This window comes from Pleurodeles waltl, chromosome 9, assembly GCF_031143425.1.
Source record: "Pleurodeles waltl isolate 20211129_DDA chromosome 9, aPleWal1.hap1.20221129, whole genome shotgun sequence".
NCBI lineage: Eukaryota > Metazoa > Chordata > Amphibia > Caudata > Salamandridae > Pleurodeles > Pleurodeles waltl.
The window spans coordinates 707,979,273-708,051,361 of record NC_090448.1 but is presented as its reverse complement, the minus strand read 5'-3'; positions in this window follow the sequence as shown (position 1 = coordinate 708,051,361).

Here is a 72,089-nt window from a genome sequence, read left to right as displayed (position 1 = left end):
GGACCAGGTTCTGTTACCCAGAATCCTTTGCAAACCTCAAAATTTGGCTAAAAAAACACATGTTACTCACATTTCTGTGGCAGAAAGTTCTGGAATCTGAAAGGAGCCACAAATTTCCTTCCACCCAGCGTTCCCCCAAGTCTCCCGATAAAAATGATACCTCACTTGTGTGGGTAGGCCTAGCGCCCGTGACAGGAAACGCCCCAAAGCGCAACGTGGACACATCCAATTTTTTGAAAGAAAACAGAGGTGATTTTTGTGAAGTGTCTACCTGTAGATTTTGGCCTCTAGCTCAGCCGGCACCTAGGGAAACCTACCAAACCTGTGCATTTCTTAAAACTAGAGACCCAGGGGAATCTAAGGAGGGGTGACTTGTGGGGCTCGGACCAGGTTCTGTTACCCAGTATCCTTTGCAAACCTCAAAATTTGGCTAAAAAAACACATGTTCCTCACATTTCTGTGGCAGAAAGTTCTGGAATCTGAGAGGAGCCACAAATTGCCTTCCACCCAGCGTTCCCCCAAGTCTCCCGATAAAAATGATACCTCACTTGTGTGGGTAGGCCTAGCGCCCGCGACATGAAACGCCCCAAAGCGCAACGTGGACACATCCAAATTTTTTAAAGAAAACAGAGGTGTTTTTTGCGAAGTGTCTACCTGTAGATTTTGGCCTCTAGCTCAGCCGGCACCTAGGGAAACCTACCAAGCCTGTGCATTTCTGAAAACTAGAGACCTAGGGGAATCTAAGGAGGGGTGACTTGCGGGGCTCGGACCAGGTTCTGTTACCCAGAATCCTTTGCAAACCTCAAAATTTGGCTAAAAAAAACACATGTTCCTCACATTTCTGTGGCAGAAAGTTCTGGAATCTTAGAGGAGCCACAAATTTCCTTCCACCCAGCGTTCCCCGAAGTCTCCCGATAAAAATGACACCTCACTTGTGTGGGTAGGCCTAGTGCCCGCGACAGGAAACGCCCCAAAGCGCAACGTGGACCCATCCAAATTTTTGAAAGAAAACAGAGGTGTTTTTTGCAAAGTGCCTACCTGTAGATTTTGGCCTCTAGCTCAGCCGGCACCTAGGGCAACCTACCAAACCTGTGCATTTCTGAAAACTAGAGACCTAGGGGAATCTAAGGAGGGGTGACTTGCGGGGCTCGGACCAGGTTCTGTTACCCAGAATCCTTTGCAAACCTCAAAATATGGTTAAGAAAACACATGTTCCTCATATTTCTGTGGCAGAAAGTTCTGGAATCTGAGAGGAGCCACAAATTTCCTTCCATCCAGCGTTCCCCCAAGTCTCCCGATAAAAATGATACCTCACTTGTGTGGGTAGGCCTAGCGCCCGCGACAGGAAACAGCCCAAAGCGCAACGTGGACACATCCAAATTTTTGGAAGAAAATAGAGGTGATTTTTGCGAAGTGCCTACCTGTAGATTTTGGCCTCTAGCACAGCCGGCACCTAGGGAAACCTACCAAACCTGTGCATTTCTGAAACCTAGAGACCGAGAGGAATCCAAGATGGGGTGACTTGCGGGTCTCGGACCAGGTTCTGTTACCCAGAATCCTTTGCAAACCTCAAAATTTGGCTAAAAAAACACATGTTACTCACATTTCTGTGGCAGAAAGTTCTGGAATCTGAGAGGAGCCACAAATTTCCTTCCACCCAGCGTTCCCCCAAGTCTCCCGATAAAAATGATACCTCACTTGTGTGGGTAGGCCTAGCGCCCGCGACAGGAAACGCCCCAAAGCGCAACGTGGACACATCCAATTTTTTGAAAGAAAACAGAGGTGATTTTTGCGAAGTGCCTAACTGTAGATTTTGGCCTCTAGCTCAGCCGGCACCTAGGGAAACCTACCAAACCTGTGCATTTCTGAAAACTAGAGACCTAGGGGAATCTAAGGAGGGGTGACTTGTGGGGCTCGGACCAGGTTCTGTTACCCAGAATCCTTTGCAAACCTCAAAATTTGGCTAAAAAAACACATGTTCCTCACATTTCTGTGGCAGAAAGTTCTGGAATCTGAGAGGAGCCACAAATTTCCTTCCACCCAGCGTTCCCCCAAGTCTCCCGATAAAAATGATACCTCACTTGTGTGGGTAGGCCTAGCGCCCGCGACAGGAAACGCCCCAAAGCACAATGTGGACACATCCAAATTTTTGGAAGAAAACAGAGGTGTTTTTTGCGAAGTGCCTACCTGTAGATTTTGGCCTCTAGCTCAGCCGGCACCTAGGGAAACCTACCAAACCTGTGCATTTCTGAAACCTAGAGACCTAGAGGAATCCAAGATGGGGTGACTTGCGGGGCTCGGACCAGGTTCTGTTACCCAGAATCCTTTGCAAACCTCAAAATTTGGCTAAAAAAACACATGTTACTCACATTTCTGTGGCAGAAAGTTCTGGAATCTGAGAGGAGCCACAAATTTCCTTCCACCCAGCGTTCCCCCAAGTCTCCCGATAAAAATGATACCTCACTTGTGTGGGTAGGCCTAGCGCCCGCGACAGGAAACGCCCCAAAGCGCAACGTGGACACATCCAATTTTTTGAAAGAAAACAGAGGTGATTTTTGCGAAGTGTCTACCTGTAGATTTTGGCCTCTAGCTCAGCCGGCACCTAGGGAAACCTACCAAACCTGTGCATTTCTTAAAACTAGAGACCCAGGGGAATCTAAGGAGGGGTGACTTGTGGGGCTCGGACCAGGTTCTGTTACCCAGTATCCTTTGCAAACCTCAAAATTTGGCTAAAAAAACACATGTTCCTCACATTTCTGTGGCAGAAAGTTCTGGAATCTGAGAGGAGCCACAAATTGCCTTCCACCCAGCGTTCCCCCAAGTCTCCCGATAAAAATGATACCCCACTTGTGTGGGTAGGCCTAGCGCCCGCGACAGGAAACGCCCCAAAGCGCAACGTGGACACATCCACATTTTTGGAAGAAAACAGAGGTGTTTTTTGCGAAGTGCCTACCTGTAGATTTTGGCCTCTAGCTCAGCCGGCACCTAGGGAAACCTACCAAACCTGTGCATTTCTGAAACCTAGAGACCTGGAGGAATCCAAGATGGGGTGACTTGCGGGGCTCGGACCAGGTTCTGTTACCCAGAATCCTTTGCAAACCTCAAAATTTGGCTAAAAAAACACATGTTCCTCACATTTCTGTGGCAGAAAGTTCTGGAATCTGAGAGGAGCCACAAATTTCCTTCCACCCAGCGTTCCCCCAAGTCTTCTGATAAAAATGATACCTCACTTGTGTGGGTAGGCCTAGCGCCAGCGACAGGAAACTCCCCAAATCGCAACGTGGACACATCCAATTTTTTGAAAGAAAACAGACGTGATTTTTGCGAAGTGCCTACCTGTAGATTTTGGCCTCTAGCTCAGCCGGCACCTAGGGAAACCTACCAAACCTGTGCATTTCTGAAACCTAGAGACCTAGAGGAATCCAAGATGTGGTGACTTGCGGGGCTCGGACCAGGTTCTGTTACCCAGAATCCTTTGCAAACCTCAAAATTTGGCTAAAAAAACACATGTTTCTCACATTTCTGTGGCAGAAAGTTCTGGAATCTGAGAGGAGCCACAAATTTATTTCCACCCAGTGTTCCCCCAAGTCTCCCGATAAAAATGATACCTCACTTGTGTGGGTAGGCCTAGCGCCCGCGACAGGAAACGCCCCAAAGCACAACGTGGACAAATCCAAATTTTTGGAAGAAAACATACGTGTTTTTTGCGAAGTGCCTACCTGTAGATTTTGGCCTCTAGCTCAGCCGGCACCTAGGGAAACTTACCAAACCTGTGCATTTCTGAAACCTAGAGACCTAGAGAATCCAAGATGGGGTGACTTGCGGGGCTCGGACCAGGTTCTGTTACCCAGAATCCTTTGCAAACCTCAAAATTTGGCTAAAAAAACACATGTTACTCACATTTCTGTGGCAGAAAGTTCTGGAATCTGAGAGGAGCCACAAATTTCCTTCCACCCAGCGTTCCCCCAAGTCTCCCGATAAAAATGATACCTCACTTGTGTGGGTAGGCCTAGCGCCCGCGACAGGAAACGCCCCAAAGCGCAACGTGGACACATCCAAATTTTTGGAAGAAAACAGAGGTGTTTTTTGCGAAGTGCCTACCTGTAGATTTTGGTCTATAGCTCAGCCGGCACCTAGGGAAACCTACCAAACCTGTGCATTTCTGAAAACTAGAGACCTAGGGGAATCCAAGATGGGGTGACTTGCGGGGCTCGGACCAGGTTCTGTTACCCAGAATCCTATGCAAACCTCAAATTTTGGCTAAAAAAACACATGTTCCTCACATTTCTGTGGCAGAAAGTTCTGGAATCTGAGAGGAGCCACAAATTTCCTTCCGCCCAGCGTTCCCCCAAGTCTACCGATAAAAATGATACCTCACTTGTGTGGGTAGGCCTAGCGCCCGCGACAGGAAACGCCCCAAAGCGCAACGTGGACACATCCAAATTTTGGGAAGAAAACAGAGGTGTTTTTTGCGAAGTGCCTACCTGTAGATTTTGGCCTATAGCTCAGCCGGCACCTAAGGAAACCTGCCAAACCTGTGCATTTCTGAAAACTAGAGACCTAGGGGAATCTAAGGAGGGGTGACTTGCGGGGCTCGGACCAGGTTCTGTTACCCAGAATCCTTTGCAAACCTCAAAATATGGCTAAGAAAACACATGTTCCTCATATTTCTGTGGCAGAAAGTTCTGGAATCTGAGAGGAGCCACAAATGTCCTTCCACCCAGCGTTCCCCCAAGTCTCCCGATAAAAATGATACCTCACTTGTGTGGGTAGGCCTAGCGTCCGCGATAGGAAACGCCCCAAAGCGCAACGTGGACACATCCAAATTTGTGGAAGAAAACAGAGGTGTTTTTTGCGAAGTGCCTACCTGTAGATTTTGGCCTCTAGCTCAGCCGGCACCTAGGGAAACCTACCAAACCTGTGCATTTCTGAAACCTAGAGACCTGGAGGAATCCAAGATGGGGTGACTTGCGGGGCTCGGACCAGGTTCTGTTACCCAGAATCCTTTGCAAACCTCAAAATTTGGCTAAAAAAACACATGTTCCTCACATTTCTGTGGCAGAAAGTTCTGGAATCTGAGAGGAGCCACAAATTTCCTTCCACCCAGCGTTCCCCCAAGTCTTCTGATAAAAATGATACCTCACTTGTGTGGGTAGGCCTAGCGCCAGCGACAGGAAACTCCCCAAATCGCAACGTGGACACATCCAATTTTTTGAAAGAAAACAGAGGTGATTTTTGCGAAGTGCCTACCTGTAGATTTTGGCCTCTAGCTCAGCCGGCACCTAGGGAAACCTACCAAACCTGTGCATTTCTGAAACCTAGAGACCTAGAGGAATCCAAGATGTGGTGACTTGCGGGGCTCGGACCAGGTTCTGTTACCCAGAATCCTTTGCAAACCTCAAAATTTGGCTAAAAAAACACATGTTCCTCACATTTCTGTGGCAGAAAGTTCTGGAATCTGAGAGGAGCCACAAATTTATTTCCACCCAGTGTTCCCCCAAGTCTCCCGATAAAAATGATACCTCACTTGTGTGGGTAGGCCTAGCGCCCGCGACAGGAAACGCCCCAAAGCACAACGTGGACAAATCCAAATTTTTGGAAGAAAACATACGTGTTTTTTGCGAAGTGCCTACCTGTAGATTTTGGCCTCTAGCTCAGCCGGCACCTAGGGAAACTTACCAAACCTGTGCATTTCTGAAACCTAGAGACCTAGAGAATCCAAGATGGGGTGACTTGCTGGGCTCGGACCAGGTTCTGTTACCCAGAATCCTTTGCAAACCTCAAAATTTGGCTAAAAAAACACATGTTACTCTCATTTCTGTGGCAGAAAGTTCTGGAATCTGAGAGGAGCCACAAATTTCCTTCCACCCAGCGTTCCCCCAAGTCTCCCGATAAAAATGATACCTCACTTGTGTGGGTAGGCCTAGCGCCCGCGACAGGAAACGCCCCAAAGCGCAACGTGGACACATCCAAATTTTTGGAAGAAAACAGAGGTGTTTTTTGCGAAGTGCCTACCTGTAGATTTTGGTCTATAGCTCAGCCGGCACCTAGGGAAACCTACCAAACCTGTGCATTTCTGAAAACTAGAGACCTAGGGGAATCCAAGATGGGGTGACTTGCGGGGCTCGGACCAGGTTCTGTTACCCAGAATCCTTTGCAAACCTCAAATTTTGGCTAAAAAAACACATGTTCCTCACATTTCTGTGGCAGAAAGTTCTGGAATCTGAGAGGAGCCACAAATTTCCTTCCGCCCAGCGTTCCCCCAAGTCTACCGATAAAAATGATACCTCACTTGTGTGGGTAGGCCTAGCGCCCGCGACAGGAAACACCCCAAAGCGCAACGTGGACACATCCAAATTTTGGGAAGAAAACAGAGGTGTTTTTTGCGAAGTGCCTACCTGTAGATTTTGGCCTATAGCTCAGCCGGCACCTAAGGAAACCTGCCAAACCTGTGCATTTCTGAAAACTAGAGACCTAGGGGAATCTAAGGAGGGGTGACTTGCGGGGCTCGGACCAGGTTCTGTTACCCAGAATCCTTTGCAAACCTCAAAATATGGCTAAGAAAACACATGTTCCTCATATTTCTGTGGCAGAAAGTTCTGGAATCTGAGAGGAGCCACAAATGTCCTTCCACCCAGCGTTCCCCCAAGTCTCCCGATAAAAATGATACCTCACTTGTGTGGGTAGGCCTAGCGTCCGCGATAGGAAACGCCCCAAAGCGCAACGTGGACACATCCAAATTTGTGGAAGAAAACAGAGGTGTTTTTTGCGAAGTGCCTACCTGTAGATTTTGGCCTCTAGCTCAGCCGGCACCTAGGGAAACCTACCAAACCTGTGCATTTCTGAAACCTAGAGACCTGGAGGAATCCAAGATGGGGTGACTTGCGGGGCTCGGACCAGGTTCTGTTACCCAGAATCCTTTGCAAACCTCAAAATTTGGCTAAAAAAACACATGTTCCTCACATTTCTGTGGCAGAAAGTTCTGGAATCTGAGAGGAGCCACAAATTTCCTTCCACCCAGCGTTCCCCCAAGTCTTCTGATAAAAATGATACCTCACTTGTGTGGGTAGGCCTAGCGCCAGCGACAGGAAACTCCCCAAATCGCAACGTGGACACATCCAATTTTTTGAAAGAAAACAGAGGTGATTTTTGCGAAGTGCCTACCTGTAGATTTTGGCCTCTAGCTCAGCCGGCACCTAGGGAAACCTACCAAACCTGTGCATTTCTGAAACCTAGAGACCTAGAGGAATCCAAGATGTGGTGACTTGCGGGGCTCGGACCAGGTTCTGTTACCCAGAATCCTTTGCAAACCTCAAAATTTGGCTAAAAAAACACATGTTCCTCACATTTCTGTGGCAGAAAGTTCTGGAATCTGAGAGGAGCCACAAATTTATTTCCACCCAGTGTTCCCCCAAGTCTCCCGATAAAAATGATACCTCACTTGTGTGGGTAGGCCTAGCGCCCGCGACAGGAAACGCCCCAAAGCACAACGTGGACAAATCCAAATTTTTGGAAGAAAACATACGTGTTTTTTGCGAAGTGCCTACCTGTAGATTTTGGCCTCTAGCTCAGCCGGCACCTAGGGAAACTTACCAAACCTGTGCATTTCTGAAACCTAGAGACCTAGAGAATCCAAGATGGGGTGACTTGCTGGGCTCGGACCAGGTTCTGTTACCCAGAATCCTTTGCAAACCTCAAAATTTGGCTAAAAAAACACATGTTACTCACATTTCTGTGGCAGAAAGTTCTGGAATCTGAGAGGAGCCACAAATTTCCTTCCACCCAGCGTTCCCCCAAGTCTCCCGATAAAAATGATACCTCACTTGTGTGGGTAGGCCTAGCGCCTGCGACAGGAAACGCCCCAAAGCGCAACGTGGACACATCCAAATTTTTGGAAGAAAACAGAGGTGTTTTTTGCGAAGTGCCTACCTGTAGATTTTGGTCTATAGCTCAGCCGGCACCTAGGGAAACCTACCAAACCTGTGCATTTCTGAAAACTAGAGACCTAGGGGAATCCAAGATGGGGTGACTTGCGGGGCTCGGACCAGGTTCTGTTACCCAGAATCCTTTGCAAACCTCAAATTTTGGCTAAAAAAACACATGTTCCTCACATTTCTGTGGCAGAAAGTTCTGGAATCTGAGAGGAGCCACAAATTTCCTTCCGCCCAGCGTTCCCCCAAGTCTACCGATAAAAATGATACCTCACTTGTGTGGGTAGGCCTAGCGCCCGCGACAGGAAACGCCCCAAAGCGCAACGTGGACACATCCAAATTTTGGGAAGAAAACAGAGGTGTTTTTTGCGAAGTGCCTACCTGTAGATTTTGGCCTATAGCTCAGCCGGCACCTAAGGAAACCTACCAAACCTGTGCATTTCTGAAAACTAGAGACCTAGGGGAATCTAAGGAGGGGTGACTTGCGGGGCTCGGACCAGGTTCTGTTACCCAGAATCCTTTGCAAACCTCAAAATATGGCTAAGAAAACACATGTTCCTCATATTTCTGTGGCAGAAAGTTCTGGAATCTGAGAGGAGCCACAAATTTCCTTCCACCCAGCGTTCCCCCAAGTCTCCCGATAAAAAAGATACCTCACTTGTGTGGGTAGGCCTAGCGTCCGCGATAGGAAACGCCCCAAAGCGCAACGTGGACACATCCAAATTTTTGGAAGAAAACAGAGGTGTTTTTTGCGAAGTTCCTACCTGTAGATTTTGGCCTCTAGCTCAGCCGGCACCTAGGGAAACCTACCAAACCTGTGCATTTCTGAAACCTAGAGACCTGGAGGAATCCAAGATGGGGTGACTTGCGGGGCTCGGACCAGGTTCTGTTACCCAGAATCCTTTGCAAACCTCAAAATTTGGCTAAAAAAACACATGTTACTCACATTTCTGTGGCAGAAAGTTCTGGAATCTGAGAGGAGCCACAAATTTCCTTCCACCCTGCATTCCCCCAAGTCTACCGATAAAAATGATACCTCACTTGCGTGGGTAGGCCTAGCGCCCGCGACAGGAAACGCCCCAAAGCGCAACGTGGACACATCCAAATTTTTGGAAGAAAACAGAGGTGTTTTTTGCGAAGTGCCTACCTGTAGATTTTGGCCTCTAGCTCAGCCGGCACCTAAGGAAACCTACCAAACCTGTGCATTTCTGAAAACTAGAGACCTAGGGGAATCTAAGGAGGGGTGACTTGCGGGGCTTAGACCAGGTTCTGTTACCCAGAATCCTTTGCAAACCTCAAAATATGGCTAAGAAAACACATGTTCCTCATATTTCTGTGGCAGAAAGTTCTGGAATCTGAGAGGAGCCACAAATTTCCTTCCACCCAGCGTTCCCCCAAGTCTCCCGATAAAAATGATACCTCACTTGTGTGGGTAGGCCTAGCGCCCGCGACAGGAAATGCCCCAAAGCGCAACGTGGACACATCCAAATTTTAGAAAGAAAACAGAGGTGTTTTTTGCGAAGTGCCTACCTGTAGATTTTGGCCTCTAGCTCAGCCGGCACCTAGGGAAACCTACTAAACCTGTGCATTTCTGAAAACTAGAGACCTAGGGGAATCTAAGGAGGGGTGACTTGCAGTGCTCGGACCAGGTTCTGTTACCCAGAATCCTTTGCATACCTCAAAATTTGGCTAAAAAAACACATGTTCCTCACATTTCTGTGGCAGAAAGTTCTGGAATCTGAGAGGAGCCACAAATTGCCTTCCACCCAGCGTTCCTCCAAGTCTCCCGATAAAAATGATACCTCACTTGTGTGGGTAGGCCTAGCGCCCGCGACAGGAAACTCCCCAAAGCGCAACGTGGACACATCCAAATTTTTGGAAGAAAACAGAGGTGTTTTTTGCGAAGTGCATACCTGTAGATTTTGGCCTCTAGCTCAGCCGGCACCTAGGGAAACCTACCAAACCTGTGCATTTCTGAAACCTAGAGACCTAGAGGAATCCAAGATGGGGTGACTTGCGGGGCTCGGACCAGGTTCTGTTACCCAGAATCCTTTGCAAACCTCAAAATTTGGCTAAAAAAACACATGTTACTCACATTTCTGTGGCAGAAAGTTCTGGAATCTGAGAGGAGTCACAAATTTCCTTCCACCCAGCGTTCCCCCAAGTCTTCCGATAAAAATGATACCTCACTTGTGTGGGTAGGCCTAGCACCAGCGACAGGAAATGCCCCAAATCGCAACGTGGACACATCCAATTTTTTGAAAGAAAACAGAGGTGATTTTTGCGAAGTGCCTACGTGTAGATTTTGGCCTCTAGCTCAGCCGGCACCTAAGGAAACCTGCCAAACCTGTGCATTTCTGAAAACTAGAGACCTAGGGGAATCTAAGGAGGGGTGACTTGCGGGGCTTGGACCAGGTTCTGTTATCCAGAATCCTTTGCAAACCTCAAAATATGGCTAAGAAAACACATGTTACTCATATTTCTGTGGCAGAAAGTTCTGGAATCTGAGAGGAGCCACAAATTTCCTTCCACCCAGCGTTCCCCCAAGCCTCCCTATAAAAATGATACCTCACTTGTGTGGGTAGGCCTAGCGCCCGCGACAGGAAACGCCCCAAAGCGCAACGTGGACACATCCAAATTTTTTAAAGAAAACAGAGGTGTTTTTTGCGAAGTGCCTACCTGTAGATTTTGGCCTCTAGCTCAGCCGGCACCTAGGGAAACCTACCAAACCTGTGCATTTCTGAAAACTAGAGACCTAGGGGAATCTAAGGAGGGGTGACTTGCGGGGCTCGGACCAGGTTCTGTTACTCAGAATCCTTTGCAAACCTCAAAATTTGGCTAAAAAAACACATGTTCCTCACATTTCTGTGGCAGAAAGTTCTGGAATCTGAGAGGAGCCACAAATTGCCTTCCACCCAGCGTTCCCCCAAGTCTCCCGATAAAAATGATACCTCACTTGTGTGTGTAGGCCTAGCGCCCGCGACAGGAAACGCCCCAAAGCGCAACGTGGACACATCCAAATTTTTGGAAGAAAACAGAGGTGTTTTTTGCGAAGTGCCTACCTGTAGATTTTGGCCTCTAGCTCAGCCGGCACCTAGGGAAACCTACTAAACCTGTGCATTTCTGAAAACTAGAGACCTAGGGGAATCTAAGGAGGGGTGACTTGCAGGGCTCGGACCAGGTTCTGTTACCCAGAATCCTTTGCAAACCTCAAAATTTGGCTAAAAAAACACATGTTCCTCACATTTCTGTGGCAGAAAGTTCTGGAATCTGAGAGGAGCCACAAATTGCCTTCCACCCAGCGTTCCTCCAAGTCTCCCGATAAAAATGATACCTCACTTGTGTGGGTAGGCCTAGCGCCCGCGACAGGAAACTCCCCAAAGCGCAACGTGGACACATCCAAATTTTTGGAAGAAAACAGAGGTGTTTTTTGCGAAGTGCCTACCTGTAGATTTTGGCCTCTAGCTCAGCCGGCACCTAGGGAAACCTACCAAACCTGTGCATTTCTGAAACCTAGAGACCTAGAGGAATCCAAGATGGGGTGACTTGCGGGGCTCGGACCAGGTTCTGTTACCCAGAATCCTTTGCAAACCTCAAAATTTGGCTAAAAAAACACATGTTACTCACATTTCTGTGGCAGAAAGTTCTGGAATCTGAGAGGAGCCACAAATTTCCTTCCACCCAGCGTTCCCCCAAGTCTTCCGATAAAAATTATACCTCACTTGTGTGGGTAGGCCTAGCGCCAGCGACAGGAAACGCCCCAAATCACAACGTGGACACATCCAATTTTTTTAAAGAAAACAGAGGTGATTTTTGCGAAGTGCCTACCTGTAGATTTTGGCCTCTAGCTCAGCCGGCACCTAGGGAAACCTACCAAACCTGTGCATTTCTGAAACCTAGAGACTTAGAGGAATCCAAGATGGGGTGACTTGCGGGGCTCGGACCAGGTTCTGTTACCCAGAATCCTTTGCAAACCTCAAAATTTGACTAAAAAAACACATGTTCCTCACATTTCTGTGGCAGAAAGTTCTGGAATCTGAGAGGAGCCACAAATTTCCTTCCACCCAGCGTTCCCCCAAGTCTCCCGATAAAAATGATACCTCACTTGTGTGGGTAGGCCTAGCGCCCGCGACATGAAACGCCCCAAAGCGCAACGTGGACACATCCAAATTTTTTAAAGAAAACAGAGGTGTTTTTTGCGAAGTGTCTACCTGTAGATTTTGGCCTCTAGCTCAGCCGGCACCTAGGGAAACCTACCAAACCTGTGCATTTCTGAAAACTAGAGACCTAGGGGAATCTAAGGAGGGGTGACTTGCGGGGCTCGGACCAGGTTCTGTTACCCAGAATCCTTTGCAAACCTCAAAATTTGGCTAAAAAAACACATGTTCCTCACATTTCTGTGGCAGAAAGTTCTGGAATCTGAGAGGAGCCACAAATTTCCTTCCACCCAGCGTTCCCCGAAGTCTCCCGATAAAAATGACACCTCACTTGTGTGGGTAGGGCTAGCGCCCGCGACAGGAAACGCCCCAAAGCGCAACGTGGACACATCCAAATTTTTGAAAGAAAACAGAGGTGTTTTTTGCAAAGTGCCTACCTGTAGATTTTGGCCTCTAGCTCAGCCGGCACCTAGGGCAACCTACCAAACCTGTGCATTTCTGAAAACTAGAGACCTAGGGGAATCTAAGGAGGGGTGACTTGCGGGGCTCGGACCAGGTTCTGTTACCCAGAATCCTTTGCAAACCTCAAAATATGGCTAAGAAAACACATGTTCCTCATATTTCTGTGGCAGAAAGTTCTGGAATCTGAGAGGAGCCACAAATTTCCTTCCATCCAGCGTTCCCCCAAGTCTCCCGATAAAAATGATACCTCACTTGTGTGGGTAGGCCTAGCGCCCGCGACAGGAAACAGCCCAAAGCGCAACGTGGACACATCCAAATTTTGGGAAGAAAACAGAGGTGTTTTTTGCGAAGTGCCTACCTGTAGATTTTGGCCTCTAGCACAGCCGGCACCTAGGGAAACCTACCAAACCTGTGCATTTCTGAAACCTAGAGACCTAGAGGAATCCAAGATGGGGTGACTTGCGGGGCTCGGACCAGGTTCTGTTACCCAGAATCCTTTGCAAACCTCAAAATTTGGCTAAAAAAACACATGTTACTCACATTTCTGTGGCAGAAAGTTCTGGAATCTGAGAGGAGCCACAAATTTCCTTCCACCCAGCGTTCCCCCAAGTCTCCCGATAAAAATGATACCTCACTTGTGTGGGTAGGCCTAGCGCCCGCGACAGGAAACGCCCCAAAGCGCAACGTGGACACATCCAATTTTTTGAAAGAAAACAGAGGTGATTTTTGCGAAGTGCCTAACTGTAGATTTTGGCCTCTAGCTCAGCCGGCACCTAGGGAAACCTACCAAACCTGTGCATTTCTGAAAACTAGAGACCTAGGGGAATCTAAGGAGGGGTGACTTGTGAAGCTCGGACCAGGTTCTGTTACCCAGAATCCTTTGCAAACCTCAAAATTTGGCTAAAAAACACATGTTCCTCACATTTCTGTGGCAGAAAGTTCTGGAATCTGAGAGGAGCCACAAATTTCCTTCCACCCAGCGTTCCCCGAAGTCTCCCGATAAAAATGATACCTCACTTGTGTGGGTAGGCCTAGCGCCCGCGACATGAAACGCCCCAAAGCGCAACGTGGACACATCCAAATTTTTTAAAGAAAACAGAGGTGTTTTTTGCAAAGTGCCTACCTGTAGATTTTGGCCTCTAGCTCAGCCGGCACCTAGGGCAACCTACCAAACCTGTGCATTTCTGAAAACTAGAGACCTAGGGGAATCTAAGGAGTGGTGACTTGCGGGGCTCGGACCAGGTTCTGTTACCCAGAATCCTTTGCAAACCTCAAAATATGGCTAAGAAAACACATGTTCCTCATATTTCTGTGGCAGAAAGTTCTGGAATCTGAGAGGAGCCACAAATTTCCTTCCATCCAGCGTTCCCCCAAGTCTCCCGATAAAAATGATACCTCACTTGTGTGGGTAGGCCTAGCGCCCGCGACAGGAAACAGCCCAAAGCGCAACATGGACACATCCAAATTTTTGGAAGAAAACAGAGGTGATTTTTGCGAAGTGCCTACCTGTAGATTTTGGCCTCTAGCACAGCCGGCACCTAGGGAAACCTACCAAACCTGTGCATTTCTGAAACCTAGAGACCTAGAGGAATCCAAGATGGGGTGACTTGCAGGGCTCGGACCAGGTTCTGTTACCCAGAATCCTTTGCAAACCTCAAAATTTGGCTAAAAAAACACATGTTACTCACATTTCTGTGGCAGAAAGTTCTGGAATCTGAGAGGAGCCACAAATTTCCTTCCACCCAGCGTTCCCCCAAGTCTCCCGATAAAAATGATACCTCACTTGTGTGGGTAGGCCTAGCGCCCGTGACAGGAAACGCCCCAAAGCGCAACGTGGACACATCCAATTTTTTTAAAGAAAACAGAGGTGATTTTTGTGAAGTGTCTACCTGTAGATTTTGGCCTCTAGCTCAGCCGGCACCTAGGGAAACCTACCAAACCTGTGCATTTCTTAAAACTAGAGACCCAGGGGAATCTAAGGAGGGGTGACTTGTGGGGCTCGGACCAGGTTCTGTTACCCAGTATCCTTTGCAAACCTCAAAATTTGGCTAAAAAAACACATGTTCCTCACATTTCTGTGGCAGAAAGTTCTGGAATCTGAGAGGAGCCACAAATTGCCTTCCACCCAGCGTTCCCCCAAGTCTCCCGATAAAAATGATACCTCACTTGTGTGGGTAGGCCTAGCGCCCGCGACATGAAACGCCCCAAAGCGCAACGTGGACACATCCAAATTTTTTAAAGAAAACAGAGGTGTTTTTTGCGAAGTGTCTACCTGTAGATTTTGGCCTCTAGCTCAGCCGGCACCTAGGGAAACCTAACAAGCCTGTGCATTTCTGAAAACTAGAGACCTAGGGGAATCTAAGGAGGGGTGACTTGCGGGGCTCGGACCAGGTTCTGTTACCCAGAATCCTTTGCAAACCTCAAAATTTGGCTAAAAAAAACACATGTTCCTCACATTTCTGTGGCAGAAAGTTCTGGAATCTGAGAGGAGCCACAAATTTCCTTCCACCCAGCGTTCCCCGAAGTCTCCCGATAAAAATGACACCTCACTTGTGTGGGTAGGCCTAGTGCCCGCGACAGGAAACGCCCCAAAGCGCAACGTGGACCCATCCAAATTTTTTAAAGAAAACAGAGGTGTTTTTTGCAAAGTGCCTACCTGTAGATTTTGGCCTCTAGCTCAGCCGGCACCTAGGGCAACCTACCAAACCTGTGCATTTCTGAAAACTAGAGACCTAGGGGAATCTAAGGAGGGGTGACTTGCGGGGCTCGGACCAGGTTCTGTTACCCAGAATCCTTTGCAAACCTCAAAATATGGTTAAGAAAACACATGTTCCTCATATTTCTGTGGCAGAAAGTTCTGGAATCTGAGAGGAGCCACAAATTTCCTTCCATCCAGCGTTCCCCCAAGTCTCCCGATAAAAATGATACCTCACTTGTGTGGGTAGGCCTAGCGCCCGCGACAGGAAACAGCCCAAAGCGCAACGTGGACACATCCAAATTTTTGGAAGAAAATAGAGGTGATTTTTGCGAAGTGCCTACCTGTAGATTTTGGCCTCTAGCACAGCCGGCACCTAGGGAAACCTACCAAACCTGTGCATTTCTGAAACCTAGAGACCTAGAGGAATCCAAGATGGGGTGACTTGCGGGTCTCGGACCAGGTTCTGTTACCCAGAATCCTTTGCAAACCTCAAAATTTGGCTAAAAAAACACATGTTACTCACATTTCTGTGGCAGAAAGTTCTGGAATCTGAGAGGAGCCACAAATTTCCTTCCACCCAGCGTTCCCCCAAGTCTCCCGATAAAAATGATACCTCACTTGTGTGGGTAGGCCTAGCGCCCGCGACAGGAAACGCCCCAAAGCGCAACGTGGACACATCCAATTTTTTGAAAGAAAACAGAGGTGATTTTTGCGAAGTGCCTAACTGTAGATTTTGGCCTCTAGCTCAGCCGGCACCTAGGGAAACCTACCAAACCTGTGCATTTCTGAAAACTAGAGACCTAGGGGAATCTAAGGAGGGGTGACTTGTGGGGCTCGGACCAGGTTCTGTTACCCAGAATCCTTTGCAAACCTCAAAATTTGGCTAAAAAAACACATGTTCCTCACATTTCTGTGGCAGAAAGTTCTGGAATCTGAGAGGAGCCACAAATTTCCTTCCACCCAGCGTTCCCCCAAGTCTCCCGATAAAAATGATACCTCACTTGTGTGGGTAGGCCTAGCGCCCGCGACAGGAAACGCCCCAAAGCACAATGTGGACACATCCAAATTTTTGGAAGAAAACAGAGGTGTTTTTTGCGAAGTGCCTACCTGTAGATTTTGGCCTCTAGCTCAGCCGGCACCTAGGGAAACCTACCAAACCTGTGCATTTCTGAAACCTAGAGACCTAGAGGAATCCAAGATGGGGTGACTTGCGGGGCTCGGACCAGGTTCTGTTACCCAGAATCCTTTGCAAACCTCAAAATTTGGCTAAAAAAACACATGTTACTCACATTTCTGTGGCAGAAAGTTCTGGAATCTGAGAGGAGCCACAAATTTCCTTCCATCCAGCGTTCCCCCAAGTCTCCCGATAAAAATGATACCTCACTTGTGTGGGTAGGCCTAGCGCCCGCGACAGGAAACGCCCCAAAGCGCAACGTGGACACATCCAATTTTTTGAAAGAAAACAGAGGTGATTTTTGCGAAGTGTCTACCTGTAGATTTTGGCCTCTAGCTCAGCCGGCACCTAGGGAAACCTACCAAACCTGTGCATTTCTTAAAACTAGAGACCCAGGGGAATCTAAGGAGGGGTGACTTGTGGGGCTCGGACCAGGTTCTGTTACCCAGTATCCTTTGCAAACCTCAAAATTTGGCTAAAAAAACACATGTTCCTCACATTTCTGTGGCAGAAAGTTCTGGAATCTGAGAGGAGCCACAAATTGCCTTCCACCCAGCGTTCCCCCAAGTCTCCCGATAAAAATGATACCCCACTTGTGTGGGTAGGCCTAGCGCCCGCGACAGGAAACGCCCCAAAGCGCAACGTGGACACATCCACATTTTTGGAAGAAAACAGAGGTGTTTTTTGCGAAGTGCCTACCTGTAGATTTTGGCCTCTAGCTCAGCCGGCACCTAGGGAAACCTACCAAACCTGTGCATTTCTGAAACCTAGAGACCTGGAGGAATCCAAGATGGGGTGACTTGCGGGGCTCGGACCAGGTTCTGTTACCCAGAATCCTTTGCAAACCTCAAAATTTGGCTAAAAAAACACATGTTCCTCACATTTCTGTGGCAGAAAGTTCTGGAATCTGAGAGGAGCCACAAATTTCCTTCCACCCAGCGTTCCCCCAAGTCTTCTGATAAAAATGATACCTCACTTGTGTGGGTAGGCCTAGCGCCAGCGACAGGAAACTCCCCAAATCGCAACGTGGACACATCCAATTTTTTGAAAGAAAACAGAGGTGATTTTTGCGAAGTGCCTACCTGTAGATTTTGGCCTCTAGCTCAGCCGGCACCTAGGGAAACCTACCAAACCTGTGCATTTCTGAAACCTAGAGACCTAGAGGAATCCAAGATGTGGTGACTTGCGGGGCTCGGACCAGGTTCTGTTACCCAGAATCCTTTGCAAACCTCAAAATTTGGCTAAAAAAACACATGTTCCTCACATTTCTGTGGCAGAAAGTTCTGGAATCTGAGAGGAGCCACAAATTTATTTCCACCCAGTGTTCCCCCAAGTCTCCCGATAAAAATGATACCTCACTTGTGTGGGTAGGCCTAGCGCCCGCGACAGGAAACGCCCCAAAGCACAACGTGGACAAATCCAAATTTTTGGAAGAAAACATACGTGTTTTTTGCGAAGTGCCTACCTGTAGATTTTGGCCTCTAGCTCAGCCGGCACCTAGGGAAACTTACCAAACCTGTGCATTTCTGAAACCTAGAGACCTAGAGAATCCAAGATGGGGTGACTTGCTGGGCTCGGACCAGGTTCTGTTACCCAGAATCCTTTGCAAACCTCAAAATTTGGCTAAAAAAACACATGTTACTCACATTTCTGTGGCAGAAAGTTCTGGAATCTGAGAGGAGCCACAAATTTCCTTCCTCCCAGCGTTCCCCCAAGTCTCCCGATAAAAATGATACCTCACTTGTGTGGGTAGGCCTAGCGCCCGCGACAGGAAACGCCCCAAAGCGCAACGTGGACACATCCAAATTTTTGGAAGAAAACAGAGGTGTTTTTTGCGAAGTGCCTACCTGTAGATTTTGGTCTATAGCTCAGCCGGCACCTAGGGAAACCTACCAAACCTGTGCATTTCTGAAAACTAGAGACCTAGGGGAATCCAAGATGGGGTGACTTGCGGGGCTCGGACCAGGTTCTGTTACCCAGAATCCTTTGCAAACCTCAAATTTTGGCTAAAAAAACACATGTTCCTCACATTTCTGTGGCAGAAAGTTCTGGAATCTGAGAGGAGCCACAAATTTCCTTCCGCCCAGCGTTCCCCCAAGTCTACCGATAAAAATGATACCTCACTTGTGTGGGTAGGCCTAGCGCCCGCGACAGGAAACGCCCCAAAGCGCAACGTGGACACATCCAAATTTTGGGAAGAAAACAGAGGTGTTTTTTGCGAAGTGCCTACCTGTAGATTTTGGCCTATAGCTCAGCCGGCACCTAAGGAAACCTACCAAACCTGTGCATTTCTGAAAACTAGAGACCTAGGGGAATCTAAGGAGGGGTGACTTGCGGGGCTCGGACCAGGTTCTGTTACCCAGAATCCTTTGCAAACCTCAAAATATGGCTAAGAAAACACATGTTCCTCATATTTCTGTGGCAGAAAGTTCTGGAATCTGAGAGGAGCCACAAATTTCCTTCCACCCAGCGTTCCCCCAAGTCTCCCGATAAAAATGATACCTCACTTGTGTGGGTAGGCCTAGCGTCCGCGATAGGAAACGCCCCAAAGCGCAACGTGGACACATCCAAATTTTTGGAAGAAAACAGAGGTGTTTTTTGCGAAGTTCCTACCTGTAGATTTTGGCCTCTAGCTCAGCCGGCACCTAGGGAAACCTACCAAACCTGTGCATTTCTGAAACCTAGAGACCTGGAGGAATCCAAGATGGGGTGACTTGCGGGGCTCGGACCAGGTTCTGTTACCCAGAATCCTTTGCAAACCTCAAAATTTGGCTAAAAAAACACATGTTACTCACATTTCTGTGGCAGAAAGTTCTGGAATCTGAGAGGAGCCACAAATTTCCTTCCACCCAGCATTCCCCCAAGTCTACCGATAAAAATGATACCTCACTTGCGTGGGTAGGCCTAGCGCCCGCGACAGGAAACGCCCCAAAGCGCAACGTGGACACATCCAAATTTTTGGAAGAAAACAGAGGTGTTTTTTGCGAAGTGCCTACCTGTAGATTTTGGCCTCTAGCTCAGCCGGCACCTAAGGAAACCTACCAAACCTGTGCATTTCCGAAAACTAGAGACCTAGGGGAATCTAAGGAGGGGTGACTTGCGGGGCTTAGACCAGGTTCTGTTACCCAGAATCCTTTGCAAACCTCAAAATATGGCTAAGAAAACACATGTTCCTCATATTTCTGTGGCAGAAAGTTCTGGAATCTGAGAGGAGCCACAAATTTCCTTCCACCCAGCGTTCCCCCAAGTCTCCCGATAAAAATGATACCTCACTTGTGTGGGTAGGCCTAGCGCCCGCGACAGGAAATGCCCCAAAGCGCAACGTGGACACATCCAAATTTTAGAAAGAAAACAGAGGTGTTTTTTGCGAAGTGCCTACCTGTAGATTTTGGCCTCTAGCTCAGCCGGCACCTAGGGAAACCTACTAAACCTGTGCATTTCTGAAAACTAGAGACCTAGGGGAATCTAAGGAGGGGTGACTTGCAGGGCTCGGACCAGGTTCTGTTACCCAGAATCCTTTGCATACCTCAAAATTTGGCTAAAAAAACACATGTTCCTCACATTTCTGTGGCAGAAAGTTCTGGAATCTGAGAGGAGCCACAAATTGCCTTCCACCCAGCGTTCCTCCAAGTCTCCCGATAAAAATGATACCTCACTTGTGTGGGTAGGCCTAGCGCCCGCGACAGGAAACTCCCCAAAGCGCAACGTGGACACATCCAAATTTTTGGAAGAAAACAGAGGTGTTTTTTGCGAAGTGCCTACCTGTAGATTTTGGCCTCTAGCTCAGCCGGCACCTAGGGAAACCTACCAAACCTGTGCATTTCTGAAACCTAGAGACCTAGAGGAATCCAAGATGGGGTGACTTGCGGGGCTCGGACCAGGTTCTGTTACCCAGAATCCTTTGCAAACCTCAAAATTTGGCTAAAAAAACACATGTTACTCACATTTCTGTGGCAGAAAGTTCTGGAATCTGAGAGGAGTCACAAATTTCCTTCCACCCAGCGTTCCCCCAAGTCTTCCGATAAAAATGATACCTCACTTGTGTGGGTAGGCCTAGCACCAGCGACAGGAAATGCCCCAAATCGCAACGTGGACACATCCAATTTTTTGAAAGAAAACAGAGGTGATTTTTGCGAAGTGCCTACGTGTAGATTTTGGCCTCTAGCTCAGCCGGCACCTAAGGAAACCTGCCAAACCTGTGCATTTCTGAAAACTAGAGACCTAGGGGAATCTAAGGAGGGGTGACTTGCGGGGCTTGGACCAGGTTCTGTTATCCAGAATCCTTTGCAAACCTCAAAATATGGCTAAGGAAACACATGTTACTCATATTTCTGTGGCAGAAAGTTCTGGAATCTGAGAGGAGCCACAAATTTCCTTCCACCCAGCGTTCCCCCAAGCCTCCCTATAAAAATGATACTTCACTTGTGTGGGTAGGCCTAGCGCCCGCGACAGGAAACGCCCCAAAGCGCAACGTGGACACATCCAAATTTTTTAAAGAAAACAGAGGTGTTTTTTGCGAAGTGCCTACCTGTAGATTTTGGCCTCTAGCTCAGCCGGCACCTAGGGAAACCTACCAAACCTGTGCATTTCTGAAAACTAGAGACGTAGGGGAATCTAAGGAGGGGTGACTTGCGGGGCTCGGACCAGGTTCTGTTACTCAGAATCCTTTGCAAACCTCAAAATTTGGCTAAAAAAACACATGTTCCTCACATTTCTGTGGCAGAAAGTTCTGGAATCTGAGAGGAGCCACAAATTGCCTTCCACCCAGCGTTCCCCCAAGTCTCCCGATAAAAATGATACCTCACTTGTGTGTGTAGGCCTAGCGCCCGCGACAGGAAACGCCCCAAAGCGCAACGTGGACACATCCAAATTTTTGGAAGAAAACAGAGGTGTTTTTTGCGAAGTGCCTACCTGTAGATTTTGGCCTCTAGCTCAGCCGGCACCTAGGGAAACCTACTAAACCTGTGCATTTCTGAAAACTAGAGACCTAGGGGAATCTAAGGAGGGGTGACTTGCAGGGCTCGGACCAGGTTCTGTTACCCAGAATCCTTTGCAAACCTCAAAATTTGGCTAAAAAAACACATGTTCCTCACATTTCTGTGGCAGAAAGTTCTGGAATCTGAGAGGAGCCACAAATTGCCTTCCACCCAGCGTTCCTCCAAGTCTCCCGATAAAAATGATACCTCACTTGTGTGGGTAGGCCTAGCGCCCGCGACAGGAAACTCCCCAAAGCGCAACGTGGACACATCCAAATTTTTGGAAGAAAACAGAGGTGTTTTTTGCGAAGTGCCTACCTGTAGATTTTGGCCTCTAGCTCAGCCGGCACCTAGGGAAACCTACCAAACCTGTGCATTTCTGAAACCTAGAGACCTAGAGGAATCCAAGATGGGGTGACTTGCGGGGCTCGGACCAGGTTCTGTTACCCAGAATCCTTTGCAAACCTCAAAATTTGGCTAAAAAAACACATGTTACTCACATTTCTGTGGCAGAAAGTTCTGGAATCTGAGAGGAGCCACAAATTTCCTTCCACCCAGCGTTCCCCCAAGTCTTCCGATAAAAATTATACCTCACTTGTGTGGGTAGGCCTAGCGCCAGCGACAGGAAACGCCCCAAATCACAACGTGGACACATCCAATTTTTTTAAAGAAAACAGAGGTGATTTTTGCGAAGTGCCTACCTGTAGATTTTGGCCTCTAGCTCAGCCGGCACCTAGGGAAACCTACCAAACCTGTGCATTTCTGAAACCTAGAGACTTAGAGGAATCCAAGATGGGGTGACTTGCGGGGCTCGGACCAGGTTCTGTTACCCAGAATCCTTTGCAAACCTCAAAATTTGGCTAAAAAAACACATGTTACTCACATTTCTGTGGCAGAAAGTTCTGGAATCAGAGAGGAGCCACAAATTTCCTTCCACCCAGCGTTCCCCCAAGTCTACCGATAAAAATGATACCTCACTTGTGTGGGTAGGCCTAGCACCAGCGACAGGAAACGCCCCAAATCGCAACGTGGACACATCCAATTTTTTGAAAGAAAACAGAGGTGATTTTTGCGAAGTGCCTACCTGTAGATTTTGGCCTCTAGCTCAGCCGGCACCTAGGGAAACCTACCAAACCTGTGCATTTCTGAAACCTAGAGACCTAGAGGAATCCATGATGGGGTGACTTGCGGGGCTCGGACCAGGTTCTGTTACCCAGAATCCTTTGCAAACCTCAAAATTTGGCTAAAAAATCACATATTCCTCACATTTCTGTGGCAGAAAGTTCTGGAATCTGAGAGGAGCCCAAATTTCCTTCCACCCAGCGTTCCCCCAAGTCTCCCGATAAAAATGATACCTCACTTGTGTGGGTAGGCCTAGCACCAGCGACAGGAAACGCCCCAAATCGCAACGTGGACACATCCAATTTTTTGAAAGAAAACAGAGGTGATTTTTGCGAAGTGCCTACGTGTAGATTTTGGCCTCTAGCTCAGCCGGCACCTAAGGAAACCTGCCAAACCTGTGCATTTCTGAAAACTAGAGACCTAGGGGAATCTAAGGAGGGGTGACTTGCGGGGCTTGGACCAGGTTCTGTTATCCAGAATCCTTTGCAAACCTCAAAATATGGCTAAGAAAACACATGTTACTCATATTTCTGTGGCAGAAAGTTCTGGAATCTGAGAGGAGCCACAAATTTCCTTCCACCCAGCGTTCCCCCAAGCCTCCCTATAAAAATGATACCTCACTTGTGTGGGTAGGCCTAGCGCCCGCGACAGGAAACGCCCCAAAGCGCAACGTGGACACATCCAAATTTTTTAAAGAAAACAGAGGTGTTTTTTGCGAAGTGCCTACCTGTAGATTTTGGCCTCTAGCTCAGCCGGCACCTAGGGAAACCTACCAAACCTGTGCATTTCTGAAAACTAGAGACCTAGGGGAATCTAAGGAGGGGTGACTTGCGGGGCTCGGACCAGGTTCTGTTACTCAGAATCCTTTGCAAACCTCAAAATTTGGCTAAAAAAACACATGTTCCTCACATTTCTGTGGCAGAAAGTTCTGGAATCTGAGAGGAGCCACAAATTGCCTTCCACCCAGCGTTCCCCCAAGTCTCCCGATAAAAATGATACCTCACTTGTGTGTGTAGGCCTAGCGCCCGCGACAGGAAACGCCCCAAAGCGCAACGTGGACACATCCAAATTTTTGGAAGAAAACAGAGGTGTTTTTTGTGAAGTGCCTACCTGTAGATTTTGGCCTCTAGCTCAGCCGGCACCTAGGGCAACCTACCAAACCTGTGCATTTCTGAAACCTAGAGACCTAGAGGAATCCAAGATGGGGTGACTTGCGGGGCTCGGACCAGGTTCTGTTACCCAGAATCCTTTGCAAACCTCAAAATTTGGCTAAAAAAACACATGTTCCTCACATTTCTGTGGCAGAAAGTTCTGGAATCTGAGAGGAGCCACAAATTTCCTTCCACCCAGTGTTCCCCCAAGTCTCCCGATAAAAATGTTACCTCACTTGTGTGGGTAGGCCTAGCACCAGCGACAGGAAACGCCCCAAATCGCAACGTGGACACATCCAATTTTTTGAAAGAAAACAGAGGTGATTTCTGCGAAGTGCCTACCTGTAGATTTTGGCCTCTAGCTCAGCCGGCACCTAGGAAAACCTACCAAACCTGTGCATTTCTGAAACCTAGAGACCTAGAGGAATCCAAGATGGGGTGACTTGCGGGGCTCGGACCAGGTTCTGTTACCCAGAATCCTTTGCAAACCTCAAAATTTGGCTAAAAAAACACATGTTCCTCACATTTCTGTGGCAGAAAGTTCTGGAATCAGAGAGGAGCCACAAATTTCCTTCCACCCAGCGTTCCCCCAAGTCTACCGATAAAAATGATACCTCACTTGTGTGGGTAGGCCTAGCGCCCGCGACAGGAAACGCCCCAAAGCGCAACGTGGACACATCCACATTTTTTAAAGAAAACAGAGGTGTTTTTTGCGAAGTGCCTACCTGCAGATTTTGGCCTCTAGCTCAGCCGGCACCTAGGGAAACCCACCAAACCTGTGCATTTCTGAAAACTAGAGACCTAGGGGAATCTAAGGAGGGGTGACTTGCGGGGCTCGGACCAGGTTCTGTTACCCAGAATCCTTTGCAAACCTCAAAATTTGGCTAAAAAAACACATGTTCCTCACATTTCTGTGGCAGAAAGTTCTGGAATCTGAGAGGAGCCACAAATTGCCTTCCACCCAGCGTTCCCCCAAGTCTCCCGATAAAAATGATACCTCACTTGTGTGGGTAGGCCTAGCGCCCGCGACAGGAAACGCCCCAAAGCGCAACGTGGACACATCCAAATTTTTGGAAGAAAACAGAGGTGTTTTTTGCGAAGTGCCTACCTGTAGATTTTGGCCTCTAGCTCAGCCGGCACCTAGGGCAACCTACCAAACCTGTGCATTTCTGAAACCTAGAGACCTAGAGGAATCCAAGATGGGGTGACTTGCGGGGCTCGGACCAGGTTCTGTTACCCAGAATCCTTTGCAAACCTCAAAATTTGGCTAAAAAAACACATGGTACTCACATTTCTGTGGCAGAAAGTTCTGGAATCTGAGAGGAGCCACAAATTTCCTTCCACCCAGCGTTCCCCCAAGTCTCCCGATAAAAATGTTACCTCACTTGTGTGGGTAGGCCTAGCACCAGCGACAGGAAACGCCCCAAATCGCAACGTGGACACATCCAATTTTTTGAAAGAAAACAGAGGTGATTTCTGCGAAGTGCCTACCTGTAGATTTTGGCCTCTAGCTCAGCCGGCACCTAGGGAAACCTACCAAACCTGTGCATTTCTGAAACCTAGAGACCTAGAGGAATCCAAGATGGGGTGACTTGCGGGGCTCGGACCAGGTTCTGTTACCCAGAATCCTTTGCAAACCTCAAAATTTGGCTAAAGAAACACATGTTCCTCACATTTCTGTGGCAGAAAGTTCTGGAATCTGAGAGGAGCCACAAATTTCCTTCCACCCAGCGTTCCCCCAAGTCTACCGATAAAAATGATACCTCACTTGTGTGGGTAGGCCTAGCGCCCGCGACAGGAAACGCCCCAAAGCGCAACGTGGACACATCCAAATTTTTTAAAGAAAACAGAGGTGTTTTTTGCGAAGTGCCTACCTGCAGATTTTGGCCTCTAGCTCAGCCGGCACCTAGGGAAACCCACCAAACCTGTGCATTTCTGAAAACTAGAGACCTAGGGGAATCTAAGGAGGGGTGACTTGCGGGGCTCGGACCAGGTTCTGTTACCCAGAATCCTTTGCAAACCTCAAAATTTGGCTAAAAAAACACATGTTCCTCACATTTCTGTGGCAGAAAGTTCTGGAATCTGAGAGGAGCCACAAATTGCCTTCCACCCAGCGTTCCCCCAAGTCTCCCGATAAAAATGATACCTCACTTGTGTGGGTAGGCCTAGCGCCCGCGACAGGAAACGCCCCAAAGCGCAACGTGGACACATCCAAATTTTTGGAAGAAAACAGAGGTGTTTTTTGCGAAGTGCCTACCTGTAGATTTTGGCCTCTAGCTCAGCCGGCACCTAGGGCAACCTACCAAACCTGTGCATTTCTGAAACCTAGAGACCTAGAGGAATCCAAGATGGGGTGACTTGCGGGGCTCGGACCAGGTTCTGTTACCCAGAATCCTTTGCAAACCTCAAAATTTGGCTAAAAAAACACATGGTACTCACATTTCTGTGGCAGAAAGTTCTGGAATCTGAGAGGAGCCACAAATTTCCTTCCACCCAGCGTTCCCCCAAGTCTCCCGATAAAAATGTTACCTCACTTGTGTGGGTAGGCCTAGCACCAGCGACAGGAAACGCCCCAAATCGCAACGTGGACACATCCAATTTTTTGAAAGAAAACAGAGGTGATTTCTGCGAAGTGCCTACCTGTAGATTTTGGCCTCTAGCTCAGCCGGCACCTAGGGAAACCTACCAAACCTGTGCATTTCTGAAACCTAGAGACCTAGAGGAATCCAAGATGGGGTGACTTGCGGGGCTCGGACCAGGTTCTGTTACCCAGAATCCTTTGCAAACCTCAAAATTTGGCTAAAGAAACACATGTTACTCACATTTCTGTGGCAGAAAGTTCTGGAATCTGAGAGGAGCCACAAATTTCCTTCCACCCATCGTTCCCCCAAGTCTTCCGATAAAAATGATACCTCACTTGTGTGGGTAGGCCTAGCGCCAGCGACAGGAAACGCCCCAAATCGCAACGTGGACACATCCAATTTTTTGAAAGAAAACAGAGGTGATTTTTGCGAAGTGCCTACCTGTAGATTTTGGCCTCTAGCTCAGCCGGCACCTAGGGAAACCTACCAAACCTGTGCATTTCTGAAACCTAGAGACCTAGAGGAATCTAAGGAGGGGTGACTTGCGGGGCTCGGACCAGGTTCTGTTACCCAGAATCCTTTGCAAACCTCAAAATTTGACTAAAAAAACACATGTTCCTCACATTTCTGTGGCAGAAAGTTCTGGAATCTGAGAGGAGCCACAAATTGCCTTCCACCCAACGTTCCCCCAAGTCTCCCGATAAAAATGATACCTCACTTGTGTGGGTAGGCCTAGCGCCCGCGACAGGAAACGCCCCAAAGCGCAACGTGGACACATCCAAATTTTTTAAAGAAAACAGAGGTGTTTTTTGCGAAGTGCCTACCTGTAGATTTTGGCCTCTAGCTCAGCCGGCACCTAGGGCACCCTACCAAACCTGTGCATTTCTGAAAACTAGAGACCTAGGGGAATCTAAGGAGGGGTGACTTGCGGGGCTCGGACCAGGTTCTGTTACCAAGAATCCTTTGTAAACCTCAAAATATGGCTAAGAAAACACATGTTCCTCATATTTCTGTGGCAGAAAGTTCTGGAATCTGAGAGGAGCCACAAATTTCCTTCCACCCAGCGTTCCCCCAAGTCTCCCGATAAAAATGATACCTCAATTGTGTGGGTAGGCCTAGCGCCCGCGACAGGAAACGCCCCAAAGCGCAACGTGGACACATCCAAATTTTTGAAAGAAAACAGAGGTGTTTTTTGCGAGTGCATACCTGTAGATTTTGGCCTCTAGCTCAGCCGGCACCTAGGGAAACCTACCAAACCTGTGCATTTCTGAAAACTAGAGACCTAGGGGAATCTAAGGAGGGGTGACTTGCGGGGCTCGGACCAGGTTCTGTTACCCAGAATCCTTTGCAAACCTCAAAATTTGGCTAAAAAAACACATGTTCCTCACATTTCTGTGGCAGAAAGTTCTGGAATCTGAGAGGAGCCACAAATTGCCTTCCACCCAGCGTTCCCCCAAGTCTCCCGATAAAAATGATACCTCACTTGTGTGGGTAGGCCTAGCGCCCGCGACAGGAAACGCCCCAAAGCGCAACGTGGACACATCCAAATTTTTGAAAGAAAACAGAGGTGTTTTTTGCGAAGTGCCTACCTGTAGATTTTGGCCTCTAGCTCAGCCGGCACCTAGGGCAACCTACCAAACCTGTGCATTTCTGAAAACTAGAGACCTAGGGGAATCTAAGGAGGGGTGACTTGCGGGGCTCGGACCAGGTTCTGTTACCCAGAATCCTTTGCAAACCTCAAAATATGGCTAAGAAAACACATGTTCCTCATATTTCTGTAGCAGAAAGTTCTGGAATCTGAGAGGAGCCACAAATTTCCTTCCACCCAGCGTTCCCCCAAGTCTACCGATAAAAATGATACCTCACTTGTGTGGGTAGGCCTAGCGCCCGCGACAGGAAATGCCCCAAAGCGCAACGTGGACACATCCAAATTTTTTAAAGAAAACAGAGGTGTTTTTTGCAAAGTGCATACCTGTAGATTTTGGCCTCTAGCTCAGCCGGCACCTAGGGAAACCTACCAAACCTGTGCATTTCTGAAAACTAGAGACCTAGGGGAATCTAAGGAGGGGTGACTTGCGGGGCTCGGACCAGGTTCTGTTACCCAGAATCCTTTGCAAACCTCAAAATATGGCTAAGAAAACACATGTTCCTCATATTTCTGTAGCAGAAAGTTCTGGAATCTGAGAGGAGCCACAAATTTCCTTCCACCCAGCGTTCCCCCAAGTCTACCGATAAAAATGATACCTCACTTGTGTGGGTAGGCCTAGCGCCCGCGACAGGAAACGCCCCAAAGCGCAACGTGGACACATCCAAATTTTTGGAAGAAAACAGAGGTGTTTTTTGCGAAGTGCCTACCTGTAGATTTTGGCCTCTAGCTCAGCCGGCACCTAAGGAAACCTACCAAACCTGTGCATTTCTGAAAACTAGAGACCTAGGGGAATCTAAGGAGGGGTGACTTGCGGGGCTTGGACCAGGTTCTTTTACCCAGAATCCTTTGCAAACCTCAAAATATGGCTAAGAAAACACATGTTCCTCATATTTCTGTAGCAGAAAGTTCTGGAATCTGAGAGGAGCCACAAATTTCCTTCCACCCAGCGTTCCCCCAAGTCTACCGATAAAAATGATACCTCACTTGTGTGGGTAGGCCTAGCGCCCGCGACAGGAAATGCCCCAAAGCGCAACGTGGACACATCCAAATTTTTTAAAGAAAACAGAGGTGTTTTTTGCGAAGTGCCTACCTGTAGATTTTGGCCTCTAGCTCAGCCGGCACCTAGGGCACCCTACCAAACCTGTGCATTTCTGAAAACTAGAGACCTAGGGGAATCTAAGGAGGGGTGACTTGCGGGGCTCGGACCAGGTTCTGTTACCAAGAATCCTTTGTAAACCTCAAAATATGGCTAAGAAAACACATGTTCCTCATATTTCTGTGGCAGAAAGTTCTGGAATCTGAGAGGAGCCACAAATTTCCTTCCACCCAGCGTTCCCCCAAGTCTCCCGATAAAAATGATACCTCAATTGTGTGGGTAGGCCTAGCGCCCGCGACAGGAAACGCCCCAAAGCGCAACGTGGACACATCCAAATTTTTGAAAGAAAACAGAGGTGTTTTTTGCGAGTGCATACCTGTAGATTTTGGCCTCTAGCTCAGCCGGCACCTAGGGAAACCTACCAAACCTGTGCATTTCTGAAAACTAGAGACCTAGGGGAATCTAAGGAGGGGTGACTTGCGGGGCTCGGACCAGGTTCTGTTACCCAGAATCCTTTGCAAACCTCAAAATTTGGCTAAAAAAACACATGTTCCTCACATTTCTGTGGCAGAAAGTTCTGGAATCTGAGAGGAGCCACAAATTGCCTTCCACCCAGCGTTCCCCCAAGTCTCCCGATAAAAATGATACCTCACTTGTGTGGGTAGGCCTAGCGCCCGCGACAGGAAACGCCCCAAAGCGCAACGTGGACACATCCAAATTTTTGAAAGAAAACAGAGGTGTTTTTTGCGAAGTGCCTACCTGTAGATTTTGGCCTCTAGCTCAGCCGGCACCTAGGGCAACCTACCAAACCTGTGCATTTCTGAAAACTAGAGACCTAGGGGAATCTAAGGAGGGGTGACTTGCGGGGCTCGGACCAGGTTCTGTTACCCAGAATCCTTTGCAAACCTCAAAATATGGCTAAGAAAACACATGTTCCTCATATTTCTGTAGCAGAAAGTTCTGGAATCTGAGAGGAGCCACAAATTTCCTTCCACCCAGCGTTCCCCCAAGTCTACCGATAAAAATGATACCTCACTTGTGTGGGTAGGCCTAGCGCCCGCGACAGGAAATGCCCCAAAGCGCAACGTGGACACATCCAAATTTTTTAAAGAAAACAGAGGTGTTTTTTGCAAAGTGCATACCTGTAGATTTTGGCCTCTAGCTCAGCCGGCACCTAGGGAAACCTACCAAACCTGTGCATTTCTGAAAACTAGAGACCTAGGGGAATCTAAGGAGGGGTGACTTGCGGGGCTCGGACCAGGTTCTGTTACCCAGAATCCTTTGCAAACCTCAAAATATGGCTAAGAAAACACATGTTCCTCATATTTCTGTAGCAGAAAGTTCTGGAATCTGAGAGGAGCCACAAATTTCCTTCCACCCAGCGTTCCCCCAAGTCTACCGATAAAAATGATACCTCACTTGTGTGGGTAGGCCTAGCGCCCGCGACAGGAAACGCCCCAAAGCGCAACGTGGACACATCCAAATTTTTGGAAGAAAACAGAGGTGTTTTTTGCGAAGTGCCTACCTGTAGATTTTGGCCTCTAGCTCAGCCGGCACCTAAGGAAACCTACCAAACCTGTGCATTTCTGAAAACTAGAGACCTAGGGGAATCTAAGGAGGGGTGACTTGCGGGGCTTGGACCAGGTTCTTTTACCCAGAATCCTTTGCAAACCTCAAAATATGGCTAAGAAAACACATGTTCCTCATATTTCTGTGGCAGAAAGTTCTGGAATCTGAGAGGAGCCACAAATTTCCTTCCACCCAGCGTTCCCCCAAGTCTACCGATAAAAATGATACCTCACTTGTGTGGGTAGGCCTAGCGCCCGCGACAGGAAACGCCCCAAAGCGCAACGTGGACACATCCAAATTTTTGGAAGAAAACAGAGGTGTTTTTTGCGAAGTGCCTACCTGTAGATTTTGGCCTCTAGCTCAGCCGGCACCTAAGGAAACCTACCAAACCTGTGCATTTCTGAAAACTAGAGACCTAGGGGAATCTAAGGAGGGGTGACTTGCGGGGCTTGGACCAGGTTCTTTTACCCAGAATCCTTTGCAAACCTCAAAATATGGCTAAGAAAACACATGTTCCTCATATTTCTGTGGCAGAAAGTTCTGGAATCTGAGAGGAGCCACATATTTCCTTCCACCCAGCGTTCCCCCAAGTCTCCCGATAAAAATGATACCTCACTTGTGTGGGTAGGCCTAGCGCCCGCGACAGGAAACGCCCCAAAGCGCAACTTGGACACATCCAAATTTTTTAAAGAAAACAGAGGTGTTTTTTGCGAAGTGCATACCTGTAGATTTTGGCCTCTAGCTCAGCCGGCACCTAGGGAAACCTACCAAACCTGTGCATTTCTGAAAACTAGAGACCTAGGGGAATCTAAGGAGGGGTGACTTGCGGGGCTCGGACCAGGTTCTGTTACCCAGAATCCTTTGCAAACCTCAAAATTTGGCTAAAAAAACACATGTTCCTCACATTTCTGTGGCAGAAAGTTCTGGAATCTGAGAGGAGCCACAAATTGCCTTCCACCCAACGTTCCCCCAAGTCTCCCGATAAAAATGATACCTCACTTGTGTGGGTAGGCCTAGCGCCCGCGACAGGAAACGCCCCAAAGCGCAACGTGGACACATCCACATTTTTTAAAGAAAACAGAGGTGTTTTTTGCGAAGTGCCTACCTGTAGATTTTGGCCTCTAGCTCAGCCGGCACCTAAGGAAACCTACCAAACCTGTGCATTTCTGAAAACTAGAGACCTAGGGGAATCTAAGGAGGGGTGACTTGCGGGGCTCGGACCAGGTTCTGTTACCCAGAATCCTTTGCAAACCTCAAAATATGGCTAAGAAAACACATGTTCCTCATATTTCTGTAGCAGAAAGTTCTGGAATCTGAGAGGAGCCACAAATTTCCTTCCACCCAGCGTTCCCCCAAGTCTACCGATAAAAATGATACCTCACTTGTGTGGGTAGGCCTAGCGCCCGCGACAGGAAACGCCCCAAAGCGCAACGTGGACACATCCAAATTTTTGGAAGAAAACAGAGGTGTTTTTTGCGAAGTGCCTACCTGTAGATTTTGGCCTCTAGCTCAGCCGGCACCTAAGGAAACCTACCAAACCTGTGCATTTCTGAAAACTAGAGACCTAGGGGAATCTAAGGAGGGGTGACTTGCGGGGCTTGGACCAGGTTCTTTTACCCAGAATCCTTTGCAAACCTCAAAATATGGCTAAGAAAACACATGTTCCTCATATTTCTGTGGCAGAAAGTTCTGGAATCTGAGAGGAGCCACAAATTTCCTTCCACCCAGCGTTCCCCCAAGTCTACCGATAAAAATGATACCTCACTTGTGTGGGTAGGCCTAGCGCCCGCGACAGGAAACGCCCCAAAGCGCAACGTGGACACATCCAAATTTTTGGAAGAAAACAGAGGTGTTTTTTGCGAAGTGCCTACCTGTAGATTTTGGCCTCTAGCTCAGCCGGCACCTAAGGAAACCTACCAAACCTGTGCATTTCTGAAAACTAGAGACCTAGGGGAATCTAAGGAGGGGTGACTTGCGGGGCTTGGACCAGGTTCTTTTACCCAGAATCCTTTGCAAACCTCAAAATATGGCTAAGAAAACACATGTTCCTCATATTTCTGTGGCAGAAAGTTCTGGAATCTGAGAGGAGCCACATATTTCCTTCCACCCAGCGTTCCCCCAAGTCTCCCGATAAAAATGATACCTCACTTGTGTGGGTAGGCCTAGCGCCCGCGACAGGAAACGCCCCAAAGCGCAACTTGGACACATCCAAATTTTTTAAAGAAAACAGAGGTGTTTTTTGCGAAGTGCATACCTGTAGATTTTGGCCTCTAGCTCAGCCGGCACCTAGGGAAACCTACCAAACCTGTGCATTTCTGAAAACTAGAGACCTAGGGGAATCTAAGGAGGGGTGACTTGCGGGGCTCGGACCAGGTTCTGTTACCCAGAATCCTTTGCAAACCTCAAAATTTGGCTAAAAAAACACATGTTCCTCACATTTCTGTGGCAGAAAGTTCTGGAATCTGAGAGGAGCCACAAATTGCCTTCCACCCAACGTTCCCCCAAGTCTCCCGATAAAAATGATACCTCACTTGTGTGGGTAGGCCTAGCGCCCGCGACAGGAAACGCCCCAAAGCGCAACGTGGACACATCCACATTTTTTAAAGAAAACAGAGGTGTTTTTTGCGAAGTGCCTACCTGTAGATTTTGGCCTCTAGCTCAGCCGGCACCTAGGGAAACCTACCAAACCTGTGCATTTCTGAAACCTAGAGACCTAGAGGAATCCAAGATGGGGTGACTTGCGGGGCTCGGACCAGGTTCTGTTACCCAGAATCCTTTGCAAACCTCAAAATTTGGCTAAAGAAACACATGTTCCTCACATTTCTGTGGCAGAAAGTTCTGGAATCTGAGAGGAGCCACAAATTTCCTTCCACCCAGCGTTCCCCCAAGTCTTCCGATAAAAATGATACCTCACTTGTGTGGGTAGGCCTAGCGCCAGCGACAGGAAACGCCCCAAATCGCAACGTGGACACATCCAATTTTTTGAAAGAAAACAGAGGTGATTTTTGCGAAGTGCCTACCTGTAGATTTTGGCCTCTAGCTCAGCCGGCACCTAGGGAAACCTACCAAACCTGTGCATTTCTGAAACCTAGAGACCTAGAGGAATCCAAGATGGGGTGACTTGCGGGGCTCGGACCAGGTTCTGTTACCCAGAATCCTTTGCAAACCTCAAAATTTGGCTAAAAAAACACATGTTCCTCACATTTCTGTGGCACAAAGTTCTGGAATCTGAGAGGAGCCACAAATTTCCTTCCACCCAGCGTTCCCCCAAGTCTACCGATAAAAATGATACCTCACTTGTGTGGGTAGGCCTAGCGCCCGCGACAGGAAACGCCCCAAAGCGCAACGTGGACACATCCACATTTTTGGAAGAAAACAGAGGTGTTTTTTGCGAAGTGCCTACCTCTAGATTTTGGCCTCTAGCTCAGCCGGCACCTAAGGAAACCTACCAAACCTGTGCATTTCTGAAAACTAGAGACCTAGGGGAATCTAAGGAGGGGAGACTTGCGGGGCTCGGACCAGGTTCTGTTACCCAGAATCCTTTGCAAACCTCAAAATTTGGCTAAAAAAACACATGTTCCTCACATTTCTGTGGCAGAAAGTTCTGGAATCTGAGAGGAGCCACAAATTGCCTTCCACCCAACGTTCCCCCAAGTCTCCCGATAAAAATGATACCTCACTTGTGTGGGTAGGCCTAGCGCCCACGACAGGAAACGCCCCAAAGCGCAACGTGGACACATCCAAATTTTTTAAAGAAAACAGAGGTGTTTTTTGCGAAGTGCCTACCTGTAGATTTTGGCCTCTAGCTCAGCCGGCACCTAGGGAAACCTACCAAACCTGTGCATTTCTGAAACCTAGAGACCTAGAGGAATCCAAGATGGGGTGACTTGCGGGGCTCGGACCAGGTTCTGTTACCCAGAATCCTTTGCAAACCTCAAAATTTGGCTAAAGAAACACATGTTACTCACATTTCTGTGGCAGAAAGTTCTGGAATCTGAGAGGAGCCACAAATTTCCTTCCACCCAGCGTTCCCCCAAGTCTTCCGATAAAAATGATACCTCACTTGTGTGGGTAGGCCTAGCGCCAGCGACAGGAAACGCCCCAAATCGCAACGTGGACACATCCAATTTTTTGAAAGAAAACAGAGGTGATTTTTGCGAAGTGCCTACCTGTAGATTTTGGCCTCTAGCTCAGCCGGCACCTAGGGAAACCTACCAAACCTGTGCATTTCTGAAACCTAGAGACCTAGAGGAATCTAAGGAGGGGTGACTTGCGGGGCTCGGACCAGGTTCTGTTACCCAGAATCCTTTGCAAACCTCAAAATTTGACTAAAAAAACACATGTTCCTCACATTTCTGTGGCAGAAAGTTCTGGAATCTGAGAGGAGCCACAAATTGCCTTCCACCCAACGTTCCCCCAAGTCTCCCGATAAAAATGATACCTCACTTGTGTGGGTAGGCCTAGCGCCCGCGACAGGAAACGCCCCAAAGCGCAACGTGGACACATCCAAATTTTTTAAAGAAAACAGAGGTGTTTTTTGCGAAGTGCCTACCTGTAGATTTTGGCCTCTAGCTCAGCCGGCACCTAGGGCACCCTACCAAACCTGTGCATTTGTGAAAACTAGAGACCTAGGGGAATCTAAGGAGGGGTGACTTGCGGGGCTCGGACCAGGTTCTGTTACCCAGAATCCTTTGCAAACCTCAAAATATGGCTAAGAAAACACATGTTCCTCATATTTCTGTGGCAGAAAGTTCTGGAATCTGAGAGGAGCCACAAATTTCCTTCCACCCAGCGTTCCCCCAAGTCTCCCGATAAAAATGATACCTCACTTGTGTGGGTAGGCCTAGCGCCCGCGACAGGAAACGCCCCAAAGCGCAACGTGGACACATCCAAATTTTTGAAAGAAAACAGAGGTGTTTTTTGCGAAGTGCATACCTGTAGATTTTGGCCTCTAGCTCAGCCGGCACCTAGGGAAACCTACCAAACCTGTGCATTTCTGAAAACTAGAGACCTAGGGGAATCTAAGGAGGGGTGACTTGCGGGGCTCGGACCAGGTTCTGTTACCCAGAATCCTTTGCAAACCTCAAAATTTGGCTAAAAAAACACATGTTCCTCACATTTCTGTTGCAGATAGTTCTGGAATCTGAGAGGAGCCACAAATTGCCTTCCACCCAGCGTTCCCCCAAGTCTCCCGATAAAAATGATACCTCACTTGTGTGGGTAGGCCTAGCGCCTGCGACAGGAAACGCCCCAAAGCGCAACGTGGACACATCCAAATTTTTGAAAGAAAACAGAGGTGTTTTTTGCGAAGTGCCTACCTGTAGATTTTGGCCTCTAGATCAGCCGGCACCTAGGGCAACCTACCAAACCTGTGCATTTCTGAAAACTAGAGACCTAGGGGAATCTAAGGAGGGGTGACTTGCGGGGCTCGGACCAGGTTCTGTTACCCAGAATCCTTTGCAAACCTCAAAATATGGCTAAGAAAACACATGTTACTCATATTTCTGTGGCAGAAAGTTCTGGAATCTGAGAGGAGCCACAAATTTCCTTCCACCCAGCGTTCCCCCAAGTCTTCCGATAAAAATGATACCTCACTTGTGTGGGTAGGCCTAGCGCCAGCGACAGGAAACGCCCCAAATCGCAACGTGGACACATCCAATTTTTTGAAAGAAAACGGAGGTGATTTTTGCGAAGTGCCTACCTGTAGATTTTGGCCTCTAGCTCAGCCGGCACCTAGGGAAACCTACCAAACCTGTGCATTTCTGAAACCTAGAGACCTAGAGGAATCTAAGGAGGGGTGACTTGCGGGGCTCGGACCAGGTTCTGTTACCCAGAATCCTTTGCAAACCTCAAAATTTGGCTAAAAAAACACATGTTCCTCACATTTCTGTGGCAGAAAGTTCTGGAATCTGAGAGGAGCCACAAATTGCCTTCCACCCAACGCTCCCCCAAGTCTCCCGATAAAAATGATACCTCACTTGTGTGGGTAGGCCTAGCGCCCGCGACAGGAAACGCCCCAAAGCGCAACGTGGACACATCCAAATTTTTTAAAGAAAACAGAGGTGTTTTTTGCGAAGTGCCTACCTGTAGATTTTGGCCTCTAGCTCAGCCGGCACCTAGGGCACCCTACCAAACCTGTGCATTTCTGAAAACTAGAGACCTAGGGGAATCTAAGGAGGGGTGACTTGCGGGGCTCGGACCAGGTTCTGTTACCCAGAATCCTTTGCAAACCTCAAAATATGGCTAAGAAAACACATGTTCCTCATATTTCTGTGGCAGAAAGTTCTGGAATCTGAGAGGAGCCACAAATTTCCTTCCACCCAGCGTTCCCCCAAGTCTCCCGATAAAAATGATACCTCACTTGTGTGGGTAGGCCTAGCGCCCGCGACAGGAAACGCCCCAAAGCGCAACGTGGACACATCCAAATTTTTGAAAGAAAACAGAGGTGTTTTTTGCGAAGTGCTTAGCTGTAGAATTTGGCCTCTAGCTCAGCCAGCACCTAGGGAAACCTACCAAACCTGTGCATTTCTGAAAACTAGAGACCTAGGGGAATCTAAGGAGGGGTGACTTGCAGGGCTCGGACCAGGTTCTGTTACCCAGAATCCTTTGCAAACCTCAAAATATGGCTAAGAAAACACATGTTCCTCATATTTCTGTGGCAGAAAGTTCTGGAATCTGAGAGGAGCCACAAATTTCCTTCCACCCAGCGTTCCCCCAAGTCTACCGATAAAAATGATACCTCACTTGTGTGGGTAGGCCTAGCGCCTGCGACAGGAAACGCCCCAAAGCGCAACGGGGACACATCCAAATTTTTGGAAGAAAACAGAGGTGTTTTTTGCGAAGTGCCTACCTGTAGATTTTGGCCTCTAGCTCAGCCGGCACCTAAGAAAACCTACCAAACCTGTGCATTTCTGAAAACTAGAGACCTAGGGGAATCTAAGGAGGGGTGACTTGCGGGGCTTGGACCAGGTTCTGTTACCCAGAATCCTTTGCAAACCTCAAAATATGGCTAAGAAAACACATGTTCCTCATATTTCTGTGGCAGAAAGTTCTAGAATCTGAGAGGAGCCACAAATTTCCTTCCACCCAGCGTTCCCCCAAGTCTTCCGATAAAAATGATACCTCACTTGTGTGGGTAGGCCTAGCGCCAGCGACAGGAAACGCCCCAAATCGCAACGTGGACACATCCAATTTTTTGAAAGAAAACAGAGGTGATTTTTGCGAAGTGCCTACCTGTAGATTTTGGCCTCTACCTCAGCCGGCACCTAGGGAAACCTACCAAACCTGTGCATTTCTGAAACCTAGAGACCTAGAGGAATCTAAGGAGGGGTGACTTGCGGGGCTCGGACCAGGTTCTGTTACCCAGAATCCTTTGCAAACCTCAAAATTTGGCTAAAAAAACACATGTTCCTCACATTTCTGTGGCAGAAAGTTCTGGAATCTGAGAGGAGCCACAAATTGCCTTCCACCCAACGTTCCCCCAAGTCTCCCGATAAAAATGATACCTCACTTGTGTGGGTAGGCCTAGCGCCCGCGACAGGAAACGCCCCAAAGCGCAACGTGGACACATCCAAATTTTTTAAAGAAAACAGAGGTGTTTTTTGCGAAGTGCCTACCTGTAGATTTTGGCCTCTAGCTCAGCCGGCACCTAGGGCACCCTACCAAACCTGTGCATTTCTGAAAACTAGAGACCTAGGGGAATCTAAGGAGGGGTGACTTGCGGGGCTCGGACCAGGTTCTGTTACCCAGAATCCTTTGCAAACCTCAAAATATGGCTAAGAAAACACATGTTCCTAATATTTCTGTGGCAGAAAGTTCTGGAATCTGAGAGGAGCCACAAATTTCCTTCCACCCAGCGTTCCCCCAAGTCTCCCGATAAAAATGATACCTCACTTGTGTGGGTAGGCCTAGCGCCCGCGACAGGAAACGCCCCAAAGCGCAACGTGGACACATCCAAATTTTTGAAAGAAAACAGAGGTGTTTTTTGCGAAGTGCTTAGCTGTAGATTTTGGCCTCTAGCTCAGCCGGCACCTAGGGAAACCTACCAAACCTGTGCATTTCTGAAAACTAGAGACCTAGGGGAATCTAAGGAGGGGTGACTTGCGGGGCTCGGACCAGGTTCTGTTACCCAGAATCCTTTGCAAACCTCAAAATATGGCTAAGAAAACACATGTTCCTCATATTTCTGTGGCAGAAAGTTCTGGAATCTGAGAGGAGCCACAAATTTCCTTCCACCCAGCGTTCCCCCAAGTCTACCGATAAAAATGATACCTCACTTGTGTGGGTAGGCCTAGCGCCCGCGACAGGAAACGCCCCAAAGCGCAACGTGGACACATCCAAATTTTTGGAAGAAAACAGAGGTGTTTTTTGCGAAGTGCCTACCTGTAGATTTTGGCCTCTAGCTCAGCCGGCACCTAAGAAAACCTACCAAACCTGTGCATTTCTGAAAACTAGAGACCTAGGGGAATCTAAGGAGGGGTGACTTGCGGGGCTTGGACCAGGTTCTGTTACCCAGAATCCTTTGCAAACCTCAAAATATGGCTAAGAAAACACATGTTCCTCATATTTCTGTGGCAGAAAGTTCTAGAATCTGAGAGGAGCCACAAATTTCCTTCCACCCAGCGTTCCCCCAAGTCTCCCGATAAAAATGATACCTCACTTGTGTGGGTAGGCCTAGCGCCCGCGACAGGAAACGCCCCAAAGCGCAACGTGGACACATCCAAATTTTTGGAAGAAAACAGAGGTGTTTTTTGCGAAGTGCCTACCTGTAGATTTTGGTCTATAGCTCAGCCGGCACCTAGGGAAACCTACCAAACCTGTGCATTTCTGAAAACTAGAGACCTAGGGGAATCCAAGATGGGGTGACTTGCGGGGCTCGGACCAGGTTCTGTTACCCAGAATCCTTTGCAAACCTCAAATTTTGGCTAAAAAAACACATGTTCCTCACATTTCTGTGGCAGAAAGTTCTGGAATCTGAGAGGAGCCACAAATTTCCTTCCGCCCAGCGTTCCCCCAAGTCTACCGATAAAAATGATACCTCACTTGTGTGGGTAGTCCTAGCGCCCGCGACAGGAAACGCCCCAAAGCGCAACGTGGACACATCCAAATTTTGGGAAGAAAACAGAGGTGTTTTTTGCGAAGTGCCTACCTGTAGATTTTGGCCTATAGCTCAGCCGGCACCTAAGGAAACCTGCCAAACCTGTGCATTTCTGAAAACTAGAGACCTAGGGGAATCTAAGGAGGGGTGACTTGCGGGGCTCGGACCAGGTTCTGTTACCCAGAATCCTTTTCAAACCTCAAAATATGGCTAAGAAAACACATGTTCCTCATATTTCTGTGGCAGAAAGTTCTGGAATCTGAGAGGAGCCACAAATTTCCTTCCACCCAGCGTTCCCCCAAGTCTCCCGATAAAAATGATACCTCACTTGTGTGGGTAGGCCTAGCGTCCGCGATAGGAAACGCCCCAAAGCGCAACGTGGATACATCCAAATTTTTGGAAGAAAACAGAGGTGTTTTTTGCGAAGTGCCTACCTGTAGATTTTGGTCTCTAGCTCAGCCGGCACCTAGGGCAACCTACCAAACCTGTGCATTTCTGAAACCTAGAGACCTGGAGGAATCCAAGATGGGGTGACTTGCGGGGCTCGGACCAGGTTCTGTTACCCAGAATCCTTTGCAAACCTCAAAATTTGGCTAAAAAAACACATGTTACTCACATTTCTGTGGCAGAAAGTTCTGGAATCTGAGAGGAGCCACAAATTTCCTTCCACCCAGCGTTCCCCCAAGTCTTCTGATAAAAATGATACCTCACTTGTGTGGGTAGGCCTAGCGCCAGCGACAGGAAACTCCCCAAATCGCAACGTGGACACATCCAATTTTTTGAAAGAAAACAGAGGTGATTTTTGCGAAGTGCCTGCCTGTAGATTTTGGCCTCTAGCTCAGCCGGCACCTAGGGAAACCTACCAAACCTGTGCATTTCTGAAACCTAGAGACTTAGAGGAATCCAAGATGGGGTGACTTGCGGGGCTCGGACCAGGTTCTGTTACCCAGAATCCTTTGCAAACCTCAAAATTTGGCTAAAAAAACACATGTTCCTCACATTTCTGTGGCAGAAAGTTCTGGAATCTGAGAGGAGCCACAAATTTCCTTCCACCCAGCGTTCCCCCAAGTCTACCGATAAAAATGATACCTCACTTGTGTAGGTAGGCCTAGCGCCCGCGACAGGAAACACCCCAAAGCGCAACGTGGACACATCCAAATTTTTGGAAGAAAACAGAGGTGTTTTTTGCGAAGTGCCTACCTGTAGATTTTGGCCTCTAGCTCAGCCGGCACCTAAGGAAACCTACCAAACCTGTGCATTTCTGAAAACTAGAGACCTAGGGGAATCTAAGGAGGGGTGACTTGCGGGGCTTAGACCAGGTTCTGTTACCCAGAATCCTTTGCAAACCTCAAAATATGGCTAAGAAAACACATGTTCCTCATATTTCTGTGGCAGAAAGTTCTGGAATCTGAGAGGAGCCACAAATTTCCTTCCACCCAGCGTTCCCCCAAGTCTCCCGATAAAAATGATACCTCACTTGTGTGGGTAGGCCTAGCGCCCGCGACAGGAAACGCCCCAAAGCGCAACGTGGACACATCCAAATTTTTGAAAGAAAACAGAGGTGTTTTTTGCGAAGTGCCTACCTGTAGATTTTGGCCTCTAGCTCAGCCGGCACCTAGGGAAACCTACTAAACCTGTGCATTTCTGAAAACTAGAGACCTAGGGGAATCTAAGGAGGGGTGACTTGCAGGGCTCGGACCAGGTTCTGTTACCCAGAATCCTTTGCAAACCTCAAAATTTGGCTAAAAAAACACATGTTCCTCACATTTCTGTGGCAGAAAGTTCTGGAATCTGAGAGGAGCCACAAATTGCCTTCCACCCAGCGTTCCTCCAAGTCTCCCGATAAAAATGATACCTCACTTGTGTGGGTAGGCCTAGCGCCCGCGACAGGAAACTCCCCAAAGCGCAACGTGGACACATCCAAATTTTTGGAAGAAAACAGAGGTGTTTTTTGCGAAGTGCCTACCTGTAGATTTTGGCCTCTAGCTCAGCCGGCACCTAGGGCAACCTACCAAACCTGTGCATTTCTGAAACCTAGAGACCTAGAGGAATCCAAGATGGGGTGACTTGCGGGGCTCGGACCAGGTTCCGTTACCCAGAATCCTTTGCAAACCTCACAATTTGGCTAAAAAAACACATGTTACTCACATTTCTGTGGCAGAAAGTTCTGGAATCTGAGAGAAGCCACAAATTTGCTTCCACCCAGCGTTCCCCCAAGTCTTCCGATAAAAATGATACCTCACTTGTGTGGGTAGGCCTAGCGCCAGCGACAGGAAACGCCCCAAATCACAACGTGGACACATCCAATTTTTTGAAAGAAAACAGAGGTGATTTTTGCGAAGTGCCTACCTGTAGATTTTGGCCTCTAGCTCAGCCGGCACCTAGGGCAACCTACCAAACCTGTGCATTTCTGAAACCTAGAGACTTAGAGGAATCCAAGATGGGGTGACTTGCGGGGCTCGGACCAGGTTCTGTTACCCAGAATCCTTTGCAAACCTCAAAATTTGGCTAAAAAAACACATGTTACTCACATTTCTGTGGCAGAAAGTTCTGGAATCAGAGAGGAGCCACAAATTTCCTTCCACCCAGCGTTCCCCCAAGTCTCCCGATAAAAATGATACCTCACTTGTGTGGGTAGGCCTACCACCAGCGACAGGAAACGCCCCAAATCGCAACGTGGACACATCCAATTTTTTGAAAGAAAACAGAGGTGATTTTTGCGAAGTGCCTACCTGTAGATTTTGGCCTCTAGCTCAGCCGGCACCTAGGGAAACCTACCAAACCTGTGCATTTCTGAAACCTAGAGACCTAGAGGAATCCATGATGGGGTGACTTGCGGGGCTCGGACCAGGTTCTGTTACCCAGAATCCCTTGCAAACCTCAAAATTTGGCTAAAAAAACACATATTCCTCACATTTCTGGGGCAGAAAGTTCTGGAATCTGAGAGGAGCCACAAATTTCCTTCCACCCAGCGTTCCCCCAAGTCTCCCGATAAAAATGATACCTCACTTGTGTGGGTAGGCCTAGCACCAGCGACAGGAAACGCCCCAAATCGCAACGTGGACACATCCAATTTTTTGAAAGAAAACAGAGGTGATTTTTGCGAAGTGCCTACGTGTAGATTTTGGCCTCTAGCTCAGCCGGCACCTAAGGAAACCTACCAAACCTGTGCATTTCTGAAAACTAGAGACCTAGGGGAATCTAAGGAGGGGTGACTTGCGGGGCTTGGACCAGGTTCTGTTACCCAGAATCCTTTGCAAACCTCAAAATATGGCTAAGAAAACACATGTTACTCATATTTCTGTGGCAGAAAGTTCTGGAATCTGAGAGGAGCCACAAATTTCCTTCCACCCAGCGTTCCCCCAAGTCTCCCGATAAAAATGATACCTCACTTGTGTGGGTAGGCCTAGCGCCCGCGACAGGAAACGCCCCAAAGCGCAACGTGGACACATCCAAATTTTTTAAAGAAAACAGAGGTGTTTTTTGCGAAGTGCCTACCTGTAGATTTTGGCCTCTAGCTCAGCCGGCACCTAGGGAAACCTACCAAACCTGTGCATTTCTGAAAACTAGAGACCTAGGGGAATCTAAGGAGGGGTGACTTGCGGGCCTCGGACCAGGTTCTGTTACCCAGAATCCTTTGCAAACCTCAAAATTTGGCTAAAAAAACACATGTTCCTCACATTTCTGTGGCAGAAAGTTCTGGAATCTGAGAGGAGCCACAAATTGCCTTCCACCCAGCGTTCCCCCAAGTCTCCCGATAAAAATGATACCTCACTTGTGTGGGTAGGCCTAGCGCCCGCGACAGGAAACGCCCCAAAGCGCAACGTGGACACATCCAAATTTTTGGAAGAAAACAGAGGTGTTTTTTGCGAAGTGCCTACCTGTAGATTTTGGCCTCTAGCTCAGCCGGCACCTAGGGCAACCTACCAAACCTGTGCATTTCTGAAACCTAGAGACCTAGAGGAATCCAAGATGGGGTGACTTGCGGGGCTCGGACCAGGTTCTGTTACCCAGAATCCTTTGCAAACCTCAAAATTTGGCTAAAAAAACACATGTTCCTCACATTTCTGTGGCAGAAAGTTCTGGAATCTGAGAGGAGCCACAAATTTCCTTCCACCCAGCGTTCCCCCAAGTCTCCCGATAAAAATGTTACCTCACTTGTGTGGGTAGGCCTAGCACCAGCGACAGGAAACGCCCCAAATCGCAACGTGGACACATCCAATTTTTTGAAAGAAAACAGAGGTGATTTCTGCGAAGTGCCTACCTGTAGATTTTGGCCTCTAGCTCAGCCGGCACCTAGGGAAACCTACCAAACCTGTGCATTTCTGAAACCTAGAGACCTAGAGGAATCCAAGATGGGGTGACTTGCGGGGCTCGGACCAGGTTCTGTTACCCAGAATCCTTTGCAAACCTCAAAATTTGGCTAAAAAAACACATGTTCCTCACATTTCTGTGGCAGAAAGTTCTGGAATCTGAGAGGAGCCACAAATTTCCTTCCACCCAGCGTTCCCCCAAGTCTACCGATAAAAATGATACCTCACTTGTGTGGGTAGGCCTAGCGCCCGCGACAGGAAACGCCCCAAAGCGCAACGTGGACACATCCAAATTTTTGGAAGAAAACAGAGGTGTTTTTTGCGAAGGGCCTACCTGTAGATTTTGGCCTCTAGCTCAGCCGGCACCTAAGGAAACCTACCAAACCTGTGCATTTCTGAAAACTAGAGACCTAGGGGAATCTAAGGAGGGGTGACTTGCGGGGCTCGGACCAGGTTCTGTTACCCAGAATCCTTTGCAAACCTCAAAATTTGGCTAAAAAAACACATGTTCCTCACATTTCTGTGGCAGAAAGTTCTGGAATCTGAGAGGAGCCACAAATTGCCTTCCACCCAGCGTTCCCCCAAGTCTCCCGATAAAAATGATACCTCACTTGTGTGGGTAGGCCTAGCACCAGCGACAGGAAACGCCCCAAATCGCAACGTGGACACATCCAATTTTTTTAAAGAAAACAGAGGTGATTTTTGCGAAGTGCCTACCTGTAGATTTTGCCTCTAGCTCAGCCGGCACCTAGGGAAACCTACCAAACCTGTGCATTTCTGAAACCTAGAGACCTAGAGGAATCCATGATGGGGTGACTTGCGGGGCTCGGACCAGGTTCTGTTACCCAGAATCCTTTGCAAACCTCAAAATTTGGCTAAAAAAACACATATTCCTCACATTTCTGTGGCAGAAAGTTCTGGAATCTGAGAGGAGCCACAAATTTCCTTCCACCCAGCGTTCCCCCAAGTCTCCCGATAAAAATGATACCTCACTTGTGTGGGTAGGCCTAGCACCAGCGACAGGAAACGCCCCAAATCGCAACATGGACACATCCAATTTTTTGAAAGAAAACAGAGGTGATTTTTGCGAAGTGCCTACGTGTAGATTTTGGCCTCTAGCTCAGCCGGCACCTAAGGAAACCTACCAAACCTGTGCATTTCTGAAAACTAGAGACCTAGGGGAATCTAAGGAGGGGTGACTTGCGGGGCTTGGACCAGGTTCTGTTACCCAGAATCCTTTGCAAACCTCAAAATATGGCTAAGAAAACACATGTTACTAATATTTCTGTGGCAGAAAGTTCTGGAATCTGAGAGGAGCTACAAATTTCCTTCCATCCAGCGTTCCCCCAAGTCTCCCGATAAAAATGATACCTCACTTGTGTGGGTAGGCCTAGCGCCCGCGACAGGAAACGCCCCAAAGCGCAACGTGGACACATCCAAATTTTTTAAAGAAAACAGAGGTGTTTTTTGCGAAGTGCCTACCTGTAGATTTTGGCCTCTAGCTCAGCCGGCACCTAGGGAAACCTACCAAACCTGTGCATTTCTGAAAACTAGAGACCTAGGGGAATCTAAGGAGGGGTGACTTGCGGGGCTCGGACCAGGTTCTGTTACCCAGAATCCTTTGCAAACCTCAAAATTTGGCTAAAAAAACACATGGTACTCACATTTCTGTGGCAGAAAGTTCTGGAATCTGAGAGGAGCCACAAATTTCCTTCCACCCAGCGTTCCCCCAAGTCTCCCGATAAAAATGTTACCTCACTTGTGTGGGTAGGCCTAGCACCAGCGACAGGAAACGCCCCAAATCGCAACGTGGACACATCCAATTTTTTGAAAGAAAACAGAGGTGATTTCTGCGAAGTGCCTACCTGTAGATTTTGGCCTCTAGCTCAGCCGGCACCTAGGGAAACCTACCAAACCTGTGCATTTCTGAAAACTAGAGACCTAGGGGAATCTAAGGAGGGGTGACTTGCGGGGCTCGGACCAGGTTCTGTTACCCAGAATCCTTTGCAAACCTCAAAATTTGGCTAAAAAAACACATGTTCCTCACATTTCTGTGGCAGAAAGTTCTTGAATCTGAGAGGAGCCACAAATTGCCTTCCACCCAGCGTTCCCCCAAGTCTCCCGATAAAAATGATACCTCACTTGTGTGGGTAGGCCTAGCGCCCGCGACAGGAAACGCCCCAAAGCGCAACGTGGACACATCCAAATTTTTGGAAGAAAACAGAGGTGTTTTTTGCGAAGTGCCTACCTGTAGATTTTGGCCTCTAGCTCAGCCGGCACCTAGGGCAACCTACCAAACCTGTGCATTTCTGAAACCTAGAGACCTAGAGGAATCCAAGATGGGGTGACTTGCGGGGCTCGGACCAGGTTCTGTTACCCAGAATCCTTTGCAAACCTCAAAATTTGGCTAAAAAAACACATGGTACTCACATTTCTGTGGCAGAAAGTTCTGGAATCTGAGAGGAGCCACAAATTTCCTTCCACCCAGCGTTCCCCCAAGTCTCCCGATAAAAATGTTACCTCACTTGTGTGGGTAGGCCTAGCACCAGCGACAGGAAACGCCCCAAATCGCAACGTGGACACATCCAATTTTTTGAAAGAAAACAGAGGTGATTTCTGCGAAGTGCCTACCTGTAGATTTTGGCCTCTAGCTCAGCCGGCACCTAGGGAAACCTACCAAACCTGTGCATTTCTGAAACCTAGAGACCTAGAGGAATCCAAGATGGGGTGACTTGCGGGGCTCGGACCAGGTTCTGTTACCCAGAATCCTTTGCAAACCTCAAAATTTGGCTAAAGAAACACATGTTACTCACATTTCTGTGGCAGAAAGTTCTGGAATCTGAGAGGAGCCACAAATTTCCTTCCACCCAGCGTTCCCCCAAGTCTTCCGATAAAAATGATACCTCACTTGTGTGGGTAGGCCTAGCGCCAGCGACAGGAAACGCCCCAAATCGCAACGTGGACACATACAATTTTTTGAAAGAAAACAGAGGTGATTTTTGCGAAGTGCCTACCTGTAGATTTTGGCCTCTAGCTCAGCCGGCACCTAGGGAAACCTACCAAACCTGTGCATTTCTGAAACCTAGAGACCTAGGGGAATCTAAGGAGGGGTGACTTGCGGGCCTCGGACCAGGTTCTGTTACCCAGAATCCTTTGCAAACCTCAAAATTTGGCTAAAAAAACACATGTTCCTCACATTTCTGTGGCAGAAAGTTCTGGAATCTGAGAGGAGCCACAAATTGCCTTCCACCCAGCGTTCCCCCAAGTCTCCCGATAAAAATGATACCTCACTTGTGTGGGTAGGCCTAGCGCCCGCGACAGGAAACGCCCCAAAGCGCAACGTGGACACATCCAAATTTTTGGAAGAAAACAGAGGTGTTTTTTGCGAAGTGCCTACCTGTAGATTTTGGCCTCTAGCTCAGCCGGCACCTAGGGCAACCTACCAAACCTGTGCATTTCTGAAACCTAGAGACCTAGAGGAATCCAAGATGGGGTGACTTGCGGGGCTCGGACCAGGTTCTGTTACCCAGAATCCTTTGCAAACCTCAAAATTTGGCTAAAAAAACACATGTTCCTCACATTTCTGTGGCAGAAAGTTCTGGAATCTGAGAGGAGCCACAAATTTCCTTCCACCCAGCGTTCCCCCAAGTCTCCCGATAAAAATGTTACCTCACTTGTGTGGGTAGGCCTAGCACCAGCGACAGGAAACGCCCCAAATCGCAACGTGGACACATCCAATTTTTTGAAAGAAAACAGAGGTGATTTCTGCGAAGTGCCTACCTGTAGATTTTGGCCTCTAGCTCAGCCGGCACCTAGGGAAACCTACCAAACCTGTGCATTTCTGAAACCTAGAGACCTAGAGGAATCCAAGATGGGGTGACTTGCGGGGCTCGGACCAGGTTCTGTTACCCAGAATCCTTTGCAAACCTCAAAATTTGGCTAAAAAAACACATGTTCCTCACATTTCTGTGGCAGAAAGTTCTGGAATCTGAGAGGAGCCACAAATTTCCTTCCACCCAGCGTTCCCCCAAGTCTACCGATAAAAATGATACCTCACTTGTGTGGGTAGGCCTAGCGCCCGCGACAGGAAACGCCCCAAAGCGCAACGTGGACACATCCAAATTTTTGGAAGAAAACAGAGGTGTTTTTTGCGAAGGGCCTACCTGTAGATTTTGGCCTCTAGCTCAGCCGGCACCTAAGGAAACCTACCAAACCTGTGCATTTCTGAAAACTAGAGACCTAGGGGAATCTAAGGAGGGGTGACTTGCGGGGCTCGGACCAGGTTCTGTTACCCAGAATCCTTTGCAAACCTCAAAATTTGGCTAAAAAAACACATGTTCCTCACATTTCTGTGGCAGAAAGTTCTGGAATCTGAGAGGAGCCACAAATTGCCTTCCACCCAGCGTTCCCCCAAGTCTCCCGATAAAAATGATACCTCACTTGTGTGGGTAGGCCTAGCACCAGCGACAGGAAACGCCCCAAATCGCAACGTGGACACATCCAATTTTTTGAAAGAAAACAGAGGTGATTTTTGCGAAGTGCCTACCTGTAGATTTTGCCTCTAGCTCAGCCGGCACCTAGGGAAACCTACCAAACCTGTGCATTTCTGAAACCTAGAGACCTAGAGGAATCCATGATGGGGTGACTTGCGGGGCTCGGACCAGGTTCTGTTACCCAGAATCCTTTGCAAACCTCAAAATTTGGCTAAAAAAACACATATTCCTCACATTTCTGTGGCAGAAAGTTCTGGAATCTGAGAGGAGCCACAAATTTCCTTCCACCCAGCGTTCCCCCAAGTCTCCCGATAAAAATGATACCTCACTTGTGTGGGTAGGCCTAGCACCAGCGACAGGAAACGCCCCAAATCGCAACGTGGACACATCCAATTTTTTGAAAGAAAACAGAGGTGATTTTTGCGAAGTGTCTACGTGTAGATTTTGGCCTCTAGCTCAGCCGGCACCTAAGAAAACCTACCAAACCTGTGCATTTCTGAAAACTAGAGACCTAGGGGAATCTAAGGAGGGGTGACTTGCGGGGCTTGGACCAGGTTCTGTTACCCAGAATCCTTTGCAAACCTCAAAATATGGCTAAGAAAACACATGTTCCTCATATTTCTGTGGCAGAAAGTTCTAGAATCTGAGAGGAGCCACAAATTTCCTTCCACCCAGCGTTCCCCCAAGTCTCCCGATAAAAATGATACCTCACTTGTGTGGGTAGGCCTAGCGCCCGCGACAGGAAACGCCCCAAAGCGCAACTTGGACACATCCAAATTTTTTAAAGAAAACAGAGGTGTTTTTTGCGAAGTGCATACCTGTAGATTTTGGCCTCTAGCTCAGTCGGCACCTAGGGAAACTTACCAAACCTGTGCATTTCTGAAACCTAGAGACCTAGAGAATCCAAGATGGGGTGACTTGCGGGGCTCGGACCAGGTTCTGTTACCCAGAATCCTTTGCAAACCTCAAAATTTGGCTAAAAAAACACATGTTACTCACATTTCTGTGGCAGAAAGTTCTGGAATCTGAGAGGAGCCACCAATTTCCTTCCACCCAGCGTTCCCCCAAGTCTCCCGATAAAAATGATACCTCACTTGTGTGGGTAGGCCTAGCGCCCGCGACAGGAAACGCCCCAAAGCGCAACGTGGACACATCCACATTTTTGGAAGAAAACAGAGGTGTTTTTTGCGAAGTGCCTACCTGTAGATTTTGGTCTATAGCTCAGCCGGCACCTAGGGAAACCTACCAAACCTGTGCATTTCTGAAAACTAGAGACCTAGGGGAATCCAAGATGGGGTGACTTGCGGGGCTCGGACCAGGTTCTGTTACCCAGAATCCTTTGCAAACCTCAAATTTTGGCTAAAAAAACACATGTTCCTCACATTTCTGTGGCAGAAAGTTCTGGAATCTGAGAGGAGCCACAAATTTCCTTCCGCCCAGCGTTCCCCCAAGTCTACCGATAAAAATGATACCTCACTTGTGTGGGTAGTCCTAGCGCCCGCGACAGGAAACGCCCCAAAGCGCAACGTGGACACATCCAAATTTTGGGAAGAAAACAGAGGTGTTTTTTGCGAAGTGCCTACCTGTAGATTTTGGCCTATAGCTCAGCCGGCACCTAAGGAAACCTGCCAAACCTGTGCATTTCTGAAAACTAGAGACCTAGGGGAATCTAAGGAGGGGTGACTTGCGGGGCTCGGACCAGGTTCTGTTACCCAGAATCCTTTTCAAACCTCAAAATATGGCTAAGAAAACACATGTTCCTCATATTTCTGTGGCAGAAAGTTCTGGAATCTGAGAGGAGCCACAAATTTCCTTCCACCCAGCGTTCCCCCAAGTCTCCCGATAAAAATGATACCTCACTTGTGTGGGTAGGCCTAGCGTCCGCGATAGGAAACGCCCCAAATCGCAACGTGGACACATCCAATTTTTTTAAAGAAAACAGAGGTGATTTTTGCGAAGTGCCTACCTGTAGATTTTGCCTCTAGCTCAGCCGGCACCTAGGGAAACCTACCAAACCTGTGCATTTCTGAAACCTAGAGACCTAGAGGAATCCATGATGGGGTGACTTGCGGGGCTCGGACCAGGTTCTGTTACCCAGAATCCTTTGCAAACCTCAAAATTTGGCTAAAAAAACACATATTCCTCACATTTCTGTGGCAGAAAGTTCTGGAATCTGAGAGGAGCCACAAATTTCCTTCCACCCAGCGTTCCCCCAAGTCTCCCGATAAAAATGATACCTCACTTGTGTGGGTAGGCCTAGCACCAGCGACAGGAAACGCCCCAAATCGCAACATGGACACATCCAATTTTTTGAAAGAAAACAGAGGTGATTTTTGCGAAGTGCCTACGTGTAGATTTTGGCCTCTAGCTCAGCCGGCACCTAAGGAAACCTACCAAACCTGTGCATTTCTGAAAACTAGAGACCTAGGGGAATCTAAGGAGGGGTGACTTGCGGGGCTTGGACCAGGTTCTGTTACCCAGAATCCTTTGCAAACCTCAAAATATGGCTAAGAAAACACATGTTACTCATATTTCTGTGGCAGAAAGTTCTGGAATCTGAGAGGAGCCACAAATTTCCTTCCATCCAGCGTTCCCCCAAGTCTCCCGATAAAAATGATACCTCACTTGTGTGGGTAGGCCTAGCGCCCGCGACAGGAAACGCCCCAAAGCGCAACGTGGACACATCCAAATTTTTTAAAGAAAACAGAGGTGTTTTTTGCGAAGTGCCTACCTGTAGATTTTGGCCTCTAGCTCAGCCGGCACCTAGGGAAACCTACCAAACCTGTGCATTTCTGAAAACTAGAGACCTAGGGGAATCTAAGGAGGGGTGACTTGCGGGGCTCGGACCAGGTTCTGTTACCCAGAATCCTTTGCAAACCTCAAAATTTGGCTAAAAAAACACATGGTACTCACATTTCTGTGGCAGAAAGTTCTGGAATCTGAGAGGAGCCACAAATTTCCTTCCACCCAGCGTTCCCCCAAGTCTCCCGATAAAAATGTTACCTCACTTGTGTGGGTAGGCCTAGCACCAGCGACAGGAAACGCCCCAAATCGCAACGTGGACACATCCAATTTTTTGAAAGAAAACAGAGGTGATTTCTGCGAAGTGCCTACCTGTAGATTTTGGCCTCTAGCTCAGCCGGCACCTAGGGAAACCTACCAAACCTGTGCATTTCTGAAAACTAGAGACCTAGGGGAATCTAAGGAGGGGTGACTTGCGGGGCTCGGACCAGGTTCTGTTACCCAGAATCCTTTGCAAACCTCAAAATTTGGCTAAAAAAACACATGTTCCTCACATTTCTGTGGCAGAAAGTTCTTGAATCTGAGAGGAGCCACAAATTGCCTTCCACCCAGCGTTCCCCCAAGTCTCCCGATAAAAATGATACCTCACTTGTGTGGGTAGGCCTAGCGCCCGCGACAGGAAACGCCCCAAAGCGCAACGTGGACACATCCAAATTTTTGGAAGAAAACAGAGGTGTTTTTTGCGAAGTGCCTACCTGTAGATTTTGGCCTCTAGCTCAGCCGGCACCTAGGGCAACCTACCAAACCTGTGCATTTCTGAAACCTAGAGACCTAGAGGAATCCAAGATGGGGTGACTTGCGGGGCTCGGACCAGGTTCTGTTACCCAGAATCCTTTGCAAACCTCAAAATTTGGCTAAAAAAACACATGGTACTCACATTTCTGTGGCAGAAAGTTCTGGAATCTGAGAGGAGCCACAAATTTCCTTCCACCCAGCGTTCCCCCAAGTCTCCCGATAAAAATGTTACCTCACTTGTGTGGGTAGGCCTAGCACCAGCGACAGGAAACGCCCCAAATCGCAACGTGGACACATCCAATTTTTTGAAAGAAAACAGAGGTGATTTCTGCGAAGTGCCTACCTGTAGATTTTGGCCTCTAGCTCAGCCGGCACCTAGGGAAACCTACCAAACCTGTGCATTTCTGAAACCTAGAGACCTAGAGGAATCCAAGATGGGGTGACTTGCGGGGCTCGGACCAGGTTCTGTTACCCAGAATCCTTTGCAAACCTCAAAATTTGGCTAAAGAAACACATGTTACTCACATTTCTGTGGCAGAAAGTTCTGGAATCTGAGAGGAGCCACAAATTTCCTTCCACCCAGCGTTCCCCCAAGTCTTCCGATAAAAATGATACCTCACTTGTGTGGGTAGGCCTAGCGCCAGCGACAGGAAACGCCCCAAATCGCAACGTGGACACATACAATTTTTTGAAAGAAAACAGAGGTGATTTTTGCGAAGTGCCTACCTGTAGATTTTGGCCTCTAGCTCAGCCGGCACCTAGGGAAACCTACCAAACCTGTGCATTTCTGAAACCTAGAGACCTAGGGGAATCTAAGGAGGGGTGACTTGCGGGCCTCGGACCAGGTTCTGTTACCCAGAATCCTTTGCAAACCTCAAAATTTGGCTAAAAAAACACATGTTCCTCACATTTCTGTGGCAGAAAGTTCTGGAATCTGAGAGGAGCCACAAATTGCCTTCCACCCAGCGTTCCCCCAAGTCTCCCGATAAAAATGATACCTCACTTGTGTGGGTAGGCCTAGCGCCCGCGACAGGAAACGCCCCAAAGCGCAACGTGGACACATCCAAATTTTTGGAAGAAAACAGAGGTGTTTTTTGCGAAGTGCCTACCTGTAGATTTTGGCCTCTAGCTCAGCCGGCACCTAGGGCAACCTACCAAACCTGTGCATTTCTGAAACCTAGAGACCTAGAGGAATCCAAGATGGGGTGACTTGCAGGGCTCGGACCAGGTTCTGTTACCCAGAATCCTTTGCAAACCTCAAAATTTGGCTAAAAAAACACATGTTCCTCACATTTCTGTGGCAGAAAGTTCTGGAATCTGAGAGGAGCCACAAATTTCCTTCCACCTAGCGTTCCCCCAAGTCTCCCGATAAAAATGTTACCTCACTTGTGTGGGTAGGCCTAGCACCAGCGACAGGAAACGCCCCAAATCGCAACGTGGACACATCCAATTTTTTGAAAGAAAACAGAGGTGATTTCTGCGAAGTGCCTACCTGTAGATTTTGGCCTCTAGCTCAGCCGGCACCTAGGGAAACCTACCAAACCTGTGCATTTCTGAAACCTAGAGACCTAGAGGAATCCAAGATGGGGTGACTTGCGGGGCTCGGACCAGGTTCTGTTACCCAGAATCCTTTGCAAACCTCAAAATTTGGCTAAAAAAACACATGTTCCTCACATTTCTGTGGCAGAAAGTTCTGGAATCTGAGAGGAGCCACAAATTTCCTTCCACCCAGCGTTCCCCCAAGTCTACCGATAAAAATGATACCTCACTTGTGTGGGTAGGCCTAGCGCCCGCGACAGGAAACGCCCCAAAGCGCAACGTGGACACATCCAAATTTTTGGAAGAAAACAGAGGTGTTTTTTGCGAAGGGCCTACCTGTAGATTTTGGCCTCTAGCTCAGCCGGCACCTAAGGAAACCTACCAAACCTGTGCATTTCTGAAAACTAGAGACCTAGGGGAATCTAAGGAGGGGTGACTTGCGGGGCTCGGACCAGGTTCTGTTACCCAGAATCCTTTGCAAACCTCAAAATTTGGCTAAAAAAACACATGTTCCTCACATTTCTGTGGCAGAAAGTTCTGGAATCTGAGAGGAGCCACAAATTGCCTTCCACCCAGCGTTCCCCCAAGTCTCCCGATAAAAATGATACCTCACTTGTGTGGGTAGGCCTAGCACCAGCGACAGGAAACGCCCCAAATCGCAACGTGGACACATCCAATTTTTTGAAAGAAAACAGAGGTGATTTTTGCGAAGTGCCTACCTGTAGATTTTGCCTCTAGCTCAGCCGGCACCTAGGGAAACCTACCAAACCTGTGCATTTCTGAAACCTAGAGACCTAGAGGAATCCATGATGGGGTGACTTGCGGGGCTCGGACCAGGTTCTGTTACCCAGAATCCTTTGCAAACCTCAAAATTTGGCTAAAAAAACACATATTCCTCACATTTCTGTGGCAGAAAGTTCTGGAATCTGAGAGGAGCCACAAATTTCCTTCCACCCAGCGTTCCCCCAAGTCTCCCGATAAAAATGATACCTCACTTGTGTGGGTAGGCCTAGCACCAGCGACAGGAAACGCCCCAAATCGCAACGTGGACACATCCAATTTTTTGAAAGAAAACAGAGGTGATTTTTGCGAAGTGCCTACGTGTAGATTTTGGCCTCTAGCTCAGCCGGCACCTAAGAAAACCTACCAAACCTGTGCATTTCTGAAAACTAGAGACCTAGGGGAATCTAAGGAGGGGTGACTTGCGGGGCTTGGACCAGGTTCTGTTACCCAGAATCCTTTGCAAACCTCAAAATATGGCTAAGAAAACACATGTTCCTCATATTTCTGTGGCAGAAAGTTCTAGAATCTGAGAGGAGCCACAAATTTCCTTCCACCCAGCGTTCCCCCAAGTCTCCCGATAAAAATGATACCTCACTTGTGTGGGTAGGCCTAGCGCCCGCGACAGGAAACGCCCCAAAGCGCAACTTGGACACATCCAAATTTTTTAAAGAAAACAGAGGTGTTTTTTGCGAAGTGCATACCTGTAGATTTTGGCCTCTAGCTCAGCCGGCACCTAGGGAAACTTACCAAACCTGTGCATTTCTGAAACCTAGAGACCTAGAGAATCCAAGATGGGGTGACTTGCGGGGCTCGGACCAGGTTCTGTTACCCAGAATCCTTTGCAAACCTCAAAATTTGGCTAAAAAAACACATGTTACTCACATTTCTGTGGCAGAAAGTTCTGGAATCTGAGAGGAGCCACCAATTTCCTTTCACCCAGCGTTCCCCCAAGTCTCCCGATAAAAATGATACCTCACTTGTGTGGGTAGGCCTAGCGCCCGCGACAGGAAACGCCCCAAAGCGCAACGTGGACACATCCAAATTTTTGGAAGAAAACAGAGGTGTTTTTTGCGAAGTGCCTACCTGTAGATTTTGGTCTATAGCTCAGCCGGCACCTAGGGAAACCTACCAAACCTGTGCATTTCTGAAAACTAGAGACCTAGGGGAATCCAAGATGGGGTGACTTGCGGGGCTCGGACCAGGTTCTGTTACCCAGAATCCTTTGCAAACCTCAAATTTTGGCTAAAAAAACACATGTTCCTCACATTTCTGTGGCAGAAAGTTCTGGAATCTGAGAGGAGCCACAAATTTCCTTCCGCCCAGCGTTCCCCCAAGTCTACCGATAAAAATGATACCTCACTTGTGTGGGTAGTCCTAGCGCCCGCGACAGGAAACGCCCCAAAGCACAACGTGGACACATCCAAATTTTGGGAAGAAAACAGAGGTGTTTTTTGCGAAGTGCCTACCTGTAGATTTTGGCCTATAGCTCAGCCGGCACCTAAGTTAACCTGCCAAACCTGTGCATTTCTGAAAACTAGAGACCTAGGGGAATCTAAGGAGGGGTGACTTGCGGGGCTCGGACCAGGTTCTGTTACCCAGAATCCTTTTCAAACCTCAAAATATGGCTAAGAAAACACATGTTCCTCATATTTCTGTGGCAGAAAGTTCTGGAATCTGAGAGGAGCCACAAATTTCCTTCCACCCAGCGTTCCCCCAAGTCTCCCGATAAAAATGATACCTCACTTGTGTGGGTAGGCCTAGCGTCCGCGATAGGAAACGCCCCAAAGCGCAACGTGGACACATCCAAATTTTTGGAAGAAAACAGAGGTGTTTTTTGCGAAGTGCCTACCTGTAGATTTTGGCCTCTAGCTCAGCCGGCACCTAGGGCAACCTACCAAACCTGTGCATTTCTGAAACCTAGAGACCTGGAGGAATCCAAGATGGGGTGACTTGCGGGGCTCGGACCAGGTTCTGTTACCCAGAATCCTTTGCAAACCTCAAAATTTGGCTAAAAAAACACATGTTACTCACATTTCTGTGGCAGAAAGTTCTGGAATCTGAGAGGAGCCACAAATTTCCTTCCACCCAGCGTTCCCCCAAGTCTTCTGATAAAAATGATACCTCACTTGTGTGGGTAGGCCTAGCGCCAGCGACAGGAAACTCCCCAAATCGCAACGTGGACACATCCAATTTTTTGAAAGAAAACAGAGGTGATTTTTGCGAAGTGCCTGCCTGTAGATTTTGGCCTCTAGCTCAGCCGGCACCTAGGGAAACCTACCAAACCTGTGCATTTCTGAAACCTAGAGACTTAGAGGAATCCAAGATGGGGTGACTTGCGGGGCTCGGACCAGGTTCTGTTACCCAGAATCCTTTGCAAACCTCAAAATTTGGCTAAAAAAACACATGTTCCTCACATTTCTGTGGCAGAAAGTTCTGGAATCTGAGAGGAGCCACAAATTTCCTTCCACCCAGCGTTCCCCCAAGTCTACCGATAAAAATGATACCTCACTTGTGTGGGTAGGCCTAGCGCCCGCGACAGGAAACGCCCCAAAGCGCAACGTGGACACATCCAAATTTTTGGAAGAAAACAGAGGTGTTTTGTGCGAAGTGCCTACCTGTAGATTTTGGCCTCTAGCTCAGCCGGCACCTAAGGAAACCTACCAAACCTGTGCATTTCTGAAAACTAGAGACCTAGGGGAATCTAAGGAGGGGTGACTTGCGGGGCTTAGACCAGGTTCTGTTACCCAGAATCCTTTGCAAACCTCAAAATATGGCTAAGAAAACACATGTTCCTCATATTTCTGTGGCAGAAAGTTCTGGAATCTGAGAGGAGCCACAAATTTCCTTCCACCCAGCGTTCCCCCAAGTCTCCCGATAAAAATGATACCTCACTTGTGTGGGTAGGCCTAGCGCCCGCGACAGGAAACGCCCCAAAGCGCAACGTGGACACATCCAAATTTTTGAAAGAAAACAGAGGTGTTTTTTGCGAAGTGCCTACCTGTAGATTTTGGCCTCTAGCTCAGCCGGCACCTAGGGAAACCTACTAAACCTGTGCATTTCTGAAAACTAGAGACCTAGGGGAATCTAAGGAGGGGTGACTTGCAGGGCTCGGACCAGGTTCTGTTACCCAGAATCCTTTGCAAACCTCAAAATTTGGCTAAAAAAACACATGTTCCTCACATTTCTGTGGCAGAAAGTTCTGGAATCTGAGAGGAGCCACAAATTGCCTTCCACCCAGCGTTCCTCCAAGTCTCCCGATAAAAATGATACCTCACTTGTGTGGGTAGGCCTAGCGCCCGCGACAGGAAACTCCCCAAAGCGCAACGTGGACACATCCAAATTTTTGGAAGAAAACAGAGGTGTTTTTTGCGAAGTGCCTACCTGTAGATTTTGGCCTCTAGCTCAGCCGGCACCTAGGGCAACCTACCAAACCTGTGCATTTCTGAAACCTAGAGACCTAGAGGAATCCAAGATGGGGTGACTTGCGGGGCTCGGACCAGGTTCTGTTACCCAGAATCCTTTGCAAACCTCACAATTTGGCTAAAAAAACACATGTTACTCACATTTCTGTGGCAGAAAGTTCTGGAATCTGAGAGGAGCCACAAATTTCCTTCCACCCAGCGTTCCCCCAAGTGTTCCGATAAAAATGATACCTCACTTGTGTGGGTAGGCCTAGCGCCAGCGACAGGAAACGCCCCAAATCACAACGTGGACACATCCAATTTTTTGAAAGAAAACAGAGGTGATTTTTGCGAAGTGCCTACCTGTAGATTTTGGCCTCTAGCTCAGCCGGCACCTAGGGCAACCTACCAAACCTGTGCATTTCTGAAACCTAGAGACTTAGAGGAATCCAAGATGGGGTGACTTGCGGGGCTCGGACCAGGTTCTGTTACCCAGAATCCTTTGCAAACCTCAAAATTTGGCTAAAAAAACACATGTTACTCACATTTCTGTGGCAGAAAGTTCTGGAATCAGAGAGGAGCCACAAATTTCCTTCCACCCAGCGTTCCCCCAAGTCTCCCGATAAAAATGATACCTCACTTGTGTGGGTAGGCCTAGCACCAGCGACAGGAAACGCCCCAAATCGCAACGTGGACACATCCAATTTTTTGAAAGAAAACAGAGGTGATTTTTGCGAAGTGCCTACCTGTAGATTTTGTCCTCTAGCTCAGCCGGCACCTAGGGAAACCTACCAAACCTGTGCATTTCTGAAACCTAGAGACCTAGAGGAATCCATGATGGGGTGACTTGCGGGGCTCGGACCAGGTTCTGTTACCCAGAATCCTTTGCAAACCTCAAAATTTGGCTAAAAAAACACATATTCCTCACATTTCTGTGGCAGAAAGTTCTGGAATCTGAGAGGAGCCACAAATTTCCTTCCACCCAGCGTTCCCCCAAGTCTCCCGATAAAAATGATACCTCACTTGTGTGGGTAGGCCTAGCACCAGCGACAGGAAACGCCCCAAATCGCAACGTGGACACATCCAATTTTTTGAAAGAAAACAGAGGTGATTTTTGCGAAGTGCCTACGTGTAGATTTTGGCCTCTAGCTCAGCCGGCACCTAAGGAAACCTACCAAACCTGTGCATTTCTGAAAACTAGAGACCTAGGGGAATCTAAGGAGGGGTGACTTGCGGGGCTTGGACCAGGTTCTGTTACCCAGAATCCTTTGCAAACCTCAAAATTTGGCTAAAAAAACACATGTTCCTCACATTTCTGTGGCAGAAAGTTCTGGAATCTGAGAGGAGCCACAAATTGCCTTCCACCCAGCGTTCCCCCAAGTCTCCCGATAAAAATGATACCTCACTTGTGTGGGTAGGCCTAGCGCCCGCGACAGGAAACGCCCCAAAGCGCAACGTGGACACATCCAAATTTTTGGAAGAAAACAGAGGTGTTTTTTGCGAAGTGCCTACCTGTAGATTTTGGCCTCTAGCTCAGCCGGCACCTAGGGCAACCTACCAAGCCTGTGCATTTCTGAAACCTAGAGACCTAGAGGAATCCAAGATGGGGTGACTTGCGGGGCTCGGACCAGGTTCTGTTACCCAGAATCCTTTGCAAACCTCAAAATTTGGCTAAAAAAACACTTGTTCCTCACATTTCTGTGGCAGAAAGTTCTGGAATCTGAGAAGAGCCACAAATTTCCTTCCACCCAGCGTTCCCCCAAGTCTCCCGATAAAAATGTTACCTCACTTGTGTGGGTAGGCCTAGCACCAGCGACAGGAAACGCCCCAAATCGCAACGTGGACACATCCAATTTTTTGAAAGAAAACAGAGGTGATTTCTGCGAAGTGCCTACCTGTAGATTTTGGCCTCTAGCTCAGCCGGCACCTAAGGAAACCTACCAAACCTGTGCATTTCTGAAAACTAGAGACCTAGGGGAATCTAAGGAGGGGTGACTTGCGGGGCTTGGACCAGGTTCTGTTACCCAGAATCCTTTGCAAACCTCAAAATATGGCTAAGAAAACACATGTTCCTCATATTTCTGTGGCAGAAAGTTCTGGAATCTGAGAGGAGCCACAAATTTCCTTCCACCCAGCGTTCCCCCAAGTCTCCCGATAAAAATGATACCTCACTTGTGTGGGTAGGCCTAGCGCCCGCGACAGGAAACGCCCCAAAGCGCAACGTGGACACATCCAAATTTTTTAAAGAAAACAGAGGTGTTTTTTGCGAAGTGCCTACCTGTAGATTTTGGCCTCTAGCTCAGCCGGCACCTAGGGAAACCTACCAAACCTGTGCATTTCTGAAAACTAGAGACCTAGGGGAATCTAAGGAGGGGTGACTTGCGGGCCTCGGACTAGGTTCTGTTACCCAGAATCCTTTGCAAACCTCAAAATTTGGCTAAAAAAACACATGTTCCTCACATTTCTGTGGCAGAAAGTTCTGGAATCTGAGAGGAGCCACAAATTGCCTTCCACCCAGCGTTCCCCCAAGTCTCCCGATAAAAATGATACCTCACTTGTGTGGGTAGGCCTAGCGCCCGCGACAGGAAACGCCCCAAAGCGCAACGTGGACACATCCAAATTTTTGGAAGAAAACAGAGGTGTTTTTTGCGAAGTGCCTACCTGTAGATTTTGGCCTCTAGCTCAGCCGGCACCTAGGGCAACCTACCAAGCCTGTGCATTTCTGAAACCTAGAGACCTAGAGGAATCCAAGATGGGGTGACTTGCGGGGCTCGGACCAGGTTCTGTTACCCAGAATCCTTTGCAAACCTCAAAATTTGGCTAAAAAAACACATGTTCCTCACATTTCTGTGGCAGAAAGTTCTGGAATCTGAGAAGAGCCACAAATTTCCTTCCACCCAGCGTTCCCCCAAGTCTCCCGATAAAAATGTTACCTCACTTGTGTGGGTAGGCCTAGCACCAGCGACAGGAAACGCCCCAAATCGCAACGTGGACACATCCAATTTTTTGAAAGAAAACAGAGGTGATTTCTGCGAAGTGCCTACCTGTAGATTTTGGCCTCTAGCTCAGCCGGCACCTAGGGAAACCTACCAAACCTGTGCATTTCTGAAACCTAGAGACCTAGAGGAATCCAAGATGGGGTGACTTGCGGGGCTCGGACCAGGTTCTGTTACCCAGAATCCTTTGCAAACCTCAAAATTTGGCTAAAAAAACACATGTTCCTCACATTTCTGTGGCAGAAAGTTCTGGAATCTGAGAGGAGCCACAAATTTCCTTCCACCCAGCGTTCCCCCAAGTCTACCGATAAAAATGATACCTCACTTGTGTGGGTAGGCCTAGCGCCCGCGACAGGAAACGCCCCAAAGCGCAACGTGGACACATCCAAATTTTTGGAAGAAAACAGAGGTGTTTTTTGCGAAGGGCCTACCTGTAGATTTTGGCCTCTAGCTCAGCCGGCACCTAAGGAAACCTACCAAACCTGTGCATTTCTGAAAACTAGAGACCTAGGGGAATCTAAGGAGGGGTGACTTGCGGGGCTCGGACCAGGTTCTGTTACCCAGAATCCTTTGCAAACCTCAAAATTTGGCTAAAAAAACACATGTTCCTCACATTTCTGTGGCAGAAAGTTCTGGAATCTGAGAGGAGCCACAAATTGCCTTCCACCCAGCGTTCCCCCAAGTCTCCCGATAAAAATGATACCTCACTTGTGTGGGTAGGCCTAGCACCAGCGACAGGAAACGCCCCAAATCGCAACGTGGACACATCCAATTTTTTTAAAGAAAACAGAGGTGATTTTTGCGAAGTGCCTACCTGTAGATTTTGCCTCTAGCTCAGCCGGCACCTAGGGAAACCTACCAAACCTGTGCATTTCTGAAACCTAGAGACCTAGAGGAATCCATGATGGGGTGACTTGCGGGGCTCGGACCAGGTTCTGTTACCCAGAATACTTTGCAAACCTCAAAATTTGGCTAAAAAAACACATATTCCTCACATTTCTGTGGCAGAAAGTTCTGGAATCTGAGAGGAGCCACAAATTTCCTTCCACCCAGCGTTCCCCCAAGTCTCCCGATAAAAATGATACCTCACTTGTGTGGGTAGGCCTAGCACCAGCGACAGGAAACGCCCCAAATCGCAACATGGACACATCCAATTTTTTGAAAGAAAACAGAGGTGATTTTTGCGAAGTGCCTACGTGTAGATTTTGGCCTCTAGCTCAGCCGGCACCTAAGGAAACCTACCAAACCTGTGCATTTCTGAAAACTAGAGACCTAGGGGAATCTAAGGAGGGGTGACTTGCGGGGCTTGGACCAGGTTCTGTTACCCAGAATCCTTTGCAAACCTCAAAATATGGCTAAGAAAACACATGTTACTCATATTTCTGTGGCAGAAAGTTCTGGAATCTGAGAGGAGCCACAAATTTCCTTCCATCCAGCGTTCCCCCAAGTCTCCCGATAAAAATGATACCTCACTTGTGTGGGTAGGCCTAGCGCCCGCGACAGGAAACGCCCCAAAGCGCAACGTGGACACATCCAAATTATTTAAAGAAAACAGAGGTGTTTTTTGCGAAGTGCCTACCTGTAGATTTTGGCCTCTAGCTCAGCCGGCACCTGGGGAAACCTACCAAACCTGTGCATTTCTGAAAACTAGAGACCTAGGGGAATCTAAGGAGGGGTGACTTGCGGGGCTAGGACCAGGTTCTGTTACCCAGAATCCTTTGCAAACCTCAAAATTTGGCTAAAAAAACACATGGTACTCACATTTCTGTGGCAGAAAGTTCTGGAATCTGAGAGGAGCCACAAATTTCCTTCCACCCAGCGTTCCCCCAAGTCTCCCGATAAAAATGTTACCTCACTTGTGTGGGTAGGCCTAGCACCAGCGACAGGAAACGCCCCAAATCGCAACGTGGACACATCCAATTTTTTGAAAGAAAACAGAGGTGATTTCTGCGAAGTGCCTACCTGTAGATTTTGGCCTCTAGCTCAGCCGGCACCTAGGGAAACCTACCAAACCTGTGCATTTCTGAAAACTAGAGACCTAGGGGAATCTAAGGAGGGGTGACTTGCGGGGCTCGGACCAGGTTCTGTTACCCAGAATCCTTTGCAAACCTCAAAATTTGGCTAAAAAAACACATGTTCCTCACATTTCTGTGGCAGAAAGTTCTGGAATCTGAGAGGAGCCACAAATTGCCTTCCACCCAGCGTTCCCCCAAGTCTCCCGATAAAAATGATACCTCACTTGTGTGGGTAGGCCTAGCGCCCGCGACAGGAAACGCCCCAAAGCGCAACGTGGACACATCCAAATTTTTGGAAGAAAACAGAGGTGTTTTTTGCGAAGTGCCTACCTGTAGATTTTGGCCTCTAGCTCAGCCGGCACCTAGGGCAACCTACCAAACCTGTGCATTTCTGAAACCTAGAGACCTAGAGGAATCCAAGATGGGGTGACTTGCGGGGCTCGGACCAGGTTCTGTTACCCAGAATCCTTTGCAAACCTCAAAATTTGGCTAAAAAAACACATGGTACTCACATTTCTGTGGCAGAAAGTTCTGGAATCTGAGAGGAGCCACAAATTTCCTTCCACCCAGCGTTCCCCCAAGTCTCCCGATAAAAATGTTACCTCACTTGTGTGGGTAGGCCTAGCACCAGCGACAGGAAACGCCCCAAATCGCAACGTGGACACATCCAATTTTTTGAAAGAAAACAGAGGTGATTTCTGCGAAGTGCCTACCTGTAGATTTTGGCCTCTAGCTCAGCCGGCACCTAGGGAAACCTACCAAACCTGTGCATTTCTGAAAACTAGAGACCTAGGGGAATCTAAGGAGGGGTGACTTGCGGGGCTCGGACCAGGTTCTGTTACCCAGAATCCTTTGCAAACCTCAAAATTTGGCTAAAAAAACACATGTTCCTCACATTTCTGTGGCAGAAAGTTCTGGAATCTGAGAGGAGCCACAAATTGCCTTCCACCCAGCGTTCCCCCAAGTCTCCCGATAAAAATGATACCTCACTTGTGTGGGTAGGCCTAGCGCCCGCGACAGGAAACGCCCCAAAGCGCAACGTGGACACATCCAAATTTTTGGAAGAAAACAGAGGTGTTTTTTGCGAAGTGCCTACCTGTAGATTTTGGCCTCTAGCTCAGCCGGCACCTAGGGCAACCTACCAAACCTGTGCATTTCTGAAACCTAGAGACCTAGAGGAATCCAAGATGGGGTGACTTGCGGGGCTCGGACCAGGTTCTGTTACCCAGAATCCTTTGCAAACCTCAAAATTTGGCTAAAAAAACACATGGTACTCACATTTCTGTGGCAGAAAGTTCTGGAATCTGAGAGGAGCCACAAATTTCCTTCCACCCAGCGTTCCCCCAAGTCTCCCGATAAAAATGTTACCTCACTTGTGTGGGTAGGCCTAGCACCAGCGACAGGAAACGCCCCAAATCGCAACGTGGACACATCCAATTTTTTGAAAGAAAACAGAGGTGATTTCTGCGAAGTGCCTACCTGTAGATTTTGGCCTCTAGCTCAGCCGGCACCTAGGGAAACCTACCAAACCTGTGCATTTCTGAAACCTAGAGACCTAGAGGAATCCAAGATGGGGTGACTTGCGGGGCTCGGACCAGGTTCTGTTACCCAGAATCCTTTGCAAACCTCAAAATTTGGCTAAAGAAACACATGTTACTCACATTTCTGTGGCAGAAAGTTCTGGAATCTGAGAGGAGCCACAAATTTCCTTCCACCCAGCGTTCCCCCAAGTCTTCCGATAAAAATGATACCTCACTTGTGTGGGTAGGCCTAGCGCCAGCGACAGGAAACGCCCCAAATCGCAACGTGGACACATACAATTTTTTGAAAGAAAACAGAGGTGATTTTTGCGAAGTGCCTACCTGTAGATTTTGGCCTCTAGCTCAGCCGGCACCTAGGGAAACCTACCAAACCTGTGCATTTCTGAAACCTAGAGACCTAGGGGAATCTAAGGAGGGGTGACTTGCGGGCCTCGGACCAGGTTCTGTTACCCAGAATCCTTTGCAAACCTCAAAATTTGGCTAAAAAAACACATGTTCCTCACATTTCTGTGGCAGAAAGTTCTGGAATCTGAGAGGAGCCACAAATTGCCTTCCACCCAGCGTTCCCCCAAGTCTCCCGATAAAAATGATACCTCACTTGTGTGGGTAGGCCTAGCGCCCGCGACAGGAAACGCCCCAAAGCGCAACGTGGACACATCAAAATTTTTGGAAGAAAACAGAGGTGTTTTTTGCGAAGTGCCTACCTGTAGATTTTGGCCTCTAGCTCAGCCGGCACCTAGGGCAACCTACCAAACCTGTGCATTTCTGAAACCTAGAGACCTAGAGGAATCCAAGATGGGGTGACTTGCGGGGCTCGGACCAGGTTCTGTTACCCAGAATCCTTTGCAAACCTCAAAATTTGGCTAAAAAAACACATGTTCCTCACATTTCTGTGGCAGAAAGTTCTGGAATCTGAGAGGAGCCACAAATTTCCTTCCACCCAGCGTTCCCCCAAGTCTCCCGATAAAAATGTTACCTCACTTGTGTGGGTAGGCCTAGCACCAGCGACAGGAAACGCCCCAAATCGCAACGTGGACACATCCAATTTTTTGAAAGAAAACAGAGGTGATTTCTGCGAAGTGCCTACCTGTAGATTTTGGCCTCTAGCTCAGCCGGCACCTAGGGAAACCTACCAAACCTGTGCATTTCTGAAAACTAGAGACCTAGGGGAATCTAAGGAGGGGTGACTTGCGGGGCTCGGACCAGGTTCTGTTACCCAGAATCCTTTGCAAACCTCAAAATTTGGCTAAAAAAACACATGTTCCTCACATTTCTGTGGCAGAAAGTTCTGGAATCTGAGAGGAGCCACAAATTGCCTTCCACCCAGCGTTCCCCCAAGTCTCCCGATAAAAATGATACCTCACTTGTGTGGGTAGGCCTAGCGCCCGCGACAGGAAACGCCCCAAAGCGCAACGTGGACACATCCAAATTTTTGGAAGAAAACAGAGGTGTTTTTTGCGAAGTGCCTACCTGTAGATTTTGGCCTCTAGCTCAGCCGGCACCTAGGGCAACCTACCAAACCTGTGCATTTCTGAAACCTAGAGACCTAGAGGAATCCAAGATGGGGTGACTTGCGGGGCTCGGACCAGGTTCTGTTACCCAGAATCCTTTGCAAACCTCAAAATTTGGCTAAAAAAACACATGGTACTCACATTTCTGTGGCAGAAAGTTCTGGAATCTGAGAGGAGCCACAAATTTCCTTCCACCCAGCGTTCCCCCAAGTCTCCCGATAAAAATGTTACCTCACTTGTGTGGGTAGGCCTAGCACCAGCGACAGGAAACGCCCCAAATCGCAACGTGGACACATCCAATTTTTTGAAAGAAAACAGAGGTGATTTCTGCGAAGTGCCTACCTGTAGATTTTGGCCTCTAGCTCAGCCGGCACCTAGGGAAACCTACCAAACCTGTGCATTTCTGAAAACTAGAGACCTAGGGGAATCTAAGGAGGGGTGACTTGCGGGGCTCGGACCAGGTTCTGTTACCCAGAATCCTTTGCAAACCTCAAAATTTGGCTAAAAAAACACATGTTCCTCACATTTCTGTGGCAGAAAGTTCTGGAATCTGAGAGGAGCCACAAATTGCCTTCCACCCAGCGTTCCCCCAAGTCTCCCGATAAAAATGATACCTCACTTGTGTGGGTAGGCCTAGCGCCCGCGACAGGAAACGCCCCAAAGCGCAACGTGGACACATCCAAATTTTTGGAAGAAAACAGAGGTGTTTTTTGCGAAGTGCCTACCTGTAGATTTTGGCCTCTAGCTCAGCCGGCACCTAGGGCAACCTACCAAACCTGTGCATTTCTGAAACCTAGAGACCTAGAGGAATCCAAGATGGGGTGACTTGCGGGGCTCGGACCAGGTTCTGTTACCCAGAATCCTTTGCAAACCTCAAAATTTGGCTAAAAAAACACATGGTACTCACATTTCTGTGGCAGAAAGTTCTGGAATCTGAGAGGAGCCACAAATTTCCTTCCACCCAGCGTTCCCCCAAGTCTCCCGATAAAAATGTTACCTCACTTGTGTGGGTAGGCCTAGCACCAGCGACAGGAAACGCCCCAAATCGCAACGTGGACACATCCAATTTTTTGAAAGAAAACAGAGGTGATTTCTGCGAAGTGCCTACCTGTAGATTTTGGCCTCTAGCTCAGCCGGCACCTAGGGAAACCTACCAAACCTGTGCATTTCTGAAAACTAGAGACCTAGGGGAATCCAAGATGGGGTGACTTGCGGGGCTCGGACCAGGTTCTGTTACCCAGAATCCTTTGCAAACCTCAAAATTTGGCTAAAAAAACACATGGTACTCACATTTCTGTGGCAGAAAGTTCTGGAATCTGAGAGGAGCCACAAATTTCCTTCCACCCAGCGTTCCCCCAAGTCTCCCGATAAAAATGTTACCTCACTTGTGTGGGTAGGCCTAGCACCAGCGACAGGAAACGCCCCAAATCGCAACGTGGACACATCCAATTTTTTGAAAGAAAACAGAGGTGATTTCTGCGAAGTGCCTACCTGTAGATTTTGGCCTCTAGCTCAGCCGGCACCTAGGGAAACCTACCAAACCTGTGCATTTCTGAAACCTAGAGACCTAGAGGAATCCAAGATGGGGTGACTTGCGGGGCTCGGACCAGGTTCTGTTACCCAGAATCATTTGCAAACCTCAAAATTTGGCTAAAGAAACACATGTTACTCACATTTCTGTGGCAGAAAGTTCTGGAATCTGAGAGGAGCCACAAATTTCCTTCCACCCAGCGTTCCCCCAAGTCTTCCGATAAAAATGATACCTCACTTGTGTGGGTAGGCCTAGCGCCAGCGACAGGAAACGCCCCAAATCGCAACGTGGACACATACAATTTTTTGAAAGAAAACAGAGGTGATTTTTGCGAAGTGCCTACCTGTAGATTTTGGCCTCTAGCTCAGCCGGCACCTAGGGAAACCTACCAAACCTGTGCATTTCTGAAACCTAGAGACCTAGAGGAATCTAAGGAGGGGTGACTTGCGGGGCTCGGACCAGGTTCTGTTACCCAGAATCCTTTGCAAACCTCAAAATTTTACTAAAAAAACACATGTTCCTCACATTTCTGTGGCAGAAAGTTCTGGAATCTGAGAGGAGCCACAAATTGCCTTCCACCCAACGTTCCCCCAAGTCTCCCGATAAAAATGATACCTCACTTGTGTGGGTAGGCCTAGCGCCCGCGACAGGAAACGCCCCAAAGCGCAACGTGGACACATCCAAATTTTTTAAAGAAAACAGAGGTGTTTTTTGCGAAGTGCCTACCTGTAGATTTTGGCCTCTAGCTCAGCCGGCACCTAGGGCACCCTACCAAACCTGTGCATTTCTGAAAACTAGAGACCTAGGGGAATCTAAGGATGGGTGACTTGCGGGGCTCGGACCAGGTTCTGTTACCCAGAATCCTTTGCAAACCTCAAAATATGGCTAAGAAAAACACATGTTCCTCATATTTCTGTGGCAGAAAGTTCTGGAATCTGAGAGGAGCCACAAATTTCCTTCCACCCAGCGTTCCCCCAAGTCTACCGATAAAAATGATACCTCACTTGTGTGGGTAGGCCTAGCGCCCGCGACAGGAAACGCCCCAAAGCGCAACGTGGACACATCCAAATTTTTGGAAGAAAACAGAGGTGTTTTTTGCGAAGTGCCTACCTGTAGATTTTGGCCTCTAGCTCAGCCGGCACCTAAGGAAACCTACCAAACCTGTGCATTTCTGAAAACTAGTGACCTAGGGGAATCTAAGGAGGGGTGACTTGCGGGGCTTGGACCAGGTTCTTTTACCCAGAATCCTTTGCAAACCTCAAAATATGGCTAAGAAAACACATGTTCCTCATATTTCTGTGGCAGAAAGTTCTAGAATCTGAGAGGAGCCACAAATTTCCTTCCACTCAGCGTTCCCCCAAGTCTCCCGATAAAAATGATACCTCACTTGTGTGGGTAGGCCTAGCGCCCGCGACAGAAAACGCCCCAAAGCGCAACTTGGACACATCCAAATTTTTGAAAGAAAACAGAGGTGTTTTTTGCGAAGTGCATACCTGTAGATTTTGGCCTCTAGCTCAGCCGGCACCTAGGGAAACCTACCAAACCTGTGCATTTCTGAAAACTAGAGACCTAGGGGAATCTAAGGAGGGGTGATTTGCGGGGCTCGGACCAGGTTCTGTTACCCAGAATCCTTTGCAAACCTCAAAATTTGGCTAAAAAAACACATGTTCCTCACATTTCTGTGGCAGAAAGTTCTGGAATCTGAGAGGAGCCACAAATTGCCTTCCACCCAGCGTTCCCCCAAGTCTCCCGATAAAAATGATACCTCACTTGTGTGGGTAGGCCTAGCACCAGCGACAGGAAACGCCCCAAATCGCAACGTGGACACATCCAATTTTTTGAAAGAAAACAGAGGTGATTTTTGCGAAGTGCCTACCTGTAGATTTTGCCTCTAGCTCAGCCGGCACCTAGGGAAACCTACCAAACCTGTGCATTTCTGAAACCTAGAGACCTAGAGGAATCCATGATGGGGTGACTTGCGGGGCTCGGACCAGGTTCTGTTACCCAGAATACTTTGCAAACCTCAAAATTTGGCTAAAAAAACACATATTCCTCACATTTCTGTGGCAGAAAGTTCTGGAATCTGAGAGGAGCCACAAATTTCCTTCCACCCAGCGTTCCCCCAAGTCTCCCGATAAAAATGATACCTCACTTGTGTGGGTAGGCCTAGCACCAGTGACAGGAAACGCCCCAAATCGCAACGTGGACACATCCAATTTTTTGAAAGAAAACAGAGGTGATTTTTGCGAAGTGCCTACGTGTAGATTTTGGCCTCTAGCTCAGCCGGCACCTAAGGAAACCTACCAAACCTGTGCATTTCTGAAAACTAGAGACCTAGGGGAATCTAAGGAGGGGTGACTTGCGGGGCTTGGACCAGGTTCTGTTACCCAGAATCCTTTGCAAACCTCAAAATATGGCTAAGAAAACACATGTTACTCATATTTCTGTGGCAGAAAGTTCTGGAATCTGAGAGGAGCCACAAATTTCCTTCCATCCAGCGTTCCCCCAAGTCTCCCGATAAAAATGATACCTCACTTGTGTGGGTAGGCCTAGCGCCCGCGACAGGAAACGCCCCAAAGCGCAACGTGGACACATCCAAATTTTTTAAAGAAAACAGAGGTGTTTTTTGCGAAGTGCCTACCTGTAGATTTTGGCCTCTAGCTCAGCCGGCACCTAGGGAAACCTACCAAACCTGTGCATTTCTGAAAACTAGAGACCTAGGGGAATCTAAGGAGGGGTGACTTGCGGGGCTCGGACCAGGTTCTGTTACCCAAAATCCTTTGCAAACCTCAAAATTTGGCTAAAAAAACACATGGTACTCACATTTCTGTGGCAGAAAGTTCTGGAATCTGAGAGGAGCCACAAATTTCCTTCCACCCAGCGTTCCCCCAAGTCTCCCGATAAAAATGTTACCTCACTTGTGTGGGTAGGCCTAGCACCAGCGACAGGAAACGCCCCAAATCGCAACGTGGACACATCCAATTTTTTGAAAGAAAACAGAGGTGATTTCTGCGAAGTGCCTACCTGTAGATTTTGGCCTCTAGCTCAGCCGGCACCTAGGGAAACCTACCAAACCTGTGCATTTCTGAAAACTAGAGACCTAGGGGAATCCAAGATGGGGTGACTTGCGGGGCTCGGACCAGGTTCTGTTACCCAGAATCCTTTGCAAACCTCAAAATTTGGCTAAAAAAACACATGGTACTCACATTTCTGTGGCAGAAAGTTCTGGAATCTGAGAGGAGCCACAAATTTCCTTCCACCCAGCGTTCCCCCAAGTCTCCCGATAAAAATGTTACCTCACTTGTGTGGGTAGGCCTAGCACCAGCGACAGGAAACGCCCCAAATCGCAACGTGGACACATCCAATTTTTTGAAAGAAAACAGAGGTGATTTCTGCGAAGTGCCTACCTGTAGATTTTGGCCTCTAGCTCAGCCGGCACCTAGGGAAACCTACCAAACCTGTGCATTTCTGAAACCTAGAGACCTAGAGGAATCCAAGATGGGGTGACTTGCGGGGCTCGGACCAGGTTCTGTTACCCAGAATCATTTGCAAACCTCAAAATTTGGCTAAAGAAACACATGTTACTCACATTTCTGTGGCAGAAAGTTCTGGAATCTGAGAGGAGCCACAAATTTCCTTCCACCCAGCGTTCCCCCAAGTCTTCCGATAAAAATGATACCTCACTTGTGTGGGTAGGCCTAGCGCCAGCGACAGGAAACGCCCCAAATCGCAACGTGGACACATACAATTTTTTGAAAGAAAACAGAGGTGATTTTTGCGAAGTGCCTACCTGTAGATTTTGGCCTCTAGCTCAGCCGGCACCTAGGGAAACCTACCAAACCTGTGCATTTCTGAAACCTAGAGACCTAGGGGAATCTAAGGAGGGGTGACTTGCGGGCCTCGGACCAGGTTCTGTTACCCAGAATCCTTTGCAAACCTCAAAATTTGGCTAAAAAAACACATGTTCCTCACATTTCTGTGGCAGAAAGTTCTGGAATCTGAGAGGAGCCACAAATTGCCTTCCACCCAGCGTTCCCCCAAGTCTCCCGATAAAAATGATACCTCACTTGTGTGGGTAGGCCTAGCGCCCGCGACAGGAAACGCCCCAAAGCGCAACGTGGACACATCAAAATTTTTGGAAGAAAACAGAGGTGTTTTTTGCGAAGTGCCTACCTGTAGATTTTGGCCTCTAGCTCAGCCGGCACCTAGGGCAACCTACCAAACCTGTGCATTTCTGAAACCTAGAGACCTAGAGGAATCCAAGATGGGGTGACTTGCGGGGCTCGGACCAGGTTCTGTTACCCAGAATCCTTTGCAAACCTCAAAATTTGGCTAAAAAAACACATGTTCCTCACATTTCTGTGGCAGAAAGTTCTGGAATCTGAGAGGAGCCACAAATTTCCTTCCACCCAGCGTTCCCCCAAGTCTCCCGATAAAAATGTTACCTCACTTGTGTGGGTAGGCCTAGCACCAGCGACAGGAAACGCCCCAAATCGCAACGTGGACACATCCAATTTTTTGAAAGAAAACAGAGGTGATTTCTGCGAAGTGCCTACCTGTAGATTTTGGCCTCTAGCTCAGCCGGCACCTAGGGAAACCTACCAAACCTGTGCATTTCTGAAACCTAGAGACCTAGAGGAATCCAAGATGGGGTGACTTGCGGGGCTCGGACCAGGTTCTTTTACCCAGAATCCTTTGCAAACCTCAAAATATGGCTAAGAAAACACATGTTCCTCATATTTCTGTGGCAGAAAGTTCTAGAATCT